A 60948-nucleotide genomic window follows, 5' to 3' on the forward strand; every position below is an offset into this window, starting at 1 on the left:
CCTATCTTCTTCATCTGTTCCACACTGCCATAATTCAAACGGCTTATGGATGACCTTAGAAATTTTATATTGGCAGTAAGAAATTTGATTATTCCCCATGGGCATCACACAAAAATGAGTATCTCTTGTTGTTTTATGTTTCTCTTTTTGTGATTATTACACCAGATATTTTAATGTTAACCTATGGTACAGTGGCAGGGATATAGTACTGATCACTCTGATTCTCCTTCAGAAATAAATGGACAAGGAACAATAGACAAGAGCCCTAAGTATTAAAGAACACATATCCTATTTTGTTCTTAGAGTTTTGTTTATATTTCAAATCACTTAGGATGCTGAATTACGCTGAAAGTGGCAGGGATCCCTAGTCAGACACCGGCGGCACCACCAGTGGGAGCACTAGGCAATGGTGCTTCAAAACTTAGAGGTGATGGCTCTGATTCTGCGACAAGAAGAAATGAAATGAAACAATGGACAGGACCCTTAAGTACTAAACAACGAATATGCTATTTTGTTCTTATAGTTTTGTGTTTATTTGGAAAAACTAAAGCGACTGAATTACGGTGCAGACAGCAGGGGATTTCTTAGTGAAAGAAAGGCGGCAACATCAAGGGAAGGAATAGGCAATACTTTTTCAAAATCAAGCAGTTATTCCTCTTGTTCCCCGACAAGAAGAAAGGAAATGAAACAATGAATAGGACATTAGGTATTAAAGAACACATATCCTCTTTAAGTCAAATAGATATTTTTTGATTTTCAGAAACCTATGATGCTCAATTACGGTGCAGGTGGGACGGATCCCACAAGTGAGGGAAAGGCAGCACCATCACTGGGAGCAACATTCACTAGTTCTTCAAAATCTAGTGGTGATGGCTCTCATTCTCTGACATTAACAAATGGAAACGGAGCGATGGACATGAATCATGCATATTAAAGAACGCATATTGGTATGTTCAAACAAGGGTAGTCATTTGGATGCATTCTTCATCCTAACTGACCCGAAATTTATTTCAATACTACCAAAAATACTCTTATTTTACATAATAATAAGATCATACCTTCCATTTTGTCCAATGATTAAAAAGCTAAATTTCTCTATTCAATTGAAGTTTCCATTAATGCTCTAACACGTATTTTACCAAGTTACATAGTTTGGGATTTATACTTAAGAGGATTTCAAGGATATTTCTAAACCCCACTAGACTCAATGTGTCAAGTGGTATATGAATCTAACAATTTCCCTAGTATGTTGACTTTTCATGTCAAAGGTTGACTTTCGGTAATCATAAAATTACAAAATTTTATGAGGAAGTCAATACATGAGTCTTGGGCTTGGTACAAATTTTCAGATCAAAAGGAGCTATGAAGAAAAAGATGCATGATAATCAGTGGAGCTGACTCAACCAGTAGACTTGTTGTGAATAAGCTTGAAGAAAACCTTCTAGAAGGTACTTGGAGGCTTGGAGGATGATCAAGACATCTGAGGAGGTCTCCATCTGGCAGTTATTATTTGGAGGAGAGCCCAAGGTCAAGATCCAGTCAAGGATTCAAAAGGTGGAACCCAATCATCCATCCATTCTAGCTCAAATCCAAGGCTAAGGATGATTTGTAACTAACTATATAACCAACTTATTCTTTTCCCTCAAAATTTGACCTGGAGGGCAAGAATCTGATTGGTTAGGGTCTGATCACCTGGATTGAGTCCTCAAGAACTCAATCCTGGACGTTCATCCATGATCCAACCCCCAAGAATGGCTGAAATAAATGCATGTACCAGTATAAAAGGGCCCCCCTCACCCTCCTTGAGGGTATCCATGAATTGAGTACTGTTCTATTTCATTTTCTTCCTTTGCTGAGCTTGTTCCTGGGTCCACCTTCATCCTGAAAGTGTAAGGAGTCTTCTGGGAGTGTCCTGGATCTTAAAGCCAGTAGGTAGGGACCTGAAGAGATCACATTGGGCGCCTTGGGTGTGACAAAAAAAGGTTCCTTTCTTCTTCTCGTTATACCTTCTCCCAGACTTTTCATACTTATTGGCAGTCCCTTAAACAGATAGCCAACGTCTTAAGCTTTCCAAAGCCTATTCACACGTGTCAAAATGATATACTGAACTCTAGATATCATCATTTTGGTCCACCACACGTGAGAGCACCTCCACCAGTGCAACCAACAGCAAAGTACCGAAGCCCAGGGCACAAGTGGCACTTCCACCCGCACATTCAGTGGCAGAGCACCCACGACTGCTCTCTCTCATCCGGTTCAATGACTTTGATCCTGATAAGGGAATTACAACCCAAATAACTTCAGAATTTTTTATCTCTCGCTAGAGACGATAAAAAATTCTGAAAGCAATCTCAAAAATTATTCTCTGGCTTTTCACGGAAAATTTTCCACACCTAGTAAAAATAGTATTCATCTCAAAAATAAACCATCTTAACAATTAAAAACATTATGAAAGAGACATAAATCTGAAACTTAAAATTCTTATTGAAATTCATCCTAACTAGTTACCTAGCTCCCTGAGGGATCGACCCTTACTAATTACTACTAGTAAGGTAATAAAATTGTTGATTGGTTCCTTACTTACCTTTCAAACGACCTAGTTAGTGCTATATTCATCATCATCTTGAATCCCCAGTTTGTACTAATCACATATCCTTTCTTGTTCATATTATGGTTTTTTGATATGGAAAAACCTATAATGTTGAATGAGTGTGAAGGTGGCAGGGACTCCCTAAAGAGACAAAGGCGACACTATTAGGAGGATCAATAGGCAGTAGTTCTTCAAAATCTAGCGGTGATGGCTGTGCTTCTCCAACAAGAAGAAATGAAATAAAACAATAGATAGAACATCGGGTATGAAAGAACGCATATGGTGTTTTTTTAATAGAGTTCTTTTTTTTATTTAGGAAGTTCTATGATGCTGAAGTAGGGTGCAGGTGAGAGGGATCCTGGAGTGAGACACAGACAGCACCATCGGTGGAAGCATTATTCACTAGTAGGATAATACAATTTTGTTCTCAGAGTTTTGTTTTTATTTTGAAACACTTAGGATGTTGAATTATGGTGCAAGTGGGAGGGATCCCTAGTCAGACAGAAGTGGCACCATCAGTAGGAGCAACAAGCAATAGTGGTTGAAAACTTTGCAGTAATGTCTCTACTTCACCGACAAGAAGAAATGAAATGAAACAATAGACATGACCCTTAGGTACTAAACAACGAATATCCTATTTTGTTCTTAGAGTTATGTTTTGTTTTAAAAAAACCTATGATGCTCTATTACACTTTACATGGCAGGGATTTCCTAGTGAAACAGAGGCGGCATCATCGAAGGGTGCATTGGGCAGCGGTTTTTCAAATTCTAGAAGTGATTTCTCCTTTCCTTCCACAAGAATAAAGGAAATGAAACAATGGATAGGACATTAGGTATTAAAAAATGCATATCCTCTTTTATTCAGATTGTTCTTTTTTATTATGAAAAACATATGATGCTGAATTACGATGCACATGGGATAGATCCCACAAGTGAGGCAAAGAAGCACCATTGATGGGAGCAATATTTACTTGTTCTTCAACATCTAGTAGTGATGGCTCTCATTCTTTGATATTGAGATATGGAAATGGAACAATGGATATGAACTGTGCGTATTAAAGAATACATCCTTTTTTGGTCATATTAGTGTTTTTTTTGAAAAACCTCTAATGATGGATGAGTGTGAAGGTTGCAGTGATTCCCCAAAGAGACAAAGGTGACACCATTAGAAGGAGCAATAGGGAGTAGTTCTTAAAAATCAAGCGGTGATCCCTCTGCTTCTCTCACCAAAAGAAATAGAAATAAAACAATGGACTGGACCCAAGGTATTAAAGAATGATTATCCTATTTTGTTTTTAGAGTGATGTTTATAATTGGAAGAACTTATAATGTTGATCTACGGTGCAGGTGGAAGAGATGCCCAGTGAGAGAGAGGCAGCTCCATCAATAGAAGCAACAAGCAGTAGTGCTTCCCATAGTGAGACAAGGTTCCCATTGTGAGACAAAGGCTGCACCTTCAATAGGATCAACATGCAATAGTTCTTCCAAATCTAGCAGTGATGGCTCAGCTTCTCCAACAAGTAATGAAATGGAGTAGTGGACAAAAACCGTAGGTAAAAAAGAAAGACAATTAAATTGTGTTCTTATTTTTGTTTATATTTCGAATCACTTATGATGTTGAATTACGGTGCAAGTGGCTGGGATTCGTAGTCAGACATAAGCGGCACCATCAGTAGGAGCAAAAGGCAATAGTGGTTAAAACATTAGCAATGATGGCTCTACTTCTTCGACAAGAAGAATTGAAATGAAACAATGGCCTGGAGCCTTAGGTACTAAACCACGAATATGCTATTTTGTTTCTAGAGTTTTATTTTTTTTGTGGAAACATGAATGCGGCTGAATTAAGGTGCACACGGCTAGGATTTCCTAGTGAAACAGAGGTGGTACTACCTGGGGGAGCATTGGGCTGTACTTTTTCCAAATCTAGTAGTCATTCCTCCTGTTCCCCGACAAGAAGAAAATGTAACAATGGATAGGACATACGTATTAATGAATGCATATCCTCTTTTATTCAGAATTCTTTTTTGATTTTAAAAAACTATGATGCTGAATTATGGTGCAGGTGGGACAGATCTCACAAGTGAGGCAAAAGCGGCACCATCGGTGGGAGCAACATTCACTAGTTCTTCAACAACTAGGGGTGATTACTCACATTCTCTATCATTTGGAAATGGAAAAGGAACAATGCACAAGAACCGCGCATATTAGAAAACGCATATCCTTTTTTGTTCATATGAGTGCTTTTTTATGTGTAAAAACCTATGGTGTTGAATGAGTGTGACGGTAGCAATGATTCCCTAAAGAGATAAAGGTGATACATAAGGAGGAGCAATAGGCAGTAGTTCTTCAGAATCTAATCGTGATCCCTCTGCTTCTCTAATGAGTAGTAAAATTAAAACAATGGACAGGACCCCACAGCATTAAAGAATGAGTAGAGTTTTTCTTATAACTGTAAAAACTTGTGATGTTGATCAATGGTGCAGGTGGTAGGGATGCCCAGTGAGACAGAGGCCGCTCCATCAATAGGAGCAACAAGCAGTAGTGCTTCCCATCGTGACATAAGGCTCCCATTATGAGACAAAGGGGGCACCTTCAATAGGATCAACAGGAGCAATAGTTCTTCGAAATGTAGGGTGATGGCTCTACTTCTCCAACAAGAAGAATTAAAATGAAACAATGGACAGGAACCATAGGTATAAAAGAAGGATAATTCAGTTTTGTTCTCAGAGTTTTGTTTATATTTCGAATAATTTAGGATGTTGAATTACGGTGCAAGTGGCAGGGATCCCTAGTCAAACAAAGGCGGCACAATCAGTAGGAGCAATAGGCAACAATGCTTCAAAACTTGGGAAAGATGGCTCTACTTCACAGACAAGAAGAAATAAAATGAAACAACGGACAGGACCCTTAGGTACTAAACAACGAATATCCTATTTTATTCTTAAGAGTTTTGTTTTTATTTGTAAAAACCTATGCGGCTGAATTACGGTGCAGATGTTAGGGATTTCCCAGTGAAAAATAGGCGGCACCATAAGGGGAGCATTGGGCAGTAGTTTTTCAAAATCTAGTAGTGATTCCTCTTGTTCTCTAACAAGAAGAAAGGAAATGAGACAATGGATAGGACGTTAGGTCTTAAAACACGCATGTCTTGTTTTATTTAGAGAGTTCTTTTTTATTTTTGAAAAACTTGTGATGCTGAATTGTCGATGCAGGTGGGACGGATCCACACATGAGGCAAAGGCGGCACCATCAGTGGGAGCAACATTCACCAGTTATTCAGAATCTAGCTGTGATGGCTTTCATTTTTTGACATTAAGAAATGGAAACGGAACAATTGACATGAATCATGCATATTAAAGAATGCATATCTTTTCTTGTACGTATAAGTGTTTTTTTTATATGGAAAAAACTATGAGGTTGAATGAGTGTAAAGAGAGCATGAATTGCCTAAAGATACAAAGGCGACACCATTAGTAGGAGCAATAGGCAATAGTTTTTCAAGATCTCGCGATGATCGATCTCCTTCTCCAACAAAAAGAAATACAAATGGAACAATGGACAGGACCCAAGGGTAATAAAGAACCCTTATCCTATTCTATTTTGTTATAGTGTTGTTTATGATTGGAAAACTTATGATGTTAATCTACGGTTGAAGTGGCAGGGATGCCTTGTGAGACAGAGGCGGCTCCATCAAGAGGAGCAACAGGAAGTATTGCTTCCATAGTGAGACAAGGATCCCACTATGAGACAAAGGGGCCACCTTCAATAAGATCAACATGCAATAGTTTTTTGAAATCTAGCGGTGATGGATCTCCTTCTCCAACAAAAAGAATTGAAATGAAACAATGGACAGGAACCGTAGGTATAAAAGAAGGATGATTCAATTTTGTTCTCAGAGTTTTGTTTATATTTTGAATCACTTAGGATGTAACAATGGACATGACCCATGGTTATTAAAGAATTCATATCATATTTGGTTATTAGAGTCGGTTTTTTTTTTTGGAAAAACCTGCGAGGGTGAATTACAATGCTGGTGGCAGGAATCACCTACTGAAATAGAGGCAGGACCGTTAGGGGAAGCAATAGGCAGTAGTTATTTAAAATCTAGTAGTGATGGCTCTAGTTCTCAAACAAGAATAAATGGCAATGGAACAATGGACAGGACCGTGGGCTTTAAAGAAGAAATATCCTATTGTGTTCTTAGAGTTTTGTTTAATTTGATGAACTTATGATGTTAAGTTATAATTAAGGTGGCACATATCTTCCAGTGAAACAGAGGTTGTACCATTAGGTGGAGCAACAGGCAGTAGTTCTTCGAAAGATAGTTGTTATGTGTTTCCTTTAGTGACAAGAATAAATGGAAATGCAACAATGGACAGGACCCCTAAGGATTAAGGCAAAAAATATCCATTTATTTCTTAGAGTATTGTTTTTATTTGATAAAACTTATGATGTTTATTTATGGTGAAGGTGGCAGGGATCTCATAGTGAAACAAAGGCGGCATCATGAGCAACAGAACCATGAGAAAGTTATTCAGAATCTATCAATGATGACTCTACCTCTTTGCCAAGAAGAAACATAAATGGAACAATGGGTGACATCTACTTCTACACAAATATCCTATTTACTTCCGAGAGTTTTGTTTTTTTATTTTGAAAAACTTATGATGTTGAAGTACATTACAGGTGGGAGGAACCTCCTAGTGAGACTGAGGGGGTATCATCAAGAGTAGAACCATGCAGTTGTTTTCTTAAAATTTAGCACTGATGGCTCTACTACTCGGACAAGAAGAACCAAAGTCCTATTTTGTTCTTAGTGCTATGTTTTTATTTGGAAAAACTTTAAATAGTGAATTATGGTGCAGGTGGTAGGGGTCCCCTAGTGAGATAATGGCGAGACCATTGGAGCGAATAACAGATAGTAGTTCTTCAAAATCTAACAGTGATGGCTCTGCTTCTCCAACAAGAAGAAATGGAAATGCAACAATGGACAAGAGACCTAAGTAGTAAAGCAAGAATATCTTTTTTTTCTTGGAGTCTTGTTTTTATTTTGAAAAGCTTATGATGTTGAATTACGGTGCAGGTTGTTGGAATCGTTTGCCGAGACAAAGGTACCATCATTAGCGGGTGCAACATCAAGTAGTTATTCTAAATATTGAAATGCTTGATGTTCTTTTCCAACAATAAGAAATGGACATGGAACAATGGACAAGACACCTAGGCATTAAAGAAAGGATATCCTATTTTTCTCCTAGAGTTGTATTTTTATTTAGAAAAACTTATGATCTCGAATTACGATGCAGGTGCTAGGGACACCGTATTGAGACAAAGGCGGCATCATCAGCGGGAGCAACATGGAGTACTTCTTCAAAATCTAGTGACGATGGCTCTACTACAATGACAAGAAGAAATCGAAATGGAACAATGGAAACGACCCCTAGGTATGTAAGAACGAATATCCTACTTTGTTGTTAGATCTTTGTTTTTATATGGAAAAATATATGATATTGCGTTATAGTTAAGTTATAGTGCAGGTGGGAAGGAACTCATAGTGAGTCAGACGCGACACACTCAGCACGAGCAACATGTAGTAATTTTTGAAACTCTAGTAATGATGGCTATACTTCTCTGAAAATAAGAAATAGAAATTAAATAATGGACAAGACCTTGGGTATTCAAGTATAAATATCCTATTATATTCTTTAAAAAAAAAATTATTTGAAAAAACCTATGAGGCAGAATTATAGTGTAGGTGAGACAAAGGCAACATAATTAGTGGAAGCAACATGTAGTAGTTCCTCAAAATCTTGTTGTGATTGCTATGCTTCTCGGGTAAGCAGAAATAAAATGAGACATGAATTGGAGCCGTGGTTATAAAAGAAGAATTATCCAATTTTGTTCTTAGAATTTTATTTTTGTTCAGAAAAATTTTGATGTTATATTATAGTGCAGTGCCAAGTATCCTCTTGTAAGATAAAGGCAACATCATCGGCGGGAGCAACGTGTAGTAGTTCTTCAAAATGTAGCAAGGATTCCTATGCTTATCCAACAAGAATAAGTAAAATAAAACAATGGAATTACAGTGCAAGTTGTTGGGGTCCCCCAGTAAAACATAGGCGGCACCATAAGGGAAAGCAACATTCAGTAGTTCTTCATATCCTACAGCGATGGATCTGCTTATCGAACAAGAAGAAATGAAATGAAACAAGGGAGAGGACCCCTAGGTATTGAAGAACACATATCTTATTTGTTCTTAGAAGAGCTTTTTAAAAAAAAGCATATGATGTTGAATTGTGGTTCAGGTCGTAGGATCCCCAGTTTGGCAGAGGCCGCATAATCAATAGGAGTAACATGTTGTAGTTTTTAAAAATCTAGAAATGATTGTTATGCTTCTCGACCAAGAAGAAATGTAATGAAACAATGGACAGGACCCCTGGGTAGAAAAGAATGATTATCTTAATATTTCTTATAATTTTTTTGTATTACAAAAACCTTATGATGTTGAATTACAGTGCAGGTGGCAGGTATCCCTTTGTGAGATAGAGGCAAAACAAATAGGGGGAGCGACCTGTAGTAGTTCTTCAAGATATGACAATGATTGCATTGCTTCTCTGAGAAGAATAAATAAAATGAAATAATGGACATGACGCTTGACTAGTAAAGAACACATACACTGTTATTTTATATAGGTGTTTTTTTACTTTGAAAAATATATCATGCAGAGTTACCTTGCAAGTTGCTTGGATCTGCCACCATTTGGGGGAGCAACAGGCAGTAGTTCTTCATGTCCTACAGTGATAGGTTTGCTTATCAAACAATAAGAAATGCATTGAAACAAGGGACAGTACCCCTGGGTATGGAAGAATGCATATCTGATTTTGTTGTTAAAAGTATTTTCATTTTGAAAAACTATGATGCTGAATTACAGTGCAGGTCATAGGATCTCCCAGTTTGACAAAGGCCACATAATCAACCGTAGCAACATGCAGTAGTTCTTCAAAATCTAAACCTGATTGCTATGATTCTCATGAAAGAGGAAATGAAATGAAACATTGGACAGGACCCTTACTGATAAAAGAACAATTATCCCATCTTATTCTTAGACTTTCGTACTTACTGAGGAAATCTTATGATATTGTATGATGGTAAAGATGGCAGGTATCCCCTTGTGAGATAGAGGAAAAGCCATCGGCGGGAGCAATGTCTATTAGTTCTTCCAGATCAGGCAATGATTGCTTTACTTCTCTTACAGGAAAAAGTTAAATCGAATAGTGGACAAGTCCCCGGTGTAGTAACGAACGCATATGCTATTCTATTTTTAGAGTGGTTTTTTATTTTTCAAACCAATGATAGGAATTACGATGCAAGTTGTAGTGGTCCCCCAGTAAAACATAGGCAGCCCCATTAGGGACAGCAACAGGCAGTAGTTCTTCACATCCTGCGGCGATGGGTCTTCTTATCCAACAAGAAGAATAGAAATTAAAGAAGGGACACAACCCCTAGGAATGGAAGAACTCATATATTTTATATTGTTAGAAGTGTTTTTTTAGAAAAAACTATAATTCTGAATTACGGTGCAGGTGGTTGAATCCCGTAGTGAGATTGAGGGGGCATAATCAATGCGAGCAACATACAATAGTTCTTCAAAATCTAGCAGTGATTGCTATGTTTCTCGGGCAAGAAGAAATGAAATGAAAAAATGGACAGAACCCCTGGGTATAAAAGAACGATTATCCTTTTGTTTGTAGAGTTTTTTTATTATAAAAATCATATGATGTTAGATTATAGCAAAGGTGGCAGGTATCGCTTTGTGAGACAAACAATCAAGGGGAGCAACGCGTTGTAGTCCTGCAAAATCAACAACTTATTGCTTTGCTTCTCAAACAATAATAAATAAAATGAAACAATGGACAGGACCCTTGACTAGTAAAGAACGCATATACTATTTTTTTAGAGTTATTTTTTTAAAAAAAAAAACCTATGATGCGGGTTTACAGTGCAAGTTGTAGGGATCCCCTGTAAGACAGTGGTGACACCATAAGGGGAACAACACAGTAGTTCTTCATATCATGCGATGATGGGTCTGCTTATCCAACAAGAAGAATAGAAATGAAAGAAGGGACACGACCCCTAGGTATGGAAAAACTCTAATGCCAAAAGTCATTGGGGACCTCATTTGGTGGGCATTGAGGTGATGCTCTAATAGCAAGATGATGTGGGACATCGTCGGGGACAACATCTGGTGGGTATCGAGATGATACTCTGATATAAAGGTGATTCAAAATATCATCAATGTTGTCGTCCGACGGGAAAATCCCCAAGGATATGTGACTATGTGATGCGATAAATTCTAGGCGGATGTACGTGCAAACCCCGATTCATGGGATACGCTGAGCTTCGATCTCTTGGATGGACGATCGGCGATGGGAACGGTGACTTTGTAACCCTCGTCGGAACGACGACGACAACAAAAGTGTCAAGCAGAATAACTTTGTTGGTGCTCGCACGTAAAAAATATGTTCAACCCGTACTTGGGAATTCACTTGATTTGTAGTTCTTGATGTTTAAGCTCTCACCAAAACTAACTTGAGCACGATAGAGTGCAGCCAAAATATATTCAAGAAATTAATGTAACTGACGAGCAAGGGAACGACATATCTCAATGCGATGTCACTTGTCCTTTGTATCTTCGTCGTGCGCAAGCCAGTGTGGGAAGCTTTGGTGGAGGACTGCCAGAGATGGACACGATATGGCTCGACAGGCCACAATGGCGTGGCACTGGAGCAAGGAAGCAAGAAGTGTGTGGTGTCAACATGACTCGAGCGTTTGGCCGAGCTCACCAAGCATGACCTTACACTCGGACAGTGTAGGCGGCGTCAAGTGGCAGATGCAAGTTCCAGGGACACAGTGGGGCAAGGTATCGGGTTTGTTAGCTTGAAGATGCACCAACGGGTGCAATAGGCAGCATGGGCAATACAGAGCCCCACGAGGCAATGTACGGCACGACGACATTTAGCACGAGATGCGATACCTGGTGGAGATGCAGGCAGGACCCCTTGAGAGGTCGTACAATACATGGGCCTGAGTCGTCGATCTGGGGAGAGTCTTTGGTAGACGCGCCTATGACGCAAGGGCCAGGAAGACAGTGTAGTGATCAACTTTGTGTCACATGGTCTCCGCATGCATTTATGAAATGATGATTAAAACTATAAAGGTTTGTCGTTCTTATTTTTTAAAAACAGGGAATTGATGCCAGCGACGTTGCATGTTCCTAGTCGTTCAAAAGGGTATCCTTTGTCTCTCTCTTGACGGCGATGATTGTGCCATTTCAGCATGAAAAAACGTGGCATCGCTCAATCCAAGATCAAAGAAAACAAGGTAAATGCATCATCCAATCAGAAAATGCCATTTTTTATTGTGTGGAGGAGAGATAAAAGAAATCCAATGGCTAGGATTAACTGCTAGTAAAATGGCAATCTCTTGAGACTTAGCTGTCTTATTATGCTCAAATTTTGAGGATAACTCTTTTCACCCTCTACAATCCATACGGTTGGATTTTTAAATAGAGGTCGGTAAGAAGGGGAAAAACACCGAGGAAGCTCTCCCCCAAGAAATTGGCGAGAAAGGACACAGGTGCTGCTTCTAAAGTTGATAGATCTTGGTTCATTCTTCAAAGTTCTAAGTTTCTTCACTGTTTTAACTTCTTCTTGAACGAATCTAAAACACCAAGGCATGGGCGAAATGCACATGCCCTTGAAGTTGATTTAAATGGTGATTAACATTGCAAATTGATTTTTATTCAAGATCTGACTCTAAATTCTTAGTTCTCCATTAATTTCTATCTCAAATTGCATCTTAGAACTTTAGATTAGGGTCAAATTTCATCTCTAATTCACTTTCCCCCAAATTCTTGTACTTTCTCTCTCTAGGTTACTTCATCTATTTTCTCTCACTAGATATGAAAATTGATTGTTGGAAAATTCAACTATACATCTAAAATACCTAGATCCAATATTTCATCCTAAAATTCATCCATCTTCAAGTCCAATTTTAAAAACCCCTTTCTTGCTTATTACTCCCCAATTTTAATACGTAAAAATTGTCTTCATAAATAATCCTGATTATATCTTGGAAATCCGAATTAAGCTGATATAAGATTCAAAATTTATCCTATATGTCATGATCAGAAATACTAAGATCACTAGTACGCTTTGCTTAATTTTGATTAATTATGAAATAACATTAAATGCAATTAAGGCCCATTAAATACAAAATTGATTCATTCTTGAATTAACTCATTCGCAATTGGATAAAAATTCTTTCAGAATGCATCCCTATGCTTCGAACCCTTTCTTGCTCTAAACATAGTATTTAGTAATTAAGGGATATTATAAATTTAATTGCATAAATTTTATCACACAAATTTTAGGCTTTTCGTAGCCGGCGATGGAGACAATATGGCTCGATGATAACTTTCAAATTATTATGTTTAATTGATGAATATTACATTACATTTATCTGTTTTATGGCGTATTTGCATGTTATCATATATAAATGTAGATAAATAACTTACACTTATTATATTATTGTTTCTATTTTTTTACCATTTTTACATGGTATTTAACCTCTTTTCATTGAATAAATATTTTTTACAGGGCTTTACTAATTTTTGATGATAAATTGGTAAGGGTTTTACTAAGTTTCTGGAATTTTTCTATATTTGTTTTATAATTGTCTGACCATTATTCAGCCAGGAACTGAATTTTAGATATGTAAGGTTAATTTTTAGTTATTTATTTAGTATTTTAAATAATTTTTCTTTACAGTTTTGTGGCATCCACGTCATTCGCCTGAAATTCAGGCGAATAAGTGGATGCATTTTTTTCATAATAAGAGAGAGCGAGCATTATTTGCTCATTATGACATCGCACTATGCGATGCCATAAAGAGTGAATGACTGTCTTAAAAGGCACCAACATGGCACAGGCGGTGAGAAAAAAAGGTACGCATATTTTTTATTGATTCTTTTCATGCCTTTAATAACTTAGAAACGTCGTACGCAATCGATTAGCCGCGTGCATTAATTGCACGCGGCTAACCGAACACAAAAGACTCCCGTTGTATTTAATACACGTCGCGTCGATTCGCTGCGTGCATTCAATGCACGCGGAAATCAATAATGCGTGTCTTAAAAAAATCGATAAACTTACCTTATTATTAATTTTTTTATTTAAAACGGCACTGACACGCAACGTGGCGCATTCTCCTTTGCGTTAATGAAGTGTCATTCTCCAATGATTATGCACTGTGGAAGCGCACAAACACGTGTCAGGACGAGATCCAAGGCGGCAAAAACAACAAAAAAGTGGCGTCAGCCAATTAGAAAAATATGTTTTTCTTTTAAGTAATAAAACGATCCAATTGCTAGGATTAATCCCTAGTAAAATGATGATATCTTAGGGTTTAGCTATCCGATTGAGCTGAAATTTTGAGGGCATGTTTGTCTTTTTCCTCTCTACAATTCCATGTGGTTGCATTTTTAAATAGAGATCAAGAAGAAGGCGAAATTCACTTTTGGAAGCTCTCCCCAAGGATTTGGCCAGGAAGGACACAAGAGTTGCTTTGGACGTCGACAGATCTTGGTTCATCACTGAAAATTATAAGTTTCTAATTTGATTTTTGAACTTCTTCTTGAAGAATTCTAAAATGCCAAGGCATGGGCGAAATGTATATGCCCTTGAAGTTGTTTTGAAATAAAATTAGCATTGCATATTGATTTTGACTTGAGATCTGATTCTTAATCTTTACTTCTACATAAATTTGGATCAATTCTGCATTTTTAGATTTTTAGATTAGGGTCAAATTTCACTTTTTCCCCAAATTCTTCTACTTTCTCTCTCTAGGTTAATTTTTATACTTCCTCTCACTACATTTGGAAATTGATTGTTTAGAAATTTGTTTAAAATATAAAAAAACTAAATCTAAAATTTCATCGAAAAATTCGTCCATCTTGAAGTCCAATTTCAAAATCCCTTTCTTGATTATTAATTCTCAATTTCAATACATAAAAATTTTCACAAAAATTTATCATAATTGGGAAATTAGTAATCGAAATTCATATGATTTCATAATTAAAATTATCCTATCTTGAGTGTCCTGACCAAAAATAGGGTTAATATCACGTTACAGTCCAAACTACGTCGAAAGTCTGCGATCTAACCTTAGCTTTTTTTTTGGTTCGATATATCCCAAACTCACTAAGTCGTCTGCGATATATCTTGGTGATGACGTGGAGTCCATCGTGGCTGCCAGGTGGATCGTCGACCAGTTTTTGACCTAGCGGAACCCACCTGGCAGCCACATTGGACTCCACGTCATCACTAGGATATATCGACCTACCAAGGGTTTTTAGGTAAGAGAGAGAGGGTCATTCTAGAGAGAGAGAGATGGGCTTGAGAGAGAGAGAGAAGGCGAGAGAGGTTCTAGAGAGGGAAAGAGAGGTGTTCTAGATAGAGAGAGGCATTTTTTAGAGAGAGAAAGGGGGAGAGAGGCACTCTAGAGAGACCCGACAAAATTGAATCGCGCAGGAGAGTGCGGGAAATATATGAACACAGAGTGAGAGGGGGGGGGGAGAGAAAGAGAGCGAGGTTTATCAAGGGTTCACGAGAGCGAGAGGGAGGGGAGAGGGGCCATATTTTCCTTCACTCTACGACGGAGATTATCCTTCATTCTACCCTGCTTCGAAAGCCGTTGTTCGATCCTACAGGCCATCCTTTTCTCACGAAGGTCATTTTACTCATTTTCTTTTGATTGGAGCACCGCCGACTTTCTTCCCTGAATAACGGTCGACCGTGGTTCAATCTTCACCAGGCAATTTCAATCTTCACAAGGCAGTTTTCTGATTGCTTGACGGCGGTGGTAACCTAGTAAAGTCAATCGACCCTTGTATTTTGTCATCTGTCAAGAGCATTTGTTTAATTTTTTTCCAATTACGTTCGTGCATCTCTGTGGATTTTGTCCTCATCACACCCATGAATCATTTTCAAGGCAAAATTTGGTTCTTTTTCACCTTTCGTTAATACATTTCTTATTATCTCGCCTGACGTAGAGTGGATGTAATTTATGTCCGTTTCTTCCATAACTTATCGGTGGACTGTAATTCAACTTTTCCCTCTAATTTCTTATTGCGAAGAGTTGCCTCTCAGTCCTTCACTGCCGGACTTACGATTTTGTCATGGGCTCTCATAGGTATACCCCGATGTTGAATTTTTTATTATTTTATCTTCTGGCGAGTTGATTTTCGGCTTCACTAGCTTAAGAATTTTTTATTCAATATGGAAAGGAACATGATATTGCATTCATGGATTAGAGGACAATGATGGAGCAATGAGAAATTAGTTCTCTGTATCTTGTGAATTGAGATCGATGTTGGTATTGTCCTCTTCGGATAACAGATCGATCAACAACCATAGCACTACTGAACAACGCTAACGGGCCTCAACATCCCAATAATAATAATGTTTCATATAATAATCATAATCAAACTCTCTGTTTCTCTCTCTAAAATTTATTCATCTTTTCAAAACTCTCTCTCTCTTAAATTGACCCCCCTGTTTGAAAAACTAAATTTCTCATTTTTATTCTATTGCTTGATTTTGTTTTATTCTATTGCTTTTTGTTATTATTTCTATAAAATGTAGTTCAGTTTTATTTATTATTAACTCTTTTTTATGTTTATTTATAGTTTTGGAACCTCGCATTCCAAATCATTTAAGGTCTGATCGGATTTAAGGTCTGGCTCTTCATCATGCAATGGTGCGCTCACTCACCGTGCTTCTCTTAGGTTGTCTCACAAGTCAAAGTGTAAAAGAATGTAAGTTTTCCCTCGAGAATTTAAATATATTTCACGCATCATCTGTTACTATTTCCCATTTGTTTCTTTAATAGGGCTGATGACGAGAGAAGAGTGTTTGGTTCTGTTTATGAAAGTGATGCTGATTCGGAATATAATCCATGTGAAGAAAACGAGGACAGTGATGTGTATACAAGTGATCCCGATGGATATTCAAGTGAAGAATGGAAGGATGAATCTGCTGGCCAGGGAAATAGAAAAGAACAAGTTCAGTAACGAGTGTCTGTTGATGGAAATCATAGTGAGTATGCTGATTCGGATGATGAGATATTCACTCCCAATGAGTCTGATGACGAGGGTGACAATAGTAGGAACGTCCACAGGGGCATAAAGTATGATCCTAGATGCCCCATGGAGAAGATAAAATTTCAATTAGGCATGAAATTTGAATCACCTTCTCAATTTAGGACAGCTCTGAAGAACCATGCTATATGGGCTGGGTTCAACATCAGGTTTTTAAAGTCTGGTGAGCAAACAATTGAAGTTGTTTGCAATGAATATTGCCCATGGGGGATATATGCTAGTTGGGATGGTATGAAGGAGGCTTTTATTGTGAAGACTCTAAATGATACTCATAGGTGCAGTAGGGCTTCGAGGAATAGACAAGCCGATTATCATTGGATTGCAAACCACTTCGTAGAGAAAATTTGACTGCATAAGAATTGGAAGGTGGTAGATATGATGAGAGAAATAAACGAACAGTTTGGAATCACAGTTTCAAAGCATACCTGTTATAGAGCTAGATCTACGACGCGCAAGATACTTGCAGGATCATTGAATGAACATTATCACTTGCTTCCTACTTATCTTGCTGAGTTAAAGAAGGTTTATAAGAGTAGTACTTTCGAGATGGTGCTTGATAGAGACACTCCTGATTCTTTGGTTAGGTTTAAGAGACTCTATATATGCTTTGATTCACTTGCAACAGGTTTTCTTGAAGGTTGCCGACAAGTCATTGGTTTGGATGGATGCTTTTTGAAGACCGAACTGTGAGGTCAATTGTTGAGTGTTGTGGGCAAGGATGGTAATAATCAAATGTTCCCTATTGCTTGGGCGGTGGTTGAAGGGGAAAATCGAGATTCTTGGACATGGTTTATTCAACTGCTAATGAGAGATTTAGGAATTTCCGACGGTAATGGGGTGGACGATTATAAGCGATCAACAGAAGGTACATAACTAACTCGTTCATAATATTATAATTCTTTGAAGTCTCATTGATTAATGTGGAACTAATTTATTGCACTAATAGCTTGATGGTCTCTCACACTGTGCAAGGGCTAGAAAATGCAGTGGCATTTCTGTTACCACATGTGGAGCATAGGAATTGTGCCAAACATATTTATGCAAAATGAAAGAAGAAGGGACATTCCACTAGTATACTGAAGAACCTATTTTGGAATGTTGTGAAGTGCATGACTCATCAAGATTTCCAGAGGATCATGGGACAGATGAGCACATTGAAACCACAAGCCGCACATGACGTTGGGGATATAGGCATAAATAAGTTTTGCAGAGCTTACATTAGTGAGTCGCCAAAATGTGATGTGATTGATAATAATGTTTGTGAGTGCTTCAATAATTATATCATATAGTCTAGGTCAAAACCCATCATAGACATGCTAGAAGATATTAGAGTTCTTGTCATGGAGAGGATAGTGAAGAAAAGGGAGTTATTTTCTGGCAGAAGTGATCCATTATGCCCTCGGGTAAGAAAGTTGGTGGAAGAGAACAAGTTGAAGTATAGGACATGCACACCTAGACATGCCGACCAGTATCAATTCAAAGTTACAGACTTCGGAAACAGATTTGTGATTGATTTACCCAACAGAAGTTGTAGTTGCAAGTATTGGAATATAAGGGGCATTCCTTGCTCCCATGCTATTGCTTGCATTCATTGGATCAAGCAGGACCCTAACAGATTTGTCTCTGACTGGTTGAAGAAAAATGTATATCAGCTAGCTTATAAACATGGTATCCCACCAATGAATGGAAGAAACTTGTGGACCGAAGTTGAAGGGAACTATGTATTCCCTCCTCTTGTGAAGAAACAACCTGGAAGGCCTAAGCAAAATAGAAGAATTGACTTCAGTGAGAAAGAACTTAAAGGTCAAAGATTATCCAAGAAAGGCGTACAAATGAGGTGCTCTCTTTGCCACCAAGTTGGCCATAATCGAATGACATGCACCCAAACAATCCGTCTTAGTGCACCCAAACAAGGAGAGGAGCTGTAGGCCAAGTACAGATTGAATTTTTTATTTAACTTTGTTTACATGCTTTGAAGTTTATTCAACGTAAAAGAATTAACATGTATTGATGAATCATGCAGGGATGACAAGGAGCTACAGAACCCCCACGTGTTGAAGTAGATGGCGCAAATGAACCAATGATTGACATTTACAGTCAAATTTTTGAAAGGCACAAGCGAAACTTGGTCTTAGTTTTTGAAATGTGATGATCGTGACTATCCAACACGATATGTTAATTAATGCCCTTTACCTTCTTCTAGTCGAAAAGTGGAGGCATCTCTCTCTCTTTTGTCTCTTCATATCGATTCCTCACATGTAGTTATATCTTTATATAGACGGGGACAGTGAAAAACGTAAAGAAGTAAGCAAAAGATATAGAGAGAAAGAAGAGTTAATAAAGATTTACAGAGAGATAAGATAAAGAAGACAATGAAATACTTAGAGATGAAACATGATAGAGAGGGATAGTGATAGATGCAAAGATAGAGAGAGACAGCAGAACGTCCAAGCTAGCCTCATCTAGCTGAATTCCAATCTTCTTCTCCAAATTGAAAACGCAGAGGGAGTCTCTTATTTTTGGAAAATCTCTTATTTTTTCTCTTATTTTTGGAATGCCACTATATTACCAAGAGTAGGCCCCCCAATGATGACATCAATGCTCAGGTCCTTGGGCTTCCCCACTCCCTCTCCATCTGGCTCTTTGCGTCCCACTCTCTTTGGGAATTTCAATAATCTCATCCAACATGGAGCACCACCAAACAGGAGGAATCAAACGTTTACAAAATTGGGCATAAACCCGACCCTAAAAATTAAAAATCTTGTAACACACATCAAAATGGATGGCGAGTGATCACATCAGGCCCTCAAGTTGTGACGCTTTCTCAGCTAAGCATTTTGGCTCAATTCTCCTTTTGAGTGTGTTAGGCACAAACCCACTGTTCACCCCGAACACACCACCACACTCCACAATCCCTACACACGCATAACAAACAAAGAAAGGAACAACTATCCTCAGCTCTGGTAAGTTGATTCTACACGATTAACAGATGCAATTCAATAGTTTTTCAAATGTGAGACCAAGTAACGCAGAATTTTGCAGAATTATGGAGAATTATTTTACATGTGCACGCCACGAGAATGCTTTCATACGGCGAGCCTTTCATCTGCATCTATCTCCTTACGGTTCACCTGGACGAAAGAGAGACATTCTTGCAGTCACATTCAAGAACAAGGACGTTTTGACACCATGAAGAGGGTGGCGTCCTTGGTACTACACCGAGGGCCACACCTTGACGTCGTCCTCGAGCACAAGGGAAGTATCATCGTCATCAGCGCAAGAGGCGGTTAGAGCCTTTCTCATTTGGCCCACGACTATGGACGCGAAACCACCTCCGCCGCCGGCCGCCGAGGCCCTCTCGCTCTCGTGAACCCTTGATAAACCTCGCTCTCTTTCTCTCTCCCCTCCCTCTCACTCTCTGTTCATATATTTCCCAAACTCTCCCGCGCGACTCGATTTGGTCGGGTCTCTCTAGAGTGCCTCTCTCCCATTCTCTCTCTACAAAATGCCTCTCTCTATCTAGAACACCTCTCTTTCTCTCTCTAGAACCTCTCTCTCCTTCTCTCTCTCTCTCTCTCTCAAGCCCGTCTCTCTATCTCTAGAATGCCCCGCTCTCTCTAACTGGAAAACCCTTGGCAGGTCGAAATATCCTGGTGATGACGTGGAGTCCAGCGTAGCTGCCAAGTGGGTTCCGCTAGGTCAAAAACTGGTCGACGATCCACCTAGCAGCCACGATGGGCTCCACGTCATCACCAGGATATATCGTAGACGACTTAGTGAGTTTGGGATATACCGTACAAAAAAAAAAGCTAAGGTGAGATCACAGACTTTCGACGTAGTTTGGACTGTCCACAAGACGTCTTTGGTATCCCAAGTCTAAGGACCACTTACACAACCGTGACGTGAATCAACCTAATTGATAGTTCAGAATAATACCATTTAGGGATTCAGTGAACTCTTTCCATTAAAGAGTGATAACATGATAAATGAACCTATATTTGTATACATTTTAGATATTTTTAGTATTATTAATTTATAATTTATCATGTTATTGTTTGAATTAACCAAATATTTATGTGTTAGCTAATAATTCCAACTTTTGCACATTATGATTATTTTTCACTAACTTCATTGACTTCTATGAAGTCAATAAGTTTGATTTCTGATGAGTATTTTATAGTTCCAAATGTGCAAAAATTTACAGGAATTAGAAGATATCATTCTGAGAAAAATTAGAGGATTTTTGGGAGCTTAACGATTATCAAAATGGGCTGCAAACGATGAAACGGTATTGTGGGCTTTTAAAGGAGAGATCAGAGGGGCTTGGACCACTACCTGAACTACCTATTGGGCCTGAAAACACATTACAAAAGAAATAAAATGGAAATTACAAGGCAAAGCTCTCAACCCATAGAGAAAAAGAGGCAAAATGGCAATAAAAGAGAATAAATAATGCCCAAAGGGGTATTTTAGTAATTCTCACAATGTATAAATAGACATTTTTTCCCTCATTTTCCCGCATTTTGGATGTGCTCTAGCAAGTGGCTGGCCAGTAGGACAAGGCATTTTTCAGAATCCAGGTTGTTCAACCTACTTCATGTAAGTTTATTGAAGTTTTCTCTTAATCTCGTCTCTTGTTTGCATTGAAAAATGCCTGATCCTGGAAAAATATAAGTATCCATACTTGAGAGGAAGCATTGAGGGCTCAGTAAACTTGCATTGAGGCTTTAGGATCTCAGATTTCTATCTTCTCCCTCATTTCCCATCCATTTACCCTTAAGATCCATCACTTTCCCACTCTAAATATTCATTTGCTCCACTTTCTCTCTCTAAAATAGTTTTTTTCTCTCACTATACCTTCATCTATATCCATAGTTACTCCCCTAAAAATTTCATAAAAAATCTTCTTCATTTGCTCATCCAAATTCTATCTCAAACTCCTTCTACACTCTCTCTTCATTTTCTCTCTCTATCTCTTCATTTCGGCCCTTTCTCTCTCTAGAATCTGTTCTTTCTCTCTTAAGACCTCCATCCATAACCACAGTTCATCACCTCAAAATTTCATAAAAAATCTCCTTCATCTACACCTTCAAATTCCCTCTCAAACTCTCTCTACACTATCTCTTCATTTTCTCTCTCTATCTCTTCATTTTCTCTCTCTATCCTCTCATTTCGACATTTTATCTCTCTAAAAATAGTTTTTTCTCACTCTAAAATATCTCTCTATGTCTCTCTAGATCCTCAAGCATCCCCTATTTCGAACCCCAAAAAAATTGCATTAAAATATCATTTTTTATCTTTTAAAAGCACAAGTTTCTGTCTTCTAGCCGCCATAGTGCGATGCCGTGCGGTGCCTGTACGGCAGCCCTCTGGCCGCCGGTCCATGCGCAGCCAGCGTACAGGACCGCAGGGCACAGGGTACCCTGCGCAGGACTTAGCCAAATCGGCTAAGTCCTGGCCATTGGGTTAAGCCCAACAAGGCTTAAGCCCAATTTGGCTAAGCCTTCACTTAGCCAAATTGGGCTAACCTTAGTGGGCTGACCCACTAAGGCCAGCCCTCTATGGGCCAACCCAGGCCCGCGGGCCCATTTGGCTTGCCACTGCTGCCGCCGCCATCTCCACCGCCGCCGCCCCAATCTAGAAAATTCATATAATCTATTTAAAGTCATTTTAACACCTAAAACATTTCTAAAAAAATCTCTATTTCTTGTTTTTAATACTTATAGTTGCTTTTGTTATGTAAATTAGTTCCATAAAATTCTAAAAATATTTATTTCTGATTAATTTGCTAAGAGAAATAAGAAAAATTAGTTTAAAACTATGATTTTGTGTTTCTCTTTGTACTTTGGCTTAATTTAAATCATAGGGAATTATGAAAATTACCTAAAAATCTAGAAACATCCCAAAAAAATTATATTTTTCACGTTTAAAATCATTTTCTTCATCCCAAGCTTCAGAAAAAATTCTGAAATTAAATTTCTGCCTCTCTGTGGATCGACCCCTTACTTGCCCTATATTAATTATAGAGTACTTAACTGGAAAATTTTCATAAATATTGTTGGCTAAATCTGAATCAAAACAACGACATAAAATCCCTAAATTTTGACTTATAAAAGAGCACCCACTATCTATCCTTGGTCTCGCCACACTAATGGCTACAGGACCGGCCGTACTCATCATTCGAGTGAGGCTAGATAATGCTATTCTATCCAAATACTTCGATGCCCTTCTCGTGCATCTTTCGAATAGGAATGTTTAGAACACATGCTTAAAGACAGGTGATCTCCGTATTACGATAGCATCATACTTCACTATGTCCGATCATGTATTCATGGACTTCATTATAAGCATCACACGTCCACTATAATGAATATGTCCTATTAATTAACATGGAATAAGATGGGGAATGTGTGATTGGCTTGTTGGCCACATATATTTCCATCCGTGTTTTCATCCGGGGTATTGAACCCCGGTTTCCTCACTTGCGCCTTGGTGTGCCAGTTGGGCTGGACGTAAACCATTGATGGTGAGGATGGCAGCTCCGAAGATGTCTCTGATGTAGTGAGCTAACGTGCTCCTTCAAATGCATATCTTTTTTTAGTGTTAGAAGTGTTTTTGTTCTAAGAAAAATTTATGATTTTGAATTATAGTGCAGGTCGTAGGATCCCTCAATCTGACAAAGCCTGCATAAGCACCCTAAGCGACATGTAGTAGTTGTTGAAATTCTAGCCATGATTCCGCTGCTTCTTGGGCAAGGAGAAATGAAATGAAACAATGGACAAGACTCCATGGTGTAAAAGAACAATTATCCAATTTTTTCTTAGATTTCGTTATTATGAAAATCTTATGGTGCTGAATTACAATGCAGGTGGCAGGTATCCCTATGTGAGATAGAGGCAAAACAATCAATTGTAGCAACGTGTAGCATTTCTTCAAAATCTAGCAATTATTTCACTGTTTCTCTAACATGAATAAATAAAAAGAAACAATGGACAGGACCCCTAACTAGTGAATAATGCATATACTATTGTTTTTTAGAGTTTTTTTTTTAATTTTTGAAAAACCTATGAAGGGAATCACGGTGCAAGTTGCAGTGATCCCCTAGTAAACATAGACGGCCCCATTAGGGAGAGTAATAGGCAATAGTTCTTCATATCATGCAGCGATGGGTCTGCTTATTCAACAAGAAGAATAGAAATGAAAGAAAGGACATGACCCGTGGGTATAAAGAACACCTATCTTTTTTTAGTGTTAGAAGTATTTGTTTTTTTTGTGAAACACCTATGATTCTGAATTAAGGTGCAGGTTGAGGATCCCCTGGTTTGACACAAGACGCATATTTAGCCCGAGCAACATGCAGTAGTTCTTCATAATAAAGTTTAGTTTATGATGAAAATCTTATGATGTTGAATTACAGAGCAAGTGGTAGCCATCTTTTTGTAATAATGGCATTTGATTTTTAGTGTAACTTGGATTATGTGTTAGTGAATCTCTTTGTTGTTCTTCTTGATCTTAGTCTGAACTCGAAATCGCTTGGCTTGAGCGGCATGTCCAAGCCCTTATGATGATTAAGAGGACGGATTATTGAAGTTGTCAAACTATTCCACTTGAAAATTAAGACCTAAAAAATAACAAAAAGGACTTTAATTTCTAGGGAATATTAGATTGTGTTTATGAGATAGTAGTGAGTAATATTGGATACCCAATTCCCCCCAAAAAAACTAAAATCAAAATTTCTTCCTAAAGTCTCTACTTTCATCCTTTGATCCTTTTACTAGATCAAAGAAGTCGAATTAGAGATCCCTATTTTTTTATTCTTCCATCTCTTCTACCCTCCTTTCTAAATTCTTCATATCAATTAGGGTAATTTGATCTTCATTGAAGATTAAATTAATCCTAATTAGGGCCAGATAAATCAATTGGATAAGTAATTGAATTGCCTTACTAGCTTTCCTTGGACGATACCTATACTTATCCCTATACATCTTAAGTTAGGGTTTTATAAAATTTATTGTACAAGCAAAAATAAACAACAATAAGGATTTTAATTGTGCAATTCACTTCTATTTTTGGCCTATCAATAATATAAAAAGAGAACCTAATTCACTCCCCCCTCCCTAGATTACTCCTTAGCCACTTCGACTGATAAGTGATTTCTTGGAGGATATGGGCAGTCATTCTAGTGTATGATCAATCTATGTCGATTTAAGGTCAATCAAATGGCTCTCCAGAGATTGATTTTAAAAACGATGGAGTCTTTATCAATTGAATAGTCTAACTCATGAGTTACATCCATGAAACTTACATTGATTGATTTGACAAATCCAATACAAAAATTTGCCATTCTATCTCTTCATTTATCCACGTATATAGTCATGTATTCCTTTCATATGACATTTATATATTTCCAATATCTATGCATTTTTGTCATTATATTCCTCAAACTGTTATTCTAAATTCTTGATTTTTTTAACATTTTAATTAACTATTGATCAATTATAACTATTGAAATGGAACTAAAAAAAATTTAACTCCTTTATACACTAATGTTTGGTATATATACTTAGGTTAGTCATTATCAATATTTATCATCAACTTGTACAAATATTTGTAATGAATCCTCTATCTTAAGGTCAACATCATTAATAGAGGGGTTATCCACAAGGGGCAGTGTTCATGGATTTAATTCAAGCTTTCTATGCTGATTTTTAAGGTTTAACCTTGATTGGCTCTGATATTCAGGTAAGAGTCAATCTATAAGATTAAATGGGGATGATCTCCCTGGATTTCCAATCTAAATAATGTTTGGATACCATCAATGCATGTGCTATCTTTGAACGTTATGGTACTTCTCATCTCTTGATGATTTCTAACTTTAAATCTGAAAATAAAAATTTTCATTAATTTGTTAGTTACACTTCCCCATCTGCATGGATGTCATCTCATCTGTATATTTATTGATTTCCTAGAAAAAAGGGATGATTTATCAAATTTTAATCCCTGATCATTGTTGATTTCACCTTATGCAATAAAACTTATAAAACCCTAAAATTTATAAAATGTATAATGATGAGTATAGGGATCGTCCATGTGAGGCTAATAAGGGAATTCAATAATTTATCCGACTGAGTTATCTGGCCCTCATTATGGTTAATTTAATCTTCAATGAAGATCAAATAACCCTAGTTATATGAATAATTTTGAAAGGAGGGTAGAAAAAATGGGAAGAATAGAATAATCAGGGATCAGGGATCCATAAAATTGACTTCTTTCATCCAATAGAAAGGATCAAAGTAGTCAAATAGAGGAGTAAAGAACAAAATTTAATGCCAATTTTTTGGGGGGAGAACTGGTTATCCAAACTAAATCACCACTTTCTCATAAACTTAACCTAATATTACCCAGAAATTAAACTATTTTTTGTTATTTTTTTGTTCTTAATGTGCAAGTGGAATAGTTAGTTCAATTCAATAATCACTCCTCTTAATCCTAATAAGGGCTTGTACATGCAGCTCAAGCCAAGTATTTTAGATTTCAGACTATGATAAAAAAGAACAATCAAGAAATTCACTAAAAAAATCCTAATTACACTAAAATTCAAATACAATGCAGTAAAAAATACCAAATAGGGTTGATCCAGGCTATAGCTCCTTCATATCTTGCATTTGTGAAAGTGCCTCCTCTATAATGACCCTCTCCGCTTGAATTTCTGTTCTTATACTTAGGTTAAATCATAAAATTACCATTTTACCACCAACACTTAATTAATAATTATCCATCAATGTAGGCTATCTGATTGATTCAAACATATCGATAGAAAGAGGAGTTGAGGCGAGCAAGCCCATAAAATTTGAGCTCAATCTGCGTTCATGATTAAGATTAATTAATAAATGAATATTGACTCATCCTAGCCTTTAGATCAATATGTCATTTATTTAATTCAAATTTCAGTTTACCAAAAATGTGTGTCAATTTCTGCTTGGCTGGCACGTTGTTTTCACTTTTTCTGGCTACTCTCTCGGCGTGCCACGTACCCCCATCCTTGAATTGAGAGAATAAACTAATATATTTCGATTATCACTTACCTATGTAATAGGAACGAGGTTGTCTCCACAGGGGCTGACCTTTAAAGGTGTATTTGATAGGTGACTAGTTAAGGGGTAATAATAGTAATTAGTAATAAAGATAGTGAATAAAGTAGAAGATAAGTAATTAGTAGGTGGGAGGTAGTATCTAATGGATGAGAAAATTAAGATAATATTTAGTAGCAATGTAATGAATGATGTGAGAGAACTAGAGAAATAGAGAATAAAAGATATTATTTCTTTCTATTTATAATAAAGAATTAAGAGAATTTAAAACAAAAAAAGGATATCATAATTATGGGTGGTGTTAATGTAGATAGTGGAAGGGGTACAACAGATTAATATGATGAATAGAATAATAAAATAATACTGATAGAAGATAGGAGGTTACTAATTTAATTAAAATTTAAGTTACATCTAAGACAGGAGATAGGTATAATAATATGAATGTTAAGACTTAATTAGATGGTGAAGAGTAATTTTATAAGAGGTAAGAGGCAGAATGAAGAATGGGACTAGAATTTGGATAGATAGGTAGAGATTATATAATTAGGTTTAGATTAAGGAGTTAAATAAATATTTACATCTTCCAATAGTTTAGGTTTAATACTAAATCACCTAAATCACCCCGATTCAAACGGTCGGAGACTGGGGCATTGATCGCTGCCACCCCACTTAGGCGTGCTTCTCCTCCCAACTACCTTGGTTCTAGCACAAACCCAAGGAGTTATGGACCTCCTCTGGTGCCTACCTTTGTTGGCCGAGCCTCCCTAGAGCTGTCACCTTCTCTAATTTGGTCAGACAAGCTCAAGATAGGTCTCCTGACACTGCTTTGATTCGAGATTGGAAGATGATAGAATTGGGGCTATGGAGCGTCTTTAGAGGCCTGAGAATGGCCTCCCAAGGGCGTTGATGTAGTTGGACGGCCTTAGGGGTCCTCCCAGGCCGTTGGTCCCTGGGCTGTCCCCTCCATCGACTAGAAATTGCTGTTTGATGAGGGAGGGTGATAGCTATGGGTGGAGATGGATGGATCTGCCACTGATCGTCCCATCTCTGTCATAATTAATCCAACACCTGCGGCTAAATCTAAGCCGTAGACCCATAATAATCCCCATCAGCCCTTTTCGCAGTGATGATAGATTCATTAGGGGCCCTAGTATCCTCGTCAGCTGCCAACAATTAAAAAGCTTATAACATAAGTAAAAGAATATTGGGACTAAGAAGATCTCGCAGCTTGATATTCCTTAAGAAGATCAGACAGTCGAGATTATCTTAGTACACCTAAATCACCTAGTTAAGATATAGGTTTCAGATCGGGCTGCTCTAAAGCTCGATCATATTTCCTTTTAACTGTATAAATATCGTTACCTGTGTGGCTATGATCTTCATTGTTTTCTCTGCCAAGCCCGACACAAAGCTGAAAGAAACAATGGGATATAATCCCATTTTGAAAAAAATAGAAAAACAATAACTATATAAAATCCATTAGAGAATGATAGTTGAAATTACTACTTCCCTCTTCCGTGTGAGTGTGCTTGATTGTCGTGGGCCTCTATGGGGCCTCCTTGATGGGCTTGGTGGGGCTTGTTCGGGGTGCCGCCCCTTGCTGGCTGCAGGTGGGCTTGAGTGCCCTACATGCGCCCACCTATAGCTGGCTTGGGAGCCACTGTGCCCTACCTCAGCCGTAGATCCCCACCAAAAACCATTTTTTTTCCTTTTTATTACCTTTCTTCCTCTATATTTCTTGGTTTTATTTCCTTCTTCAACTTTGACTAGTTCCCTGTAAAAGAATATATTAATATACTGGAGATAACATTAATTTTGTAAAATATGTATCCTTGGTTTAAACACATTTTTACTAATAAATCCTTGGAATTTTAAACTATGTAAAACTTATATTAAATGCATTCTTTTATCACTTTCTCCATTAGCACATGAGATGAAAAGTCATGAAAAGAGGAAAGTAACATACATAAAAGGATCCTGAAATGACTTTAAGATGTGTATGATTGCATGCCTTAATTAGATTTTATTAGTACACAAGATGATTCATATATTCAGAGGTATCTAAATGTATAATCCTTGCAAAAATTAAATTGATTTATGGAAAAACAAAAGCTGAGGTAAATAAGCTATGATAAATGATAGCACCCTAAATTCATTGGCTAATTCATGTAATTAGCACACTTTCATCCATTTAAAGAGTTTAAAATAGGGTTGTTGTCATATATTTACACGTTAATTACTATTCCAAGTGAATTCTGATTTTTCCTTAATTTTATGTTAATTCATGAATCTTATGGAATTTATTTATGCTTGTAATAACTCTATTTAAATGGAAATGTCAGGTTTAAAAACTAAATTTAATATTCATTAATGTGGGGATGAATTTATGAATTTTATAGATTTTGCTAGAATTTTATTAATTTTTTGGGGAAATTATTTGAGAAAGAAATGTTTTTTTAATTTTTAAATAGAAAAGGATATAATTATAAGGAAACTAGGAGTTCAAAGCATTTTTTAAAGTCGGAGAGACTTTTCTTATAATTTGGTTACATATATACATTTAAAACAGCTCTCGGTCGTGCATTGCAGGTGTAAATATCCAATTAAAACTATTTTTTTAGAGTTTTAGTGAATAAATCGAGATTTTTCTGTGGTTTTTTCAGGGAAGTATGGAGGAGAGAGAGAGAGTAGAGGGGCATATTTTCAATTACTTTTGGCCAGTGTTAGTTTGCGTGTGTGAATAAAAGCAGGGACTTTTGCGCAAAAATGTCAAGAAATTGAGTTAGCGACGCCACTTGTCAAAATCTTGACCGTAGGCGGGAATCCGATGGCTTTAATGCGGTTGGCAGAGGCGTCTCTAGAGTGCAGTAAGTGCAACACTTGTGTTGTGCATACAATAACGGCCGCATGGGAGGTGACATGGCGACGCCTGAGTGGGTGTCGCTTGTAAAAACATGCCCCTACTTTTACTATTTGAGTTCTTTCCATAAAAGTTCTTATATTTATATTATATTCCCCAATAACAGTTTAGTGTGACCCTCTAATCTTATATCTCAGTCTAGTGAATACTTGAATGTCCCAATAACATTTATTGGTCAACTTTACTCATGAACTATATCAAGATATAGATTGATTTAATCCACTCATTGGGATGAGCGAGAAGCTCGTGGGGATCCAGGACACACATAGTTCTTTAGAAGATAGAAAAGAGTATGTTAATTATCTCATATAATCTTTTCCATGATTAAGTTTCCGTATATGTATACTCCTTCAGCCATGCAAGAATATCAAGTGACTCATTATGGTTAACTATCAAACCCTAATCGATGTTTATAGTTAGTAATCGTCCATGTATAAAAACCTTGGAGAACATTTTTGTACTTTGGCTACCCTGCTAAATATTAAAATTTATCGTACTTTTTGATTGTATTACCTATTCTAAAGATGAAAATGATTGTATCTTGATCATATAATCACCTATGCGGACTTCTTGCAGTAGCCCAAGTAATGATGGCTAAAAGAGATTTTCAATTCATTATGAAAACCATAATCCTTGGTGCCTCAAGACTAAGAGGATATACATAGCCATTAAATGAATTACCCTAATTGATATTTTCATGTACTATCTTTCAGGAATTCAAACGGATCAACCATATAATTTTACTTCTCAAAATGTTAAATTTACTTAGTGGTTTATTTGTCATAAAATGGTAGGAAAATATGGAAAAACCCATAAAAATGAGACTAAAAACCTTGTGATTTATCTAAAACGAACACTTATTATTGGAATTTCTCCTGTATAATTTTAGGGTTCCAGATTTGAATTATTTTTCTTTTATATTGTAATTATAGATCATTTCAGTAATTTGAAACATCATGAACTAAGAAAAAGTAGTTGTCAATTTATATATGGGTGAAAATGCTGAACTAAATCATGCAAAATTATAAATTACACCGCGAATGCTAATTGATGAATGATGACTGATTTGGAGTACATATATAGCTGTTCTAGAACTCATCAATAGACACAACAAATTACACTTACTGTTCACATACATACCAGCATTTCATTTTTTTCTTACCTTATTGATAGACTCAGGCAGTAGAATAGTTAAAAGCGTAAAAATTTAATTATTATTTGAGCATTATTGTTTACATATTTTTAACATCATTAAGTGATGTTAATAATGCTTTTTGATAACATGCAACACAAATATTGACAATTCACTGGTACATCATATGCCATAACAGAACACATTTTTTACATATTTAAACTAGATGGAAGTAGAGAAAGTTAGGGATTTTAAAACTATCAGTAAAATAATTTAGAGAGTTTCTACGCAATTTTAAAACTCTCAATAAATCTAGGGAACTGTAAGAGATATATATAATATTAGGCAATACGAGGACGATTTATTAATTTCTTGGAACTACAGCCCTTTTGTATTTATAACATGAAAGGGTACGCCTTAATAGATCAGTGTAGTTATATTCTTCTTCGATGAGCTGGAGAAGAAGCTTGGCACCCTCGCTTGATCGTCTGAGATCCGATCTCGTGATTTTCAAGGTGAAGAACAGAAAATTTTGGCGATGTTTGCCTCTGCGAGTGCGGTTTTGTAGATTTCAAAATCTTTGTTTCCTCATTTTTTTCTCATTTGAGGTGTAAATTTGCAGGAACCTAGGTTTAGATGGTCTGTATTTAGGTTCTATGCGGATGCTCATGTTCATCGGGCGAAAGAGGGAGTGAAAAGCGCCCCAATGAAAGGTATTAAGGATATCATAGCTGTGGCGTCTGGAAAAGGCGGCGTTGGCAAGTCCACCACTGCAGGTATCTATGATGGCTCAGGTTTTTTGGCACTCAAGTTTGATAAATCCCTTAAGGGATTGTATGGAGACAATTGTGCTGTTTTCCGAACCTCTTTTCCTGACTTGTGTTCCCTGTTTAAGCGGCTAAACTTCCGTAATTGATACGAGATGAAACTAATTAGTAAGATCCTTAATTCCGTAATTAAGGATATTGATGTTCGCAAAGCGTAACTGATTAGTAAGATCAGGTTTACGTAGAATTGTAACTTTGTTTTTGACATTAGTTTGATAAAGCCGTTCAATGGGATTCAGAAGGGGTTCCATGTGTTATATTGTTGCTGTTTTGCAAACTTGTTTGCTGCATTTACGTTCTTTTGATGTGCAGTAATAAGTTTAAGCAACTAAGTTTCTGTCTTATGATCACCGGGAACGATACAAAATTAAAGTACAGATCTTTGGTATTTACCGTTCACCTTCAGTGTGTCTTCTTTCTTTCCCGAAGGATAATTTTTTGGAAGTTAATGTCAACATGACATTAAAATATTTGTTGAAATTTGTGGAATTGTTATACTCTATTCTTGGAAATCATAAAATCTTCTTGTGCGAGCAGTTAATTTGGCGGTTGCTCTTGCTAAAAGGTGCAAGCTGAAGGTTGGTTTACTTGATGCGGATGTTTATGGACCGTCCATACCTACCCTGATGAAACTTGAAGGGAAGCCAGAAGTGAATGAAGGTCTTGCTCATTTTTTTTTGTGATACCATTTTCCATTTTCAGATCTGTCAAATTAGTTGACTCGATTTCTTTCAAAAAAAAGAAAATTAATTGACTCGCTAATTTTTTGCATTCTCTTGGTTGTGGTCCAAGTTCATTAGGTGTATTATGTCCCCCTGTGTGTTTTCTGTTATTTTAATTCACAGACTGATCAAAGTATCTGAACTTCTATATTCCATTTTAAGTAATCTTATTTGACATCGGATAATTCATGGCTCAGCTATTTGGTTTCTAATGTTGGATGAATCTATGTACGGGAATGATCATGGAAGGATAGGGAGAGATATAGAGAGAGAAAAAATAGTGAAAATGGTTACAGCCGTATTGGGGATTGAAGCCTTTGCGAAGGATCTCACTGCTGATTCAACAACGTCTTGTCTGCCCTCTGCGGGGAAGAGCTATGTGTTTGAAATGAACTCGTCGTAGACCCAAAATGATGTAATAACACTAATAGGGGGGACCCCTACAGCTATATCTATCCCTCTACAGTTACTGCTTGAACAAACAGTCAGATTTCATGGATGTTGGTTTCATTCAATTACAAAGAAATTGACCTTGACATTTTGCGATTGTACATTTATTTCCTAGAAAAGTTAAATATTTTCTGCTATTGGGCTTTTTGTGTCTGATGTAGAAATATTTTCTCGCTAGTTTCCTGGCATTTCCTAACCTTCCACTATGGATAAAAGTTTGAGATCTAATGATTCTTCTGTGAGCTGAACCTTACCTTTCTATTCAGACCTGAAGATGATTCCCATGAGGAACCATGATGTATGGTGTATGTCAATCGGGTTTCTCATCGACAAGGATGCTCCAGTTGTGTGGAGAGGACCCATGGTGTGTTTTTATCCCCAAATTCTATTCCTGTAAGTCATCTGAAAATGGATTTTCTGTTTTATTTACAATGCATCCGACCAGCTTTTGGCAGTTGATTTAAATTTAAACTATATCAAAAATGCTGTTTTCTAAGAATTTTCATGCAGCAGAAATAGCCAGTTGGATGGTTTTTCGTGCTTTTTACTTCACCTTGAGACGAGGTGCTCTAGTAAAATTTAGACTCACGTTCTGCTCATTTGAATGGTCAAATAAATGTTTTCCATCTTTTACCATTGCTTGTTGATACAAATAGAGAATAAGAGGCACTATAGTATTTTTTTTGGAAAATAGGTGCTATAGTAGTTTTCCTTTCGGGAAACGTTCTTTCGCTTCTAAAAAAACGCTATTTGGCTTTTTAGCGCATTGGGTACAGGGCAAAATTTTTGTCCTATGAACAGTAATTAATTTCTAGGATAAAGTAAGTGGGTTTTGGTCAACGCAGGTAATGAGCGCTTTGGAAAAGTTGACTAGGGGTGTTGCTTGGGGGGAGCTGGATGTGCTTGTTATAGACATGCCACCTGGCACGGGGGATGCTCAGCTAACAATTTCTCAAAGGTTGCGATTATCTGGTAATTTTGCAGCCTACGATCTTTGTTCTCTTTTCACAAACCCCTTTCACTTTATTTCAAAGTTGGAAATTTTCGAGAATAATGTGATCGCTTAGCGAACTTAATGGGAGAAACTATTCAAATCAGAAGAAGGCCCTCCCGCAGGCATCTCATTATAAAGCAAAGTTTTGTTAATCATTTCAATAATGTTTCTGAGTAATGGACCTATCATATGTTTGGATCTTTGACATGGGTCAGGTGCTGTAATTGTCTCAACACCTCAAGATATTGCATTGATTGATGCACGACGGGGTGCAAATATGTTCAGAAAAGTAGAAATTCCTGTAAGTATAATTATTTTATACTTTTTTATGAATAACTTCTTGGTCTGCATAATCGAAACCAGCGGACCTAAATTCTGCCAATTCTTGCTCAGAGACTTGAATTTGATTAGATACTTTATTATGACCGCATTACCAATGCCTTATTAGAATGTTATACTTGTTCATGCTTTCCTCTGCCCCGACTTCTATATAAAATTTGCTTCTTTATTTTTTCCGACATTTTCCAACTTCATTCTTCAACATATCTTCACATGATCTGTATTCGAGTCTTGATGGGAGAAAGCTTACCATCAAGATGGATTACAATTTTTCTTCCAAAAAAAAAAGATGGATTACAATTTTAAATTCTATATTTCATAGAGATATCATTGAACACATCCTCATTTTCATATTTCACTATATCTTTTGATTTGAACCGCTTAGCTTATCGTAATTTGAAAAATTATTTTCCATTGTACATGTTTGATAACCCTCATTATTTATTACTGCTCATTTCATTTAACTGTTACACAAAACACTTAATAGCTTTTGACGTAGATGAATAAACTCAACTGTTTAGCTTACTTATAATTCAAGGAAATTGAATCATCCTTATGCGTGTTTCCTTTCTCTGTGGAGATATTGGGGGTGGTGGAGAATATGAGTTGCTTTCAATGCCCACGCTGCCAGGAGAAGACATACGTGTTTGGTCATGGTGGAGCCCGGAAAACAGCTGAGGAGATGGAAATGGAATTCCTTGGCGAGGTATTCTGTTACACATTGCCTAGACTAAAATTTTCCTACTACCTTTACCCGGTGGTAGTTTTTTATGGTAAATTTTATTTGAAGACACCAAATGTATGATTAGCGGTAAATTTTATCTGAACAAACTTGATGTATGATAAGTGGTAAAACACACTTTCCGGTTGTTTCATACTTACATTTATTATAGATTCCATGCATGTTTTTTTGAACAATTAGATTTCATGCATGTTGTCTTGTATTCTCTGTGTTTATCTATACTTGTTGTTTCTTGGCTTGTGAAAAAGCCACTCAAACTTATGAACATGATCGCTACATCCAACCATAAAAAATTTGTCGCTGGCGTCTATTGGAAATTTGGTTAACTATTGCTGATCAACTTTAACATCCAAAAAAATTCAATTTATTCAACCCTACGTTTTTATTCTTTTTTAGTAATTTCGGGATATCAGCGTAGTGAAGAGAAATATATTGCTTTTCTCAGGAAATAAAATTCTAATTTTTAGCGCATTAAAAAGTGGCACAGAAATAGGAGCAGAAATGATTTGTCAAAACTTGGCTGATCGAAGGTGAAAGGAGATAAGACATGGCTGTTAGAGGAGTCCGCCATCCTGGGAGTGGGGATTGAAACCCTAGAATATCAGATGAATCAGTCGCTGTCATTAACGTTCTGTCTGCCTTAAATAGGCAGATTGACTATTACACTTTTACATAAAACTCCCTAAAAATTGGGGGAAGACATTTTAACCCTGCAGTCTAGAAGATTTTGTATATACAACACAAAATATCTTAATTTTCTTGATTTTTTTTCTTTTAAGAGTTCACCTTAACTCAGCTCTCGGAGATTGAAGATTTTCTCCTCATAGGTTGAATGTAATCAAGAGAAAACAAAAATTGCGCAGGTACATGGACCCTGATTGAGTGTATGAAATTGACATATCATGTTAGAGTTTATTGAAAGTCAACTCTCTGTGATTGGAATTTTTCCTCGTTGATACAAAGTTTTGCTGGTTATCTTAGAATTACCGGACCGATAAGTTTAATGAATTCATAATTCTTTTTTCATTTTTTCCTGATCTAGATACCTCTTGAAGTGGAGATAAGGAGCAGTTCAGACCTAGGAACTCCAATTGTTGTGTCTGCACCACTCTCTGAATCAGCAAAGGCGTACAACGAGATTGCTGAGAAAGTTGTTCTCCGTCTCACAGATTTACGGAACAACGCAGATCAGAGCCCGATCGTATCACTGTGATTTCTAACGACGATCATGTTTTATGCTCAGGTTTAAATCCAACGGTTCCCCAACAGAATCATTTATTTCACTTGCATCGAGCATCTCTCCTTAAGGTGAGTGCCCTAAAGATTTTTGAATGCTTCATTTCCTCTGTTCACACATCTTGATATAGTTTTTTAAAAAACCTGTTTTTCTCATCCTGTGAATTCTCTCTCGTTCATTCTTCAACCACTTTAGAGATTTTCACATGTCCTCGGTTACCTTTTCCCTTTGATCTTTCTTATTGAGGAAAGAGAGATGTGTTTCTCCTACCTGTATATGTTGCTCATGCACCCATTTACATTTTTGATGGAGAAACACATGGTCTCTCTCTCTATATATATATTCTATTCTTTCTCCCATTTCAACCATTTCAAATCTGTAGCAATCTTTTTCTCTTTTCTTGCATATGTCCATTGTTCCAACCTTACACATTGTAGCTTCCAAAATATATGCACCCATTCTCTCTCTAGACATCATCGACCTGGTCGAAAATCTTTAAGCAAACACTCTCCATCTCTCTCCGTTCATCTTCCCGTTCGTCCGCCTTGCACTCCGTAGCTTTTAAAACATATCCGCCCTTTCTCTCTCCAGATCTCCGCGAGTCTATTTATCAATCCGTACAAGCTTTCCCAGGTCATCACTCTTGATAAAATAAACAACTTTGTCTGAAAAATTCATTAAAGCAGTGCAATGTTTCTGTTTTACAGTAGCTTGAAACTATGCCAGACCTGAGGCATGATTTTATGAGCATAGAAAAGCTATGGTTTTCACAAGGAAACTTTGTACTGTACATGTGCAAGCACCGTCATAGCCGACTCACTTACTCTTTCTTAGACTGGTCTCTCTTCAATCCTTCCTAGTTCAACCGTGCACAAGTTCCCTTATAATGTTGCCCCCACTTTTCCAAGTGATGAGTAACTGCATTCATAGCATAACACATTGAGTGATATATGATGATGACTTGGCATAACAATAGTAAGGAGAAAGTTTAGCCAGGGTAACGGAGGCGAATTGCGGTGTTATTTAATGTTGTGGTAAATTTAACTCGCCTAAAATCAAATAAAATTTGTAGTTATAGAATCTCGGTCAAATGTGTAGAGTAGGAGTGTTGTTGTCTCCATAGGGAATAGCCTTTAGAGATGAACATTATAATTGAGTAATGGTTACAGAAAAATAAGATGAATTTAAGTGAGTGATCGGAGGAAATATGTTGTGAGATAATATAAGAAAGGCAGTAAGAGAAAACAGTGGTAGTGATAAGGTGGAAGATAAGTAATGAGCAGAAATAGGAAGTTATAGTTAGCAAGAAATGGATGAAGCTAGAGGCAAGATATTTAAATTATAAGATTACTTAGAGAATCGGTACTCCTCTATAGACATTTAGGAGTAGTGAATAGTGGAGAATGAAATTTGTTTATAAAGCTATAATGAAGGGATAGAGTATAATATATGGTACAAGAAATAGTAGCTAAGGTACTATTCACTACATCTTTCTTAATTATAAAGTAATAGAATTAAGCTGAAAATATAGTAGCCAAGGTACTATTGTTGATACAGAGTACTTATTGTATTATTATTTATTTAAAGTTATCTTTTGGTTGTTTGTAAGAGTAGGATAGATGGATAAAATAGTGGAGGAACGACGTCTGTTTTGGTATATAGTGAATGGGGGCATCTTTTTTAGTAAGATATAAGATGATGAATAGATTGTGAAAGTGGTTAAAAATTAGGACTGATAGGTGAAATATGTTGTTTAATAATATGAATATTAATGAGCTATATAAAGATATGTGTATAGACATCATAAGACATAATGATATTAGATAAAGAGGGAAAAAAAGTAGTAGAAGATAATAGGAAGATATTAGATTAATTGGTGAGTACTTATATACTTTTATGTTTATAGGTAGCTTAGCATGATAGAAATAAAGTTTATTAAAGTATATATTCAATAAGTATGTTTTAGTATTTTTAAAGCTAAAATTGGGAAATTTTGTGTAAAATACTTTGTGCCTAATAACTACCTGTGAAAATGCCTCAGCGCCTCCAGGATGCTAAATTCTGATGACTTTCAAGTGAATTTAAATGTATGCAATTAATTTTCATCTAGATAAAATTGGAAGGATATCAGATGTGATTTGAAGAATAAAGGATTGGGCTAACCTCAATATCTGATTTCTGCTTCTTTTTTCCTCTGTACTGGGCAGATCTTTGTCCTCCTGCACCCTCTCCAGCGCCATCCTGAAGCACCAAAATTCCTGCAATGTTCTCATGAATTGAGATGAGATAAGAGCCTCTGTAAGGGTCTCCACCATTGCTGTGATTTCTGGGATGAGAGATGCCAAGTTAGGAAAAACTGCACTTACAGAGTGAAGAGAGGCCCTCTCTCCACCCTCCATCAATGAAACACTGATCCAATGGTTTTCCCACAGCCATTGGAATAGTCTCTAACAGATGGGTGGATGAGGGTTTTACCCCTCGGACGTTTGATCTCCATGAGAGCAAGTCAACTACTGAAAATAATTGCTGCTGTGGCCCCATTCATTAGGATGTACCCTTGAGGGCTCTATAAGACTCACTTGAGGCCCCGTGGGCTAAGTGGGCCGGAACTTAGGTGCTGGCACTTGCCGGCTGTGGCTGGCTTGAGTTCTCCTACACTTCCCCCTATCGCTGGCTTGAGTGTTGCTGCTACTAGCACTTTGTAACTCAAAAAAGCTTCCTTTTATTTTTGTTTAAATTTCAGCCGTACAAAATGTACAGTAACCAACTTGTTTGAGACTTAAGTCCATTAATAGTACTGATTGTGAAGCATATTTTTAGTGAGAATGTATGTGCCTACACAATTTATTATTTTTGTTTAAATGACTTAAGAAATCAATCAATGAAGTAAGAATTCATATCAATATGAAAGTTAGTTCTATAAAATGTCTTTAAAAGGCGTGAGTTTTCAGGCCTCAGTTTGTGTTCATCACATGGATACACCATGTTCAACATAATAAGATATACCCATGAAACCTTTATATGACATCTCCAAAGATGCAAAGTGTTACAGTTGAACTACATTGGAGAGATACCATGTGTTGAACGATTAGTCACGAACAAACAATTTCTATGATTGCGCCAAATGAGATGAGCAACCTGGAATTTCTGGTTATCATCGAAACCATTTGGACCAAAAAAACTTATTAAACCATTTATAATTCGAATCTTACCAAAAACATTTCGGCTCAATAGAATTAAAGCGGGTGCATAATTTACCATATATTTAAGTGAAAATGATTTCAAAAACAAGTTGAGAGGACTAAATGAAAGAAAATTTTGATGCATTAAGATATGCTAGTTTGAGTTTATTGTGATTCACCAATGCTGTATTTTACAGGTTTGAACCCTCTACTAAGTATCTTTTGTTTTGCTATCTATTAGGTATGTTGATACCTCCCAAGTAGGCTAGACATATATCTTATACAGAAATAAGCATTGCTATTTGTTCACTAAAGAGAACATGATCAATACCATTGGTTTGATTATAAATTATTAACCAATTGTCTCTTGATTCTCACCTCGTAAGACATTCTATTACCTTAAGTGCCCATCAACTCATTGATCCTCGCCACCCAAAATTTGGCCACTCAAGTTCATTTAACAATTTGACGGATTTAGGGTTATGTTCCTAACTTCAAGTGATTGAGCATACTAGCTATTGAAATTGAGAAATAGTGCATATTCATAAGAAATTTTCTTTATTTACAGGGACACGCTTTTAGCTTCTTTTAATAGTCTTAGTTATATTATATTTCATTATCATGCAGGTCAATCTACCATTTTTTTTCATTGAAAGTTTGTGAAAAGTTCAAACTTGCTTTCGCTTCAGGTTTATTTTACAAAAAATTTGGGCATTCATCTTCAGATAGGAACATGCCAAACTTTCTTTAGCTTATAAAATTAGTAGAGCCCAAGATTTATGCTTTATATTTTTTTTCAGGCTTATAGTAGACGTGAGTTGAGATTTAATTTGGATAAACTCTAAGATGAGGATCACTGGGATGACTTTGTTCAAGTATAATTGGTTGGTAAATTTTAATTAGGAAGGAAGTCAATCACAAACTGATGAATGTGATTTTAGGTATGGATGTTAAGGAAGGAGTTGCAATTTTGAAAAAGAGAAGTTTTATTCAAGCCACGACGCGATCTCATTATACTGATAATGTCAAGAATGCAATTAAAACTCCAACGATCATATAAATATTTTATTATAAGCGAGTGACATTAATGATCAAATAGTCACTTATGTTTCAATCCAGACTATTAAATCTACATAGGCTACCCCAATTAATAACTAAAACATATATATACTCAGTTGACATGTTTATTCTCCAAGACATGAGGTGCCCAGCAACATTGTGTTCCTCATAAGGTACAATGAATTTTATCTACTGTGTCATAGAACCTATTAATCAGAACTTACCATCTCAAGATAATTCATCATATGTGACTTATAGTGACTTAGAATATGAATCTATCAACACCTGATGAAGATAATTCTTCAAGATAACTCCTCCTGTTTGGGTTTGATGAAGTGAGAAATCATAAAACTCATTGTATAATTATCAGCCTTGAAAAAACATTATTCATCATTAATAAATAAATAGTATTATGGAATAAATATAGGATATAAAATAATAATTATGCTGTATTTAAAATACAAATAGGGCATGCCATAGGGATCGGGATTGTCATAACAAAAATAGATATAGTGATGAACTTTTTGAGGTTAGTGATAAATTAATCAATATTATAGAGAATTAATTTAATTTTTAATAATTAGATTTTTATTTTGAGAGTAAGTTTGACAAAAGATACGGTATCATCACAATAAATATAAGAATATGGAATGAAAATCTATTTTATAATTTTAGTGGAGAAATTAGATTTAGGGGTTATGTTGTTACTTCTCTTGAGGATAGCTACAAATATGTAAGAATAATTTAGAGGAATGATACCCTTCCTAAACAGGGTCGACATGAAAGTTCCATAGGATGACTAATAAGGCGCATTGGTTTCATGCACTTCCATTTCATTTACTATCATTTTATCATCTGAGATAGTGAAATAATCCATGATATTATTTACTTTGTACACATAATCAGTAATCAGTCATAAAAAACATTGTTATTTTATATCATTATCTATGGAATTGAGAAAATATTATGGAGTTTTTTCATATGCTAATTATTAGGTTTTTTAATCTTTAATTTTATTTCATAAATAAATGATACAATTAATATTATATATTAAGTTTTATTCATATTTAATTGGAAATTAGGGGATTAAAAAAGTCACTATGTTGGTCCCTTAATGAATTTTGGACTTAGAGCGTAGTGCGCAATGCAGATTGTGGTTCGTGGTCTAGAGAAAGTGAGTTATTATTATTATTTATTTATTTTTGATTTATTGGAAAAAAACACGATGCCGGTTACGGCCAACCCTATGGTTGTGCCCGTAGACCGATCCAGCTGTGCCTTGGATGCCACCTAGGGGGATTTTATTTATAAAGTGAAGTGTTTATCAATGTTTATAGGCGTGGAGTGAGTTTAAGTATCCCAATTACACTCAGATGCCACTCATCCACGCCCATGTGCAAGAAAGGAAATGATACATAAGTGATACCTTGCAGGTGCTCGGAGAAGTGCTCGCGTCGACACCTCATACGAGCCCCCCGTGTGATGATGGTGGAGAGATAGTGGAGCTGTCCCCACCTTTAACAAGTGCATCGATGAAGTGCATGGCGAGGACCTCATCCGAGGTGGGTGCACTCCACCCCGCTGTCCTGATCGTCGCATCAGGCATGAGCGCTCCCACCTCAAGTGCTCCACGCGATCCGCCACTCCTGCGGGGCCTCATTCAAAAGTGTGCGGCGCGTGGGGAGGTTTGGCAAGCCGAGACGTTCGACGTGATAGCATCCCCTAGCGGTCGGAGGGAGTGCCTGCTAAGAAAGGAAAAGGGAGGAAGGGAGTCGTGTGTGTACCGCGTGGTTGGCGAGGGCATCTACTGTCTTGTTGCCTTCTCGTAGCTGATGACGAACGCTAGTTATATGAGGGCGGCACCGCATGATATCCTGCCATACACGATGTAGTCGCCATTGGGAGCATGTACCTGCATGAATCATGTCGACTAACACCTGTGAGTCCAATTCTACGACAATATTATGAAGGTTTCATTCCTCGTAGAGGAGTAAACTATCATGTATCGCCATAGCTTCGGCTATTGTGTTAGTTTGTACGCCATAGAAAGAGGAGAAAGCAAATAAAATACTCCCTGTATGATCCCGGAGGATACCACCTCCCCCTGCTGGCCCGGGTTCCATTTGGACGCACCATCCACATTCATTTTGAGGCTGCCAATTGGCGGTGGGTGCCAATGGATGACCTGTATCTGAATGCGGCAAGGGGCAAGGGTCACCGGAATGCCCCAGGCACAAAGGAGATCGCATCTGAGTGCTGAGCTGTAGTCGCGAGTGGGGGTGAGATGGTGGATGCGTCGTATCCACAGCTTGATGCGACGCATGATATCCACGGCACGCATGGGAGTCCCTGCAAAATGAGAAGAATTTCGCCCCTTCCATATCTCCCATAGTAAATAAGCTATGGTGATGTGTAGGATGGGGCTCCATTTAGAAATATCTTGCCAAAATACTCCAACGGGGTCAGTGGAATATGGAGTGGGTGCCAAAGGTGCGTGATTTGGCTGTCTCACTATGGAAGAAAAGATGTTCCATAGTCTCAATATGTGGAAGTGGGGGACAACAGTTGCAACGTGAGGTGAGAGAGAGGCCTAGACGGATCACCCGATCATCAGTCGGGAGGCCACGCTGTAGGAGTCTCCAGAGGAAAAAGGAGATGCGAGTAAGGATCGTCGGGTGCCAGATGTGGCAACCCCAGTGCTGGATGGGGGATTTCTCATGGAAATACTCCCAAGAAGAACTGCATGAGTATGCGCCGTCGAGTGTGATCGTCCAAATAGTACGGTCGGGAGTGGACCCGATTGAAGTGTTATGGACCTAGGGTAACATGGCGGAGGGGAGGCCATGTTGCTCCCATAGGCGTGTTACCCATAAGCAGCTGGGCCACTGTGAGGTGCACTCGATGTGATACAAAGCGGGGATGGTGAGTGAAAGGCTCGTCAGCGTCCCAAGTATCAAACCAGGCGCTAATCGTACCTCGACCTATACGCCAACATGTGACCTTGACGATCTCAAGCCACTATCGCTGCCACGTTTGCCATTTCTGATGACCTCGGATATCCATCTCTTGACGGGCCCACTCGCCGTACTTGGCGGAAATAAAACCTCCCAATAGGGAGTGTGTGGTGCGCATGCGCCATACGAGTTTCTTTTGAAGCATGTCCTAGACATCTAAGAGGCGTCTGATGCCTAAACCCCCCTTAGCCGTTAGTTGTCAAAGGGGATCATATAGACAATCCATCAGGAGAAGAATGGAATTATATGTGGATTAAAATCCTGTCACACACTCCCTATCATGTTTAATATTAATTAAAGCAAATCATATTTTTTATGGACATGTAATGCTTATAATTAAGTCTGACAGTATATGCAATGTCTAGTGTATTATGGTAACACCATAATATGATAATCACATATTTGGAAAAAAAATGGTGATAATGATGGCATGTAAGCATGTAAGCATATAAGTATATATACTTGGTGCTCTGTGGGAAAATAGTTAACTGAATTCAAATGTATTGATATCTTGATGGTTTTATATCTAAGAGTCAACCAAGTCATTTCAATTTAAAATTTTGTAAGCTTTTGACTTGATACGGTTCTGTTTCAATTGTGATTATGACTCCCTGATCACCGACAATATTCTTCTCTTCATCAATGGTTCCACTGCATTTCCAGTTTCCACTGACAAAGATATTGCAGAGCTGATCAGAAATTGTGTTGTGTTTCCATTTCCTGGTCATCATCAAGTCTTATCATAAATTGTGGGGCGACTCTGGGATGGCAAGAGAGGAGTATTTGTTGTTTTTCCATGTACTGGAGCTCGAATTTGATACCAACAGCATGCTCATAGCACCCTCATGCTCTTGCAATTTCTCCATTCTTCATCTCAAACATCTGAAAACACTTCTGAAGACTCAACACAAAACATTGATTGCCACCATGAACTCTTCTGAATTTGGAGCATTGACAGCTGGTGGACAAGTCCTGGCATTCGTTCCCACATGAACAACGAAGTCTATCATGCTTACCAATGATAGTTATCTAGCATGGAAGAGCTCTATTCTGTCGATTTTGAAGGGGTATGATTTAGTCAAATATATTGAAGGTCCATCTCCACCAATTTCTCTTCTAGATTTCGAAGTACGGATCACTAAAAATCCACTGTTTAAGACATGTTGGAAATTGGACCAACAATTCCCTGGATTTCTGCACTCAGCACTGTCAAAATCTGTCATCTCTTGTATCATTAAAGCGAGATCCTCCAGAGAAGCATGGGAGAAACTTGAGCACACTTTCTCAAATGGTAGCCAATAAAAAATTATGGAACGGCATCAGCAATTTCATACTATGAAGAAAGGTACTCTGAAAATTGATGAATATGTAGCTTACTTCAGATCAGTAGTTGAATCACTTGAAACTTCAAATCAAGTGATCAGTGAGCCCACTATGATCTTCACATTCCTAAGAGGATTGGGCATAGAATATTTGCAGCTTGTTGTTTGTATAAATGCTAATATTAATAGTATGAAGCTTGATGATATCATTATAGATCTAAATGCACCTGACGCACATTTAGCATATCAGCAAGAAAACCATGGAGAATTTTTCAGCCCTTCTGCAAATCACACTCAAATCCAAAATTCTCTAGTCTCCAACCAACAACACAGAGATGGATACAACAGGAGTTAAAATCAAAATCGTGGAAGAGGAAGAGGTAGAAACAATAGATTTCAACCAATACGTGAAATATGTTTCCATTTTGGACATAGAGCAAGATAATGCAGTGAATTCTGCAATAGAAGCAATCCGACTTGGAATCATACAGATAAGTAGAGAAGAAAAGATGTATCTATATCTTCAGGTTCACCTAAAGTTTTTATTGCAAATGCAGATGGGCTATGTTATCCTGATAGTGGAGCTACCCACCAAGTTACTTCAGACAAAAACATGCTACATCAAACCACAAGTTATCTTGGCACTGATCAACTCCAACTGGGTAATGGATCAGGTTTGAACATTCTTTCTATTAGATCTTATAAAAATTTTACACATGATAAAAATCTATATTTAAAAGATGTGCTTCATGTTCCAGAAATGACTAAAAATTTATGATCGATTCACAAATTAACTTTAGATAATGATGTAGATGTTGAGTTTCATTCTTCATTCTGTCTTGTGAAGGATAAAAAACAAACAGAATCCTTTGTCAAGGGTCAATTAAGGATGGTCTTTACTTCCTCGACGCTCCAAGTTCAACCACACATCAGGCTTTTCTTGGAGAGAAAGCACCATCCGAATGGGTGGCATGCTCGACATGCACATCCCCATTTTCGCACTTTGCAGCTTATAACAAAAAATTTTGGACTCCCTGTTTCTCATCTTAGAATACATTATATGTGTGAATCTTTTTCCACCAGTAAATCTCATAGTCTTCCTTTCACTTCTACTAATCATTCTTCAGAAAGCCATATAGAAATTATACGTTCTGATTTACGAGGACATCACCAATGCAATTGCACTTTGGGTTTCTTTATTATGTTTTATTAATTGACGATTTTAGTAAACTCTCATGCTTATATCTGCATAAGAAGAAATATGATATATTTTCTACTTTTGAAGAATTCAAAAAATGAGTAGAAAATCAATTTTCTCACAAAATTAAATATTTTTAATCGGATGCAGGTGGTGAGTTTCAAGTTCTTCATTAATTATTCAAACAAAATGGTATTATTCATAGTATCCCATGTCCACATACACCAGAGCATAATGGAAAAGCTGAAAGAAAACATCGACATCTTGTGGAAACAGCTTAAACATTGCTTCATCAAGCTGGTATCCCAAGAAAATTTTGGGACGAAGCTGTATCAACAACTACTTTTCTTATAAATAGAATTACTCCTGTTTTATAATATAAGCCCCATTTTGAAGTATTATTTAAGATTTTCCTAACTACTCATGGTTAAGAACATTTGGATGTTTATGTTTTCCACTTTTACGACCATACTCGAAACATAAATTAGATGACAGATCAGAAAAATGTGTCATCATGGGCTATAGTGCGTATCATATTGGATACAAATGTCTGTCTTTCAACACAGATAAGTTCTTTATCTCTAGATATGTTATTTTTATGAAAATATTTTTTCTTTCTCAAGATCCAATATCAATACATCAATGCCTGGTCCTCTTGGAACTAGCCCACAAGACAATTTTTTTCATATTCCCTTTCCTTTTTCAACCCCACCTCAACCATCTAATTCTCAACATCATTCTTAATTTTCTCTTTCATCGTGCTCAAACGCTTCCCAAAGTGTATCTCCATCTCATAGCAATAACTTATATTGTTCAAATTTGTTATCACCTGGTGTTTCTGCTGACTCTCAAAAACTAAATCTTGATGCAGATTTTCTGAGCACTTAAGATAGAGCATCGGAACCTGGAAATAAACTGAAAGTAAAATCAATATCTGATGTCCATCTTACAAATGAAAAAAATTCTAAACTAATCAGTAATTCTTCTTCTACGCTGCATATTTTTATTAAACATCCCTTCGCTAGTTGTTTTAACACTTCTGTAGCATCTTCTGTAGAACCCTTCTCTTTTTTCCTTGCTTCAAAAGGCAAAAATTGGATGCTAGCAACGGAGTATGAAGATAAAGTTCCTCTTGCAAATGATACTTGGACTTTAGTTCCTAGGAATCAAAATTTTCACAATATAGGTTGTAAATAGTTATATAAACTCAAATACAAACCCTCTGGAGAAATTGATCAATATGTAGCTCATTTAGTAGCCAAAGGTAACAGTCAACATAAAGATTTTGATTATTTTGAAACCTTTAGTCCTATAATTAAACATACAATGATCCAATAACCTCTGCCCATTGCCATTAGTAATAATTGGAAAATTCATCAATTAGATGTATCTAAAGATTTCTTATATGTTGCTCTTTTAGAAATTATCTATATGGACCAACATCCAAATCAAATTTAAAAACTTAAGAGATCTATTATGGTCTGAAACAAGCACCAAGAGCATGGTTTACCAAATTAACATACTTCCATATTACACTTGGTTTTTAGGTTCAAAAACTGATACTTCATTATTTTAAAAGTCTGATCCAATAAATTTTTATTATTATTTATGTTGATTATATTTCATCAGTAAATTTGATTTTCTATTATCAGTAAGCTTATTACAGATCTTCAATCTCAATTTTCTGTTAAAGATCTTGGACCAGCACATTTTTTCTTGCAATTAAGCTTATTCAACTTAAAAGTTGATTTATTCTATCACAGTCAACATATATTTATTCCCTCTTCAAATGTGCTGATCTAGAGAATAGCGATCCATTACCCACACCTTGTCCCTTTAGCCATTCATGTATATCATCTAACTCTTCTGACTTATTAAATGATTCTACTTATACAAGTTTGGTTGGAAGCTTTCAATATCCAACTTTAAATCACCCTGATATAGCTTTTGTTGTAAGAAAAGCTTGTCAGAAAATGCGTAAACCAACTGCTGATGATTGGAGAACATTAAAGCAGTTACTCTGTTATCTTAAAGGAAGTATTACACATGGTCTTAATTTTTGTTCTGATTCAACATTATCCATAAATGCATCTAGTGATGCTGATTGGAAATAAATCAAAGTGATAGAAGATCTACTAGTGGTTATTTAGTATTTCCAGGCAAAATTTTGATTTCTTGGAGCTCGAAAAAGCAATCTACTGTTGCCTGATATCTAGCCAAAAATATAAAGCTCTGGAAAATGTGGCATCTGAAGTCATATGGATTAATTCTCTCCTCACAGAACTTCAAATTGAACCATTATCTATACCAATACTCTGGTGAGACAATATTGGCGCCACATATCTAGCCAAAAATTCAGTCTTCCATGCACGAATGAAGCATATTGAGATTGATTTTCTTGTTGTTCGGGAACAAGTCACTGCCGAGCTTCTCAAATCAGATTCATCACAAGTCATGGACAAATTGCAGATGCTTTGACCAAGCCACTTCCCAAACCAAGGTTCTGGGAGCTGCAATCCAAGCACAATCTCTTCTTTGTTGCCAATGAGAAATGCCATCGTCAACGAATAGGATCCTAAATAACAGTATATTAGTAATAAGTGAACACTTATCTACACTCATTATGAGATCTAGATGGTTAGGATATAAATATAGGAAAACATAAATGGTTAGGATGAAATCTGGAATAGGATTAATCTAGTGGTTAGGATTAAATCCAGATAGGATAAAATAATGATCAAATAAATATAATGATTGAGATTAAATTTAGAGAGGAAGTTATATTTGTTGAGTTATAACTTCTTAAAACTAGCCGTTGGTATTACTTACTATGATCTTTAAATACTAACCCATTTGTTCTTCATAAAGTTAAGGAAATTTCAACGATCATTCTAGTACATCAGATCTGGTGTCTCTCTTCTCTCCATCTTATCTGCCACCATTCGTCTTCTTCTTATTCTTCTTCATTCACTTCGTCCACCTCTACGGGAACTTTTACATTTATTTCTCAAAATTTCTATACTCATTTCACAAACAAAAATGGGTTCATCCCTTGTTCAGCTTGGGTTATTTTCTCATGGAGGTGCCATCATTTTTGCCTGCCCAAAGAAACACTGCTTGGATATCTTCACACCTTTAGAATTTAATTGAGTACAAATTATCTCTTAAAATATTGTCCCTCTTGTGACTTTCCTATTCATTATTATTTTCATACTGTTGTTATTTATTCTAACACTAATATTATGTCATTTGAGAAGCGTACATGAATCAACCAAAAAATGCCTTCCTTAAAAAACTTGTTTTCCTCTAAGTTCAGCTTGGGTTAAAGTCAGAACAGATCTAAATATCAACGTAATAGTTGTATGCTTGTAGGAATTGTAGGAATTGTATTAAGATATATATTTAAATCGGAATCAAGAAAGAGAGAGGGGAATAGGCGGTATCAATGGACATGATTAGGCGAGGCTCCAAATTTATTAGGAATAAATATTTTGACTGAATGTCACAAATGAAGACGCACAGAAGGATTACAAAAAGAGAGAATCAGGAACAGAAAGTAGGAAAAATTGGAGCACCATAATTGTGATAATAATCATTAAAAATGGGAGAAAACTGGGATACAAGATCTGAATGAGAAAATAATTATAATAAAAGAAAATGAGGATTCTCTAGAAGATTTCAAGAAGAATAATTAATAACAGAAGGGAGAGAGACAGAGACAAAGATGCCAATGAGAATTAAAAACTTGGATCGTATTCCACTAACCATCACTATACACGTTGGTTTCTATTTACAGTACAAATTAGTAAGTTTAACAGACTTGTCTATCTTGATTCTATCCATCTTGTCTCCATTTAATTATGTCATTCTGTCTTTCATGCTCTCTACATCTTAACATATTCAGAATCCTATCCACCAATCCTCTTAAAGATTATAGGGTATGCGTTCAGTTCTTAGAAGTAAAATATTAAGCTACATCCTATTGGTAGAGGACATTGCCTTAACATTCTCAGCAGACAATTTTTTTGGTTAACTGAGTTTTTACTTTTTTCCTTTTCAGTAGCCAGTACAACACCATGGTAGTTCTTGATCACCAATATATCTCATAAATTCTAATCTTCAAATTTTCAATTTAAGGTTTGTTTATCTTATTTTTTGTTTGAATCACTTGTTTTCTGAGATGAGATAGTGGCGAGCACGACAACGCATCAGCACCGGACGTGCTTCCACCTTCTCACGAGATGTCCCGCGGCATGACACGTCGTCAACACCAGCTTCAGAACTGTCCTTTGACATGACACGTCGACACGTCACCGACATCGTTTAAATATTAGATTTTTAAATGTACAGTAATCCTATTTTCTCTTTCCTTCAAGGCCTATACATTGGCCAATGTTGTAAGAAACACTTGGTGAATTTTTCTTAAAGATTGAAGTTTTCATCTTCTCAAGGAAATTTGGCCCTAGCTATCTTCCCTTCCAAGCCGCCGCCGCCGCCACATGATGCCGCCGCCACTTGCTGCCTGTCGTTCGCACCTGTGCTCGCACGACCACTGCTCGAGCCCACACGCAGACAACCGCCGCTCGCACCCGCACGTGCACAGCTGCCGCTCCTGCTTTCGGTGCGCAGGGCTGCCCCCGGCCCCACCGCGCGCAGGACTATCTGCCCCGCACCGCCGGCCTCTTGCACCCGCGCGCGCACGGCCGCCTCTTGCACCCGCGCGAACACGGCCGCCTCTTGCGCCCGCGCGCGCACGGCCGCTGCTTGCGCCCGTGCGCGCATGGCCGCCACTCACACCGCGCGCGCACGGCCGTTGCCATCGCCGACGTGTGCGTGGTCGCCGCTCACGTCTGTGCGTGCACGACCGCCACTCGCACCGCGCACGCACGGCCGCTGCCATCGCCGGCCTCACGCAGGGCTGCCCCTTGCCCTGCCGCACTAGTCACTTGTGGCCGCGCGCGCACGGCTACCACCTGGCCTGTTGACGACACAGCCACTCATCACCGCGCATACCATTTAGGTTTTGGGGCGCTGGCCCGTACCCCGCACCCCGCAAGGGGGTGACTCCTCCCTTGACCCCCGCCAACTGACCGCCCAGTTGGATCCATGACACCTTGTCAAAGCGCACGTCACTCGCTCCCGCCAACGATGCGTCGAGAATTTCCCGCAACACCACGACGCACTACTCTTGTGCTGAGGTACTTTCTGCACTCCTTGGTGTTAGTGTTCTTCGAGTGTTTGTCCACCGCCGTCAGATTAGTTTTGGGATTTTGAATCTTCTAGCAATTAGTTGACTAGGCTTTTGAATCTTCTAGCGATCGTCTGTTATGGTGGTTGTATGACAGTACTCTCACCCTCGACGAGGAAAGGGGCTGCACCATCAGTATTTACACCGCACTTACATCGTCGAATTCGATCGTGTGACTTGTGGTCTGTTTTATCCCACCTCACACTAGATAGTCTTCCTACCCAGTTTCCCCTAGTCATCCTGCATCACGAGATATAGATGATAGAAAAGGATCTGGAAGGAGAGAACGGTTAGAAGGAAAATAAAGAAATGGATAGAAGAGGGAAGGGTTCCCACATGCTGTCATTTATTTTTCTAATTTTTAATTTTGTCTCTAGATTTTAATTATAAAAATATCCGACTCATTTCTCCAACAGAACTGCTTTCATTCCTTCTGGGTACTGAACTACCACAGGAGGCTGCATGATTCATGATACAGAGCTTGCGGTCACCGAAGATTTCATGAGGAAATTAATAAAAACAACCTCTTAAAGCGAAATTCCGTCAAAATGACGTTAAATTTCATAATTCTTCAACAGGATATAATTTCTCAAAACCTGCTAACTCATTTCCCAAAGAAAACTTCGTTTATCTATCTCAACATTTATCCCCGAGCTATCTACACTTTGAAGTTAGCATTGGACGGGCAATGAAAGATTTCACAGTATAAATATAAGATAAAATCTCTGACAGCGAAAACACCTTAAAATATAATCAAAATTCTTAATACTGCAACAAGATTGTATTTCTCAGAACCTCTAAACTCGTTTCACAAAGAAAAGGGCGTTCATCCATCTCAACATTGATCTCAGAGCTATCGACATCTAGATGTTAACATAGGAAGGGCAATGAAATATTTCAGAAGATAAATATAAGATACAACCTATGACAGCAAAAAATTTCATCCAAATAAAATCGAAATTCTAAATACTGCAGCAAGATTTATTTGTCAGACCCTCTAAAACTCATTTCACAAAAAAACACGGCCTTCATCCCCTCCACAATATTCCCACTTCACAAAGAAAACTGCGTTAATCCCTCTCAATATTGATCTCAGAGCTATCAACGCTTATAACTTAACATAGGACGAGCAATGAAAGATCAGAAGATAAAACCTATGAAAACCCAAATCCCACAAAATAAAATCAAACTTCTTAAAACTGCAACAAGCTTTTATTCCTCAAACCTTCAAAACCCATTTCCCCAACAAAACCGCGTTCATCCCCTCTCAGCACTCATCTCATTTCACAAAGAAAACCGCGATCATTCCTTCCCAGGAGGATCTCAAAGCAACCGAACTACAACACTCAAAAGTTACAACTTAGAACGGATAATAAAGGATTTCAGGAGATAACGTGGTTTCAGGAATGCCCGTAGGAGGTGCGTGCGATGGCGGAACCTCCGGCGGTGTCACATCCGGCGGTATCACATCTGGAGGCGCTACTGGAATATCCGGCCAGGGAGGCGACGGCTCAACCGGGTCTGGAAACTCCGGCGGTGGCTTAACCGGCTGATCAAACCCCGGCAAAGGATCAAACTCTGGCGGCGAAGGATCAAACCCCGGCAACTCGGAAAGGAAAGACGGGTCCGGCGGAGTGACTCTCGCCGCGGTGCAATTTTCGAGAGAAAGACGAGGCGATAAAACGACTGATTTGATCGATACTCGCCTTAGCCAGTTACGTTGCATGGGAAACATCCTCGTTGTGCATGGCTTGACGTAGCTTCTCATCGGATTGTTCTTGCTCTGGGGCGCTGGAGATGTCATTCCTTGCTTGATTCTTCCTTCTTCTTTTTTTCTTTTGTTTGGGGAAGAGATGGAGGAGCGCTGCGTGGAGGTGGAAGGTTGAAACACGTGGATGAGAGATTGCATGTTGAAGTACTTGTCATCAGTCCTCGTGTCGAGCATACCGGAGGAGCTAAGAATTTATCGTTATTGTTGTGTGAGATAAAAAAAGTAGATTTAAACAGAAATGTCATTTTTATCTAAATTGTGACTGAGAGAGTAAATCGGCGGCTAAAGAACAAGTTTCTGTGATCCCTGATAGACCTGGATTAAGAATTTCCCCTTCTAACGACGTTGATTGATTATTTGATTAAATCTCACGCTTTAGTTTGTATTTATGTCATATTTATTAGTTATTGGTAATTGATCCTCTTTTCTTTCTTTTAATGTTATCCAAATATATGGTTTACTAACAATATGAAAACTAATTTTGAATATACTCATTTTGACAATAACGCTTTCCTTTTAAGGGTTCATAAAAATTTGATAAGAGAATGGAAGATTCTTTAAAGTTCAAAAAAAATCATTATACTTCATATAATCAGAACTAAATTACTTTTACTTCTCAGTTATATTAGTAAGATGTTACAGGTTTTATAGAACTTTAAAGAATCTTGATTTCTCATATCTTGCGCCAACATACTGTAATTACACGTTGGTGAGATGTATTTAATGGGAGCACTTTACATGATCTCAAAAATCAAATTAAGATATTTTAAATAAATTAAATATTTTAAAATAAACAGCTAAGTTTTTGAAATACGTCCAATAAACTTTTTTCTTCAGTAGATTACAGATAACTCAAGGAGGTTGAGTAAAAATATAAACATACATTTATTTTATCTAATATAACAATTTTACAAATAAGAATACACTATAATAGTAAAAATATTAATTTTCATAAAAATTTTAATTATAGGAATGTATAGACAGCTTTGAGCTATTTCCTAATCATTTCTTACGTTTTCTCTTTTCCCAGTATGCATTCAACAAAGGTTTTATATAAAATCTATAAGTTATATTACAAAAGCATTAACAAAAATTGCACAAACACTTCATCAAATTTTAGTGATGTAACACGACATACGACGAGAGTGAACGGCTCGTGTTACACAGGGAAGCCGAGGGCAGTCATGTCATAGAGTGGAGACGACTAATATTGAAATAATGCAAGTGATGATGCAACGATGAAATCACTGAGAAGTATAAATCCGGCGTCGACGGACACCAACGACCACTAGGCTACGGGAAGTGTGACGTGGGAATGCCACTAGGCTCCCGATGACTAGGACGACAGGTTGAGAGCGGACGGTGCGAGTACGACTATTGCCGCTCGTGTGTGCACCGTTCGAAGTGCCAACCAAGATCATATCGATGGAAACCTAATCCCATTGACGTATTCCTATCTATCACTAACCTAACCCTAGCGGTGGAGACACACTGGGGAGGCACTGAAAAAGATAATTGAACGCATAAAATGGAAGAAGTGTGGCCGTACCCGATTCGTTACGGCTAGCCTAACGTTTGTATCAGCGATAAAGGGGTTGGCAGACGACCGGGCATGTGGCCAAGCAATGATGACTGACGGCAGGCGTAGACGATCAGCGGCCCGGGCATTGTTGAGAGGCGGAGCGGGTGAGACAAGCGGTGGTTGTGACAACTGACGAATAGTGGTTGCATGCGCTGAAATGCGGTGACGGCTTGCGCGGCAGATGGGAGCACACCGACGAGGCGTAGCGGCATGCGCGATGGTGGGGCAGGGGGGCAGCAGGCACACCGGCTAGGCGCGGGGGAAAGGCGCGACGCCGGGCACGGTGGCAAGGCACTGCGGTTGGCACGGAGGCGAGGAGCGGCAACGAGCGCCGCAGCTGGTCTCAGCGACTACGGCTGATTGCGCGCGTTGGTTGCAGCTGGTCGCAGCCGTGACTGCAACTGTTGGCGGTGGCTGATCGCGATTGCTGGTTGCGGTGGACACGGGTGGCGGCTGGTCCTTGCTGCAGGCAATGGCTGGTTGCGGCTGTAGGCAGCAATGGCTGGCGACCACAGGCGGCGGTTGGTCGCGACCACGGCCATGGCTGGTCGCAACCGCGGGCTGCGCCTGGTCGCGGCAGTTGGCAGCGACGACAAGTGGGAGGCGCAATTGGCCACGGGGGGAGGGGGACACCTTGACGGCCGCGGGAGGTAGCTGGTGGCCTCGATCGCGGGCATTGCACCAGCACGCAGCGATGGCGGGGACTCCGACGAAGATGGTTGCGGCGGTGGTTTTTGGCGATCAAGATTAGGGTTTCTTGAAACTTAATTTTGCAGTGGCATTTTCATAAGTAATGCAAAAACCTAAAAATAGCTAAAAAACAAGAAAACCCTTTAAAAAATCACATTTTTCTCAAACTTTTCATTTGTTCCCTTCTCCTATGGAAGCCCCACCTTTTATAGGGGCAAATATGGGCCTCCCCCTTAGAAATAAAGGGGAGAAGGCCCAATTAAAGTAATTAGGACCCTCTAATAGGAGAGAGATACCCCTAACATGCCAACACATGGGCTCAAATACGCGCAAACGTGTAGGTCCATACAGCGGTCCAAACACGTGCAAACAAACACATATGTGGCTGACATACAAATGCTACTAAACAAGGAAAATAAGGAAAGATAATGTCAAACCTTTGTTACCCGTTGACTAGGTCGGGTATTCCGAAGGATGGGTCTCGCGCGTGAGCCCTCGCTCGATGAAGTGATTCACTAGGGTCTTCGAAGCTGGATGGTCCCCCATCATTTAGAGTACCATGTTTCTAATATTTCCTTTAGGCTTGTGCAACTTAGTGTCAACCTCTTTCTTCCATTCTCTGACCACCATTTCTAAAAATGTTTTCTTCCCTTCACCCACCTTTCAATATTTTAAACATAACACTATTTATTCACAAAAAGGCAATGACTACAAATTCTATCTTTTTCAGGTTCAGCTATTTTATCCAATGATATCTCTCCTTCCAAATCATGTCATTGTAAAGTATTCAATTGTAAACTCATGGTTACAAACATCTTAAAGTTCTCCAAATTCAATATAAATTCAATTTGTAATAATTATATTAATCTCATTATCATTAGTTCACTCTATTGTGAACAACTTTATGATCACTTAATCCAATCCATTCTGATTCGTATAAAAATGGATCAAAATATTAGTTCAAAAATATGTAGGAAAAGACATATCCTAGAAGGCATGTGCGCAATGTGATGGGATTGATGAAAACCAGTGATGAACAAAACTTTAACATATAGTTTATCACGTCTCGTGTCTCGTCACACGTCCATGCATTTTGAGAAAATACATTACAGTTGTGCCACACTACACAGGCCCTAATGTCCTATCTTTGTTACATCATTGGACATTGTCCCATCACATGTATTGCAAGGTCATACAAACAAAGTAACAAAGATGGTCCTCCTCTTTGCTTTGTTATGTTTTATTTCATCATCCCTTTGATTGTAGGGAGGCACCCTCTTGCATGTGTACGGGCCTTCCCCATGTGAGTTTTTTGGTTTTGTTATGTTTTGGTTTACACCTTTGGGAAGCCCATGCATGGATTCTTCCCCTTGAAGGACCCTTTAGGGCACTCTTACTCCCCCCCCCCCTCTTTTTCTTTCTTTCACTATAAAGGAAAGGCGGGGGGAGGCCTCCACTGAAGATCCGACTTGTTTTTTGAAAGAAAAGGAATTATTGTTTCTGAAAGAGAACTTTGTTTTAAAGGAAGTACGAACGTGTTGTTCTAGGGTTGCAGCGTCCTCCTTCCCCTTGAAGGAGGTACTCCGTTCCTTCTTGCTACTTCACAATCATCACGCCCATGAGGGTGCTTCAGAACACCACCCCACCTCTACCGTATTCACGACGTTTCACGCATACTTGTCTAGATGCCCGGTTCCTGCGACCGCTATAGTGCCACCTATAGCTACTTAGGATCTCTACAGCTGCGCTCCCACCTGTGTCGGCCAATGAAATAGAGTTACATTGAAATGGAGTTCAGGAGGAGTCACTATTCAAGTACATGGGCTCCAAGCTCAAATTTTCTAAGAGCTTCCACCCCCGGATAGATGGTCAGACAGAATGTGAAAACTCCATGCTTGAAAAGTATCTACAGCATTGCGTTTTGGTCAATCAGGAGAATTGGGTGGAGCTCCTGGATGCAGCGCAATTTGCACACAACATCAACCAGAGCTCGTCTATAGGTCACTCGCCATTCGAGATTGCAACGGGAAGACAACCGCTGACTCCTTCGGAAGTGGTGAAGAGAAAGGGGAACGGGCATTTCCCTGCAGCCTTCTACTTTGCGCGCAATTATCATGCTCGCATTGAGGAAGCCCACGAGGCACTAGAACATGCTGCTCAGAGAATGAAGAAGTACGCCGATCAACATAGACGAGGTGTAGCAAACCTGGTTTTGTAACCTGGTTTTGTTGAAGCCCGGTTTTGTAGAAGTCAGCAACCTGGTTTTGTAGAAGACCAACGTGCAGATGTTGAAGTCGAAGCAAGCAAAGCAACGGCACAAGGGTCTGGTACCTCGCTACGATGGTCCATTTGAGGTGGTAGCTAAGATCGGATGAGTGGCCTACCGGCTAAACATTCCATGTCGGCTGGTGGTCCATCCGGTCTTCCATGTGTCGGTTCTGAAGAAATATATTCCATATCTTGAATACGCAGCAAGGAACCAGTCCCAGCGCACACCGTTGAATGTGCGGGTGCATTTCGACTAGGAAGTAGAAGCAGTCCTAGCGAAGGGATAAATTGACCGGGGAGAACGTCACAGTTGCTATCACAAGATCGAATATCTCATCAAGTGGAAGAACAGACCAGCTGAATCAGCAAACTAGGAGCGCGACTCGGACTTATGGCAGTTCGAGGACCTACTAGGAGCATATGAAGCGGAACAGTGGGCGTCGACGAGGGCGTCGACAAGTTCTGGCGGTGGGGGCGTGTTAGACCCCTAACTAGGCGGCATTCCTTGCCCAGAGGCATAAGTGCTTGTTGGGAGGGCGTGTCCCGTTTGAGACTCACGATATTTAATGACAGAGTCATCTATGGGTAGCGATGCCCAAACCTGATCTTTCAGGCCATCGCCTCTGTATGTGGTGATACACCACAGACGGTGCGTGTGCCTTTTCATGCCCAAAGGGGGACGGATCAGGTGAAGTCCGCACGTGCTGGACGCGGGGACTGACAGGCATGAGCACGCGCGCGCAAAGTGCTGTGCCCCAGTGCCATGCGCGGGCGTCAACGCTACGCGTGAGCGCCAAGCGTCGCGCGGGAGCGAGAAGTGCCACGCGCAGGAGTGGGGCGCGGGGCGCGAGGCACGAGCGCGAGAAGCATTCTTGATTTCTTCAAGAATGCTTCCTTGGACTGCTGAAAGTGCGGCCACAAAAACTTCTGGTTCCTTGTGGCTTAAGGCGTCGGCCACTTGATTAGCCTGCCCCAGTTTGTATTTTAAGACAGTCGGATTCTGCCAAGAAATCTTGCCATCTTGCTTGCTTCGGGGTCAGCTTCTTTAGGGACTCGAAGCAGCTCGTGGCCACATTGTCGATGTAGACCACGAATTTTTCTCCAAGGAGATAGTGGCGCCAGACTCTTAGGCAATGTACCACCGCTGCCATCTCCTTCTCGTGCACTAAATATCTTCTCTCCGCGTCATTCGGCTTGCTGCTCTCATAAGCCACTGGGTGCCCGTCCTGCATCAATACACCACCAAGTGCGAAGTCAGAAGCATCAGTGTGTACCTCATATGCCTTATTAAATTTGGGCAATCGAAGCACCAGTTCGCTAGAGATTGCACTCTTCAACTTGTCAAATCCTCTTTGACACTGGTCTGTCCACTGCCACTTGGCGTCTTTCTTCAACAAATCTGTTAGTGGGGCCGCCAGTCAGGAGAAGCCTTTGACGAACTTCCGGTAATAATTGGCCAGCTCAAGGAAAGATCTCAACTGTGGCACTCCCTTCGGCTCTATCCAATTCTTGATGGCCTTCACCTTCGAGGGATCCATGCGCACACTTTCCTTCCCAACCAGGTGTCCGAGGAACTCAATCTCCTGCAAGGCAAAATCGCATTTCTTCACGTTGAGGTAGAGCTCGTGCTCCTTCAGCTTGGTCATCACCTTCCTTAGGTGCCTCACATGGTCATCCAAGCTTTGGCTATATATGAGAATATCATCCAAGTACACAATGACAAAATCATCGATATAGTCCCGAAAAATTGAGTTCATGAGGCAACAAAAGGTAGCAGGAGCATTCGTGAGCTCAAAAGGCATCACACAAAATTCAAATGATCCGTAGCGTGTCACGCATGCCATCTTCGGTTCGTCCCCCTCCTTGATCTGCATATGATGGTACCCTCTCTTCAAGTTCATCCCTGTCAAACAACTCTTTAGCGTTGGGCACAGGATATTTATTTTTCACTGTTACCTTGTTCAGCCCTCGGTAGTCCACACAGAGTCGGAGCGACCCATCCTTCTTCTTCTAGAATAGGACTGGGGCGCCAAAGGGAGCCTTGGACGGCCGGATTAGCTTGCTCTCCAATAGTTCTTGGAGCTGCTTCCTCAATTCCTCCAGGTAGGCGGGCGGTATTTTTTAGGGTGCCTGCGCAAGGGGACGGGCTCTAATAAGCCAAAAATAGGAGTAAATTTTATGCAATTTTTAACCCTTTTCGTTCTCAATTTTAGCTTATACAATAAAATTTATAAAAACTCTACTTAAGATGTGTAGTGATAAGTACGAGTGTCATCCAAGGGAAGCTAGTAAGGAATTCAATTTGATGGTTTTCTTGGTAATTCAACCCTAATTAGAGTTAATTTGATCTTCAATGAAGATCAAATCACCCTAATTAGATGAGAAATTTAGAAAGGGGGGTAGAAGAGATGGGATGAATAGAAGAAATAGGAAGCTCTAAATTGGCTTCTTTGATCCAAAGAAAAGGGTCCAAGGAGTTAGAGTGGTTGAGAGAGAAATTTTGATTTGAGTTGGTTGGTTTTGTAGGTCTTATAATTCAGAAATAACTACACAATTAGATAATACAAAGGGAAATTTACTCTCCTAGAAATTGAAGTTTTTTATAGTTTTTAATGTGCACTTGGAATAGCTAGGTAAATCTCTCATTCTGTCCTCTCAATCTCAAGAAGGGCTTGCACCTTCCGCTCAAGCCTAGCGATTTAGAAGTTCAGACCAAGATCAAGAAGAATGAATAAGAAATTTCACTAAAACATCATCCAAAATACACTAAAAGTTCAAATACAAACAAGAAAAAGGTACTAGATAGGTTGATCCAAGCTAGAGCTCCTCTCTGTCTTGCAGCTGCGATAGAGTAGCATCAAGAATGACCCCCTCCTCTCGAAATTCGGTTTTTATACTTAGGTTAAATGGTAAAAATTACCATTTTACCCCAAATTAGTAATTAATTTTTATCTATCAATATTTCATAATCCAACAATATAGATAGAAAGAGGGGATCAAGATGAGCAATTCCACAAAAAAATCATCTCAATCGGACTTTTGGATCAAAAGTTATGAATAAATGAATTTAAACCAATATTAGCCATTGGATTTAAATCCATTTATTTTTAAATTTCTTTTTAAACTGCGCACTGATGTGTCGCCCTCCTACTGGCCGGCGACTTTTCAACTTCTCCAGGCGGGTTTCTTCGCGTTGCGCCATGTACCCCCCTGGCGAAAATAAAAACAGAAAAAAAACTCAAAAGTTGCAACTTAAATACATTTTGATACGCACGTACGCATGCGTTTTGTCTTCGCTTCAACTGATTGGAGCTCGCCACGTCACCGCCCGTGCGTGCGCTTTGTATGCACCGCA

The 60948-nt window shown here is 38.4% G+C and overlaps 1 protein-coding gene across 3 annotated transcripts; it reads left to right on the plus strand.

Annotated features, from left to right (window-relative positions):
• Nucleotides 1–31329: 31329 nt before the first annotated feature.
• INDH (INDH1(iron-sulfur protein required for NADH dehydrogenase)) lies at nucleotides 31330–36372 on the plus strand. 3 transcript variants are annotated; one of them, XM_078579927.1, is made up of 9 exons: nucleotides 31330–31463; nucleotides 31571–31724; nucleotides 32313–32435; nucleotides 33214–33311; nucleotides 33793–33919; nucleotides 34157–34242; nucleotides 34861–34986; nucleotides 36065–36172; nucleotides 36266–36372. In XM_078579927.1, the coding sequence occupies exons 1-9, from the start codon at nucleotides 31398–31400 to the stop codon at nucleotides 36269–36271; spliced, it is 894 nt and encodes a 297-aa protein (XP_078436053.1). In that variant the 5' UTR covers nucleotides 31330–31397; the 3' UTR covers nucleotides 36272–36372. The 3 variants fall into 3 exon arrangements, with proteins under 3 accessions (XP_078436053.1, XP_078436051.1, XP_078436052.1); XM_078579925.1 differs by having other exon boundaries at nucleotides 36065–36372; XM_078579926.1 differs by having other exon boundaries at nucleotides 34912–34986; nucleotides 36065–36372.
• The last annotated feature ends 24576 nt before the right edge of the window (nucleotides 36373–60948 follow it).

This window comes from Wolffia australiana, chromosome 8, assembly GCF_029677425.1.
Source record: "Wolffia australiana isolate 7733 chromosome 8, ASM2967742v1".
In the NCBI taxonomy this organism is placed as follows: Eukaryota; Viridiplantae; Streptophyta; class Magnoliopsida; order Alismatales; family Araceae; genus Wolffia; species Wolffia australiana.

What these genes read in the sequence shown, in the direction of transcription:
- INDH (XM_078579925.1), top strand. Translation starts at nt 31,398, where the DNA reads ATGAGCTGGAGAAGAAGCTTGGCACCCTCGCTTGATCGTCTGAGATCC. An exon ending in TGGCAAGTCCACCACTGCAG is followed by an intron (nt 31,725 to 32,312) that starts GTATCTATGATG and finishes TTGTGCGAGCAG; the next exon opens with TTAATTTGGCGGTTGCTCTT. An exon ending in AAATGGAATTCCTTGGCGAG is followed by an intron (nt 34,987 to 36,064) that starts GTATTCTGTTAC and finishes TTCCTGATCTAG; the next exon opens with ATACCTCTTGAAGTGGAGAT.